At 38.5% G+C, this 56504-nt stretch overlaps 1 long non-coding RNA gene across 1 annotated transcript; it reads right to left on the reverse strand.

Annotated features, from left to right (window-relative positions):
• Positions 1-19613: 19613 nt before the first annotated feature.
• On the reverse strand, positions 19614-52249 carry LOC132561892 (uncharacterized). Its single transcript, XR_009554728.1, has 2 exons — positions 52174-52249; positions 19614-20161 (listed from the first exon to the last, which is right to left on the reverse strand). It is a non-coding gene; the product is annotated as an uncharacterized LOC132561892 (long non-coding RNA).
• Positions 52250-56504: the final 4255 nt, after the last annotated feature.

Raw genomic sequence — 56504 nt, forward strand, 5'->3', positions numbered from 1 at the left:
CTCCCCAGAATGAAAATATGACCTACCCGACAATCTCGGAGAGCAGTTGGTTGTGGACCTTACATTAACCTCGCTCACAGATTTACAGAAAATAAAACATCAATATTTATGGTCACGAGTGATGTTTTCTTACCACAACAAACCTCAGTACCGGGTCAACCTAATGGCACGTGTGTCTGCGAATGACACGAGGCAATCGATATGATATGACAGCCGCTCATGTGACCTATGTAAACATATCTTTATGGACAGGTGTTGTTGATATTGAATATTTATCAAGACTTATCCGTTTTATCACATCAATTCGACAGTTCGTCAATATTCCACCATACTGGCGAGTTTCCCTACAATCTCCCTGATGCCAGATTGCCGACAAACACAAACGTTCAAATTAGCCTCTTATGGTCATAATTGAACTGAGCGATAATCTCCACAGATAGACACTCTCTACTGACGGTTAAACTCTGCTGAGGGACAATCCCTACTGATGGACAATCTCTATTGATGGACAATCTCTACCGATGGACAATCTCTGCTGATAGACAATCTCTATTGACTGACAATCTCTACTGATGGACAATCTCTATTGACGGATATTCTCTACTGATGGACAATCTCTTCTGACGGACAATCTCTTCTGAAGGACAATCTCTACAGATGGACAATCTCTATTGACGGACAATCTCTTCTGAAGGACAATCTCTACAGATGGACAATCTCTATTGACGGACAATCTCTACTGATGGACAATCTCTACTGACGGACAATCTCTGCTGATGGACAATCTCTACTGACGGATATTCTCTATTGACGGACAATCTCTACTGATGGACAATCTCTACTGACGGATATTCTCTATTGACGGACAATCTCTACTGACGGATATTCTCTATTGACGGACAATCTCTACTGATGGACAATCTCTGCTGATAAACAATCTCTTCTGATTTCCATTTTGCTGATGGACAATCATGTCTGGTAGACATCCTAAACTGACTGACAATATCTGGTGGCAGACATTATAAAATGATGGAGAACGTAAATACCGGCATCCTATTTCAGCCAACACATTTTCACGACCTCGACATTGAAGTCTAATGAGAGTCGTTATCACCTTGTATTTCAAGTCAGTAACATATAACCTCGTTATGGTATGCCATATGTCTACAGCTATTAAATGGATGCATGTAAATTCACTTTTGGGAAATAAACAGCTCATCAATTTTGTAACGTAAGCAGGTACACGATCCCACATGAATTTTGTCATGCAATATAAACTTGTTTTGCATTGTAATATTTCAGAATGTATTCCTATATGTCTCCTCCTAACGCGAGGTCCATATACGAACAGCATTGATTTGTTTTTAGATCTCTCTCTATAACTTGACCCATCACCTTTGACCCATCACCTGAGCCAATAATATAAAAATATAGATAAACTAATATCTATTGTATGTTGTTTTAGAGCAATGCCAGCCTACTAGATACGAAAATAGAATACACGTGTTCCGTTTTAAGAGACAGTCTGTTTCTAATCGTAATACCTGCTTACAAACCACCAATAATGCCACTGTTTCATAAATTTTAGAACTTTTGAAGTTAAAAATCCAATTTTGAAAAATACTGTGTTAAAATCAAGACTTATGAATATCAAAATAAAATTCCACAATCAAACATGATGATTAACAGCTATGACCTTTGTTTTACATTATGAATTAAACCATTGGTTCTTTAGTGTTTGCAGGTGCGTGTTCTTTAGTGTACAATAAAACATAAACATAAACATATTTTTAGAATGCGCGTGTTTTCTACCATTTGTTTTACTCCTTAAAGTCCCGCTTTGATGCATCCAATTAGCAGTTAATGCTACGGGTTCTCACGGTATACAAAACTGAAGCCCTAACACTATTACAATGATCACTTTACACAAGCCAAGCCGTATCACAGAACAATATTCTGACAAAATTGTTAACATACGGCTGTTGTTTCGAGATGAAAATTTGAAAGAGGACTCGATGTCTTGACTGAACTGCTTAAAACTAATATCGTAATTAGTTCATAATAACATAGCATTATCTACTATGATATTCACAAAAATGTATTTTTTAATTCTCATTATTATTTATCTGTTCATTTTTGTCGATTTGCAACGAAAAAAGACTTAATTTGATTTAAAATATTCTATTTCAAACTTGTAGCAAACGGATTGGGCACATCTTATTCTAACGTTACTAAGATCTTTCCTTAACAGTTGTTATGTGACGACGTCTCCATGTTGCAGATGGCGATTTCGTCACTGAAAGTAATACGGGAGGCTTGGCGTGTGTCGGCCAAAGCAAATGACTTACGAGGCTTTGAACGTTTACGTTAGGAATATGCGCAGTAAAGATATGAGTGCAAATCAAACAGGTGTGAGTAATATTTACACTAGCTGTAAAATCAAGAATCGTTGTAATGCTACATCGGTTTCTTCTTATTTACGAGATTCCTCGAAGTCACGTAGCTGTCGTGAAGTATTATTCTAGTGTAATTTATAATGATGTATATAAACCTTACAATCGGCATTGCCTCAAAATCATTATTTTTAAATATCAAATATCTAATACAAATATTCAGAATTATTCCGAATTTCTACGTTATATCTTATCTAAGTTTGGTATATCATGGGCCAGAAAGCATGATGGACTTTTTAATGACCACCCGTAGATGTTTAAAACAAATGATAAAAGCTGATCTGCCATATCTCAAATTACTACCATTTTTCTTTCCTCGCTTTTCCACAGCTATTGGTGTTAACATATGTATGAAATGATGCGCCGTATTTGTGTTTGTCATATCCATTTGTACAAGGAAAGTTCAAAGAATTTTGATTTGGAATTTTAAAAAGCTATGTGAAGATGACTATGCTTAAAACGGGATGCTGAAAAACAGCTGTTACAAAGTTTCGACGAAGGCTGGGCGTTAAACAGTATGATACATACGTAAATATACCTATAACAGTTAAAGATAGTTCATCCCCGAAACGTTCCAACGTAGTATTATTGTTATGTAAATACAATTTCCCTCAGCGCTGCACTAACAACACCCTCACGGTGGGGAATGTGTGGCAGCAACAGACAAGAGCGGAGAAGCGGGCATGAGTTCAGGAAACAACATCAAGGTAGGGCAGTACAGGCTTCGAGTAAAGCAAGGAAGGACGGGGCAGAGTTCGTGATAGAGCAGAGTAAGGCAATAAAGGACGGGGCAGAGTTCGTGATAGTGCAGAGTAAGGCAAGGAAGGTGGGGCAGAGTTCGTGATAGAGCAGAGTAAGGCAAGGAAGGAGGGGCAGAGTTCGTGATAGAGCAGAGTAAGGCAAGGAAGGAGGGACAGAGTTCGTGATAGAGCAGAGCAAGGCAAGGAAAGAGGAGGAAGAGTTCGTGATAGTGTAGAGTAAGGCAAGAAAGGTGGGGCAGAGTTCGTGATAGTGCAGAGTGATAGTGATAGAGCAGAGTAAGGCAAGGAAGGACGGGGCAGAGTTCGTGATAGTGTAGAGTAAGGCAAGAAAGGTGGGGCAGAGTTCGTGATAGAGCAGAGTAAGGCAAGGAAGATAGGGGGGGGGCAGAGTTCGTGATAGAGCAGAGTAAGGCAAGGAAGGTGGGGCAGAGTTCGTGATAGAGCAGAGTAAGGCAAGGAAGGTGGGGCAGAGTTCGTGATAGAGCAGAGTAAGGCAAGGAAGGTGGGGCAGAGTTCGTGATAGAGCAGAGTAAGGCAAGGAAGGTGGGGCAGAGTTCGTGATAGAGCAGAGTAAGGCAAGGAAGGAAGGAGGGGAAGAGTTCGTGATAGAGCAGAGTAAGGCAAGGAAGGACGGGGCAGAGTTCGTGATAGTGTAGAGTAAGGCAAGGAAGAGGGGGGGCAGAGTTCGTGATAGAGCAGAGTAAGGCAAGGAAGGACGGGGCAGAGTTCGTGATAGTGTAGAGTAAGGCAAGAAAGGTGGGGCAGAGTGCGTGATAGAGCAGAGTAAGGCAAGGAAAATGGGGGGGGGCAGAGTTCGTGATAGAGCAGAGTAAGGCAAGGAAGGTGGGGCAGAGTTCGTGATAGAGCAGAGTAAGGCAAGGAAGGTGGGGCAGAGTTCGTGATAGAGCAGAGTAAGGCAAGGAAGGAAGGACAGAGTTCGTGATAGAGCAGAGTAAGGCAAGGAAGGACGGGGCAGAGTTCGTGATAGTGTAAAGTAAGGCAAGAAAGGTGGGGCAGAGTTCGTGATAGAGCAGAGTAAGGCAAGGAAAATGGGGGGGGGGCAGAGTTCGTGATAGAGCAGAGTAAGGCAAGGAAGGTCGGGCAGAGTTCGTGATAGAGCAGAGTAAGGCAAGGAAGGTGGGGCAGAGTTCGTGATAGAGCAGAGTAAGGCAAGGAAGGTGGGGCAGAGTTCGTGATAGAGCAGAGTAAGGCAAGGAAGGAAGGACAGAGTTCGTGATAGAGCAGAGTAAGGCAAGGAAGGACGGGGCAGAGTTCGTGATAGAGCAGAGTAAGGCAAGGAAGGACGGGGCAGAGTTCGTGATAGAGCAGAGTAAGGCAAGGAAGGTCGGGCAGAGTTCGTGATAGAGCAGAGTAAGGCAAGGAAGGTGGGGCAGAGTTCGTGATAGAGCAGAGTAAGGCAAGGAAGGTGGGGCAGAGTTCGTGATAGAGCAGAGTAAGGCAAGGAAGGACGGGGCAGAGTTCGTGATAGAGCAGAGTAAGGCAAGGAAGGACGGGGCAGAGTTCGTGATAGAGCAGAGTAAGGCAAGGAGGGAGGGGCAGAGTTCGAGATAGTGCAGAGTAGAGCATGGAAGTTGGGGGGGGCAGAGTTCGTATAGTGTGATAGTGCAGAGTTCGTGATAGAGCAGAGTAAGGCAAGGAGGGAGGGGCAGAGTTCGAGATAGTGCAGAGTAAGGGAGGGGCAGAGTTCGAGATAGTGCAGAGTAGAGCATGGAAGTTGGGGGGGCAGAGTTCGTGATAGAGCAGAGTAAGGCAAGGAAGGAAGGAGGGGAAGAGTTCGTGATAAAGCAGAGTAAGGCAAGGAAGGACGGGGCAGAGTTCGTGATATAGAGCAAGGAAGAGTAAGGCAAGGAAGGACGGGGCAGAGTTCGTGATAGTGTAGAGTAAGGCAATAAAGGTGGGGCAGAGTTCGTGATAGAGCAGAGTAAGGCAAGGAAGGGGGGCAGAGTTCGTGATAGAGCAGAGTAAGGCAAGGAAGGCAGAGTTCGTGATAGAGCAGAGTAAGGCAAGGCAGAGTTCGTGATAGAGCAGAGTAAGGCAAGGAAGGAAGGACAGAGTTCGTGATAGAGCAGAGTAAGGCAAGGAAGGACGGGGCAGAGTTCGTGATAGTGTAAAGTAAGGCAAGAAAGGTGGGGCAGAGTTCGTGTTAGAGCAGAGTAAGGCAAGGAATGGGGGGGGGGCAGAGTTCGTGATAGAGCAGAGTAAGGCAAGGAAGGTCGGGCAGAGTTCGTGATAGAGCAGAGTAAGGCAAGGAAGGTGGGGCAGAGTTCGTGATAGAGCAGAGTAAGGCAAGGAAGGTGGGGCAGAGTTCGTGATAGAGCAGAGTAAGGCAAGGAAGGAAGGACAGAGTTCGTGATAGAGCAGAGTAAGGCAAGGAAGGACGGGGCAGAGTTCGTGATAGAGCAGAGTAAGGCAAGGAAGGACGGGGCAGAGTTCGTGATAGAGCAGAGTAAGGCAAGGAAGGTCGGGCAGAGTTCGTGATAGAGCAGAGTAAGGCAAGGAAGGTGGGGCAGAGTTCGTGATAGAGCAGAGTAAGGCAAGGAAGGTGGGGCAGAGTTCGTGATAGAGCAGAGTAAGGCAAGGAAGGACGGGGCAGAGTTCGTGATAGAGCAGAGTAAGGCAAGGAAGGACGGGGCAGAGTTCGTGATAGAGCAGAGTAAGGCAAGGAGGGAGGGGCAGAGTTCGAGATAGTGCAGAGTAGAGCATGGAAGTTGGGGGGGGCAGAGTTCGTATAGTGTAGAGTAAGGCAAGAAAGGTGGGGCAGAGTTCGTGATAGAGCAGAGTAAGGCAAGGAGGGAGGGGCAGAGTTCGAGATAGTGCAGAGTAAGGCAAGGAGGGAGGGACAGAGTTCGAGATAGTGCAGAGTAGAGCATGGAAGTTGGGGGGGCAGAGTTCGTGATAGAGCAGAGTAAGGCAAGGAAGGAAGGAGGGGAAGAGTTCGTGATAAAGCAGAGTAAGGCAAGGAAGGACGGGGCAGAGTTCGTGATAGTGTAGAGTAAGGCAAGGAAGATGGGGGGGGGGGGGGCAGAGTTCGTGATAGAGCAGAGTAAGGCAAGGAAGGACGGGGCAGAGTTCGTGATAGTGTAGAGTAAGGCAAGAAAGGTGGGGCAGAGTTCGTGATAGAGCAGAGTAAGGCAAGGAAAATGGGGGGGCAGAGTTCGTGATAGAGCAGAGTAAGGCAAGGAAGGTCGGGCAGAGTTCGTGATAGAGCAGAGTAAGGCAAGGAAGGTGGGGCAGAGTTCGTGATAGAGCAGAGTAAGGCAAGGAAGGAAGGACAGAGTTCGTGATAGAGCAGAGTAAGGCAAGGAAGGACGGGGCAGAGTTCGTGATAGAGCAGAGTAAGGCAAGGAGGGAGGGGCAGAGTTCGAGATAGTGCAGAGTAAGGCAAGGAGGGAGGGACAGAGTGCGAGATAGTGCAGAGTAGAGCATGGAAGTTGGGGGGGGCAGAGTTCGTATAGTGTAGAGTAAGGCAAGAAAGGTGGGGCAGAGTTCGTGATAGAGCAGAGTAAGGCAAGGAAGGAAGGAGGGGAAGAGTTCGTGATAGAGCAGAGTAAGGCAAGGAAGGACGGGGCAGAGTTCGTGATAGTGTAGAGTAAGGCAAGAAAGGTGGGGCAGAGTTCGTGATAGAGCAGAGTAAGGCAAGGAAAATGGGGGGGGCAGAGTTCGTGATAGAGCAGAGTGCAGAGTGGGGCAGAGCGTGATAGAGCAGAGTAAGGCAAGGAAGGGGGGGCAGAGTTCGTGATAGTGCAGAGTAGAGCAAGGAAGGAGGGGCAGAGTTCGTGATAGAGCAGAGCAAGGCAAGAAAGGTGGGGCAGAGTTCGTGATAGTGCAGAGTAAGGCAAGGAAGGTGGGGCAGAGTTCGTGATAGAGCAGAGTAAGGCAAGGAAGGAGGGACAGAGTTCGTGATAGAGCAGAGTAAGGCAAGGAAGGAGGGACAGAGTTCGTGATAGAGCAGAGTAGAGCAAGGAAGTTGGGGGGGGGAGAAGAGTTCGTGATAGAGCAGAGTAAGGCAAGGAAGGTGGGGCAGAGTTCGTGATAGAGCAAGTATCTGGTCGAGATATAAAAAGTAAAGAAGCAAATATTCAAGATTGCAAGAAAGCAGTACACACAGAAACCATTTCTCTCCTTATCCCTGTGAATTAATTAATTGTTTATTCTGAATGTCCTAGTTAATGCGAGCAGAACTCAAATTAGTCATCATCTTCGCATTTTTTAAAAAGCTCAGTTTAGATTTCATTTAAATGAATGAAATGCCAAAATTAGGATCTGTCTCCTTCACAATGTGGTCCTAGTTCTCGTGCTTTGTGGCAGTTTTCATCATGTGATCTGACTGATGTAAAAAAATTCTCCAAATATCGCTGTTATTGATATTAAAGATACACGAGTTGACCTCGACCCCTCACAGCAATACAATATTCATGTCTGCGCGGTAACAGTAGTCACTCACGCACATGCATAAGCGATAACGAGATGGGCCAGAACACGTGTCTAACCGAATTAGATTTTGTATTAAAGAATGTGTGTCATTATTCATCTAACAAGACTTATGTATTATTTGAAAAATCTTCTGTGACTGGAGGGCGGCAGATAAACATTCCGTTCCAGTGACGGATGAGAAGGCTGCACACATAAACTGTGTTTGTGTTTCCGTGCTTGCTTTTTTATTTACCTGTGTCCACATATTATGTGTATAAGTATGTAGATACTAGGTATATAAGTATGTAGATACTAGGTGTATAAGTATGTAGATACTAGGTGTATAAGTATGTAGATACTAGGTGTATAAGTATGTAGATACTCGGTGTATAAGTATGTAGATACTAGGTATATAAGTATGTAGATACTAGGTGTATAAGTATGTAGATAAGGTGTATAAGTATGTAGATACTAGGTGTATAAGTATGTAGATACTAGGTGTATAAGTATGTAGATACTAGGTGTATAAGTATGTAGATACTAGGTGTATAAGTATGTGGATACTCGGTGTATAAGTATGTAGATACTCGGTGTATAAGTATGTAGATACTCGGTGTATAAGTATGTAGATACTAGGTGTATAAGTATGTCGATACAGGTGTATAAGTATGTAGATACTAGGTGTATAAGTATGTAGATACTAGGTGTATAAGTATGTGGATACTCGGTGTATAAGTATGTAGATACTAGGTGTATAAGTATGTAGATACTAAGGATATAAGTATGTAGATACTAGGTATATAAGTATGTAGATACCAGGTGTATAAGTATGTAGATACTAGGTGTATAAGTATGTAGATACTCGGTGTATAAGTATGTAGATACTCGGTGTATAAGTATGTAGATACTACGTGTATAAGTATGTGGATACTCGGTGTATAAGTATGTAGATACTCGGTGTATAAGTATGTATATACTAGGTATATAAGTATGTAGATACTAGGTGTATAAGTATGTCGATACCAGGTGTATAAGTATGTAGATACTAGGTGTATAAGTATGTAGATACTCGGTGTATAACTATGTAGATACTAGGTGTATAAGTATGTAGATACTCGGTGTATAAGTATGTAGATACTAAGGATATAAGTATGTAGATACTAGGTATATAAGTATGTAGATACCAGGTGTATAAGTATGTAGATACTAGGTGTATAAGTATGTAGATACTCGGTGTATAAGTATGTAGATACTAGGTGTATAAGTATGTAGATACTCGGTGTATAAGTATGTAGATACTCGGTGTATAAGTATGTAGATACCAGGTGTAAAAGTATGTAGATACTAGGTATATAAGTATGTAGATACTAGGTGTATAAGTATGTAGATACCAGGTGTATAAGTATGTAGATACTAGGTGTATAAGTATGTAGATACTAGGTGTATAAGTATGTGGATACTCGGTGTATAAGTATGTAGATACTCGGTGCATAAGTATGTAGATACCAGGTGTATAAGTATGTAGATACTCGGCGTATAAGTATGTAGATACTAGGTGTATAAGTATGTAGATACCAGGTGTATAAGTATGTAGATACTCGGTGTATAAGTATGTAGATACTAGGTGTATAAGTATGTGGATACCAGGTGTATAAGTATGTAGATACTCGGTGCATAAGTATGTAGATACCAGGTGTATAAGTATGTAGATACTCGGCGTATAAGTATGTAGATACTAGGTGTATAAGTATGTCGATACCAGGTGTATAAGTATGTAGATACTAGGTGTATAAGTATGTGGATACTCGGTGTATAAGTATGTAGATACTCGGTGTATAAGTATGTAGATATTAGGTGTATAAGTATGTAGATATTAGGTGTATAAGTATGTAGATACTAGGTGTATAAGTATGTGGATACTCGGTGTATAAGTATGTAGATACTCGGTGTATAAGTATGTGGATACTCGGTGTATAAGTATGTGGATACTCGGTGTATAAGTATGTGGATACTCGGTGTATAAGTATGTAGATACTCGGTGTATAAGTATGTAGATACTATGTGTATAAGTATGTAGATATTAGGTGTATAAGTATGTAGATACTAGGTGTATAAGTATGTAGATACTCGGTGTATAAGTATGTAGATACTAGGTGTATAAGTATATAGATACTAGGTGTATAAGTATGTAGATACTAGGTGTATAAGTATGTAGATACTCGGTGTATAAGTATGTAGATACTAGGTAGGCAAGTATGTAGATACTAGGTATATAAGTATGTAGATACTAGGTATATAAGTATGTAGATACTAGGTGTATAAGTATGTAGATACTAGGTATATAAGTATGTAGATACTAGGTGTATAAGTATGTAGATACTAGGTGTATAAGTATGTAGATACTCGGTGTATAAGTATGTAGATACTAGGTGTATAAGTATGTAGATACTAGGTGTATAAGTATGTAGATACTAGGTGAATAAGTATGTAGATACTCGGTGTATAAGTATGTAGATACTATGTGTATAAGTATGTAGATATTAGGTGTATAAGTATGTAGATACTAGGCATGTAAGTATGTAGATACCAGGTGTATAAGTATGTAGATACTAGGTGTATAAGTATGTAGATATTAGGTGTATAAGTATGTAGATACTAGGTGTATAAGTATGTGGATACTCGGTGTATAAGTATGTAGATACTCGGTGTATAAGTATGTAGATACTAGGTATATAAGTATGTAGATACTAGGTGTATAAGTATGTCGATACCAGGTGTATAAGTATGTAGATACTAGGTGTATAAGTATGTAGATACTAGGTGTATAAGTATGTGGATACTCGGTGTATAAGTATGTAGATACTAGGTGTATAAGTATGTAGATACTAAGGATATAAGTATGTAGATACTAGGTATATAAGTATGTAGATACCAGGTGTATAAGTATGTAGATACTAGGTGTATAAGTATGTAGATACTCGGTGTATAAGTATGTAGATACTAGGTGTATAAGTATGTAGATACTCGGTGTATAAGTATGTAGATACTACGTGTATAAGTATGTGGATACTCGGTGTATAAGTATGTAGATACTCGGTGTATAAGTATGTAGATACTAGGTATATAAGTATGTAGATACTAGGTGTATAAGTATGTCGATACCAGGTGTATAAGTATGTAGATACTAGGTGTATAAGTATGTAGATACTAGGTGTATAAGTATGTAGATACTAGGTGTATAAGTATGTGGATACTCGGTGTATAAGTATGTAGATACTCGGTGCATAAGTATGTAGATACCAGGTGTATAAGTATGTGGATACTCGGTGTATAAGTATGTAGATACTAGGTGTATAAGTATGTGGATACTCGGTGTATAAGTATGTAGATACTCGGTGTATAAGTATGTAGATACTAGGTGTATAAGTATGTGGATACTAGGTGTATAAGTATGTAGATACTCGTGTATAAGTATAGATACTAGGTGTATGTGGATACTAGGTGTATAAGTATGTAGATACTCGGTGTATAAGTATGTAGATACTAAGGATATAAGTATGTAGATACTCGGTGTATAAGTATGTAGATACTATGTGTATAAGTATGTAGATATTAGGTGTATAAGTATGTAGATACTAGGTGTATAAGTATGTAGATACTCGGTGTATAAGTATGTAGATACTAGGTGTATAAGTATATAGATACTAGGTGTAAAAGTATGTAGATACTAGGTGTATAAGTATGTAGATACTCGGTGTATAAGTATGTAGATACTAGGTAGGCAAGTATGTAGATACTAGGTATATAAGTATGTAGATATTCGGTGTATCAGTATGTAGATACTCGGTGTATCAGTATGTAGATACTCGGTGTATAAGTATGTAGATACTCGGTGTATAAGTATGTAGATACTAGGTATATAAGTATGTAGATATTCGGTGTATACGTATGTAGATACTCGGTGTATCAGTATGTAGATACTCGGTGTATAAATATGTAGATACTCGGTGTATAAGTATGTAGATACTCGGTGTATAAGAATGTAGATACTCGGTGTATAAGTATGTAGATACTCGGTGTATAAGTATGTAGATACCAAGTGTATAAGTATGTAGATACTAGGTATATAAGTATGTAGATACTAGGTGTATAAGTATGTAGATACCAGGTGTATAAGTATGTAGATACTAGGTGTATAAGTATGTAGATACTAGGTGTATAAGTATGTGGATACTCGGTGTATAAGTATGTAGATACTAGGGGTATACGTATGTGGATATTCGGTGTATAAGTATGTAGATATTAGGTGTATAAGTATGTAGATACTAGGTGTATAAGTATGTAGATACTAGGTGTATAAGTATGTAGATACTCGGTGCATAAGTATGTAGATACCAGGTGTATAAGTATGTAGATACTCGGCGTATAAGTATGTAGATACTCGGTGTATAAGTATGTCGATACCAGGTGTATAAGTATGTAGATACTAGGTATATAAGTATGTAGATACTAGGTGTATAAGTATGTAGATACTCGGTGTATAAGTATGTAGATACTATGTGTATAAGTATGTAGATATTAGGTGTATAAGTATGTAGATACTAGGTATGTAAGTATGTAGATACTCGGTGTATAAGTATGTAGATACTAGGTGTATAAGTATGTAGATACCAGGTGTATAAGTATGTAGATACTAGGTATATAAGTATGTAGATACTATGTGTATAAGTATGTAGATACTCGGTGTATAAGTATGTAGATACTAGGTGTATAAGTATGTAGATACTCGGTGTATAAGTATGTAGATACTATGTGTATAAGTATGTAGATATTAGGTGTATAAGTATGTAGATACTAGGTATGTAAGTATGTAGATACTCGGTGTATAAGTATGTAGATACTAGGTGTATAAGTATGTAGATACCAGGTGTATAAGTATGTAGATACTAGGTATATAAGTATGTAGATACTAGGTGTATAAGTATGTAGATACTAGGTGTATAAGTATGTAGATACTAGGTGTATAAGTATGTAGATACTAGGTGTATAAGTATGTAGATACTAGGTGTATAAGTATGTAGATACTCGGTGTATAAGTATGTAGATACTAGGTGTATAAGTATGTGATATCCGATGTTTGTTGTATTTATTATATAATTCTTGATCGGATTTTGGTGAAGCGTTATTATGATCAATGAATTTTCCGTGATTCGAAAAAAAAATGAAAAAATGCTTCATCTCAATTTCGGAAAGAAAATGTAAGTGATATGCCCTCCTGCTTTGCTGTACAAATTTATGACAAATACAATTCATTGCCTTCATTTAAAGATGCTGCTTTCCTGACGCAAATCTTCTGATGGTCAGTAGAGCTTAGACCCACATTAAACCAGGACAATTGGAAGTGTGTCGTTCGAAGATCACTTCACGTGCTGGTTTGTGTTCCTCAAAATAACTGGGAGTGTACGCGTGGTGATAAACACAGCAAACGAGGAAATCCCCAGAGCGTCTTGTTCTATTGACGACACGAAAACGTGTCTGTATTTGTGTGGGTTGTGTGCTGGGACAGCAATTCTGTGTTATATCTAAGACCAGGTGTTTCGGTTTCTCACCCACAGAATTACTTGTGACATATTAAGGAATCGTAGAGAAATTCTTCCTGCGTATGAAGAACTGGATGTCTTGTCATCCGAGACCAGAAGGTAAGACTTCATACCTATTGTCAATCACATAATGGTGATACATTGGACTTTCTGATAGTCCCTGTCTGCTTACACATCACAAGAACATGTGGGTAAGGCAATAACACAGACAGCTAAATAGCTACTATACTGGGAAATAAACATACCCATCCTTGAGCCGTCGTCATTGAATAAGATGGTTCTTTCAAGTTCTATTGCAAACATGTGAGTCATAAAAAGTTGCGTTATTTGGATGCTACACGTCAGAGAAACACCGAAATGATTGTAAATCAAGATTGTCATTTGAGTTTTATCAGTACGACGTCCCTGAAGGTCACACAAACGTCAGTGACGATATTCTGACTTGGCCCTAATTTTGTGATACGAGCTGAGTGGCAAAACTACATCGTTCCAAAAAACACGTCGTTAAACTCCGGAGCATATTAAGGTTTTGTAAAATCATCTTGTTGATGAAAACAGTTTCATATAAAACCAAGAAAAAGGAGGATGAGAGAAAAGCACCTTTATCTGTAGGTATGGCAACGGTATGCTGGAAGTTCTTTTTCAACAGAGAAGTCAATACTTCTCACAATTCCATCGGAAATGTTTAGATTACGTCGTGCTTTTTACAAAACAGACCCAAAAAATGGTTAAGCCGTTTACAGCTACGCTGTGTTTAATGGCATCGATTTTTTCACCAGAAGGAAAGAAAAAAATGAAAATGAAAATAACAAACGTTACAATGTTATGGCAGCACAGAGAAAGACTCAACTTCCTGTCGAAATTAAGATTGATATACGTTTATTGATGTGGAAGTAAAGGGCAGACTTTCAGTTATCATGAAACATTAAATACTGGTCTAGTAACATACGTATCACAAGCTTTGGCGAATCAATGATTTACTTACAATATTTACCGTACGCTCACGTCGAATACACGCAGCCGATAGTGCCACGGTTGCGCGAATGAAATAGCAATGTTCTATTTAGATATAAACTGTTATAACAGTACTTAATTCCAAATTTACAGCTGGTCATTCACCCTTTCATTTTCATTTGATGGACATTTATTGGGTATGAGGGGAATATTCTTGGCTCTGGGAAGGAGAGACTGACGGGTGATTAGCTACATATGTCTATCCGTGGTATGATCGGGCCACTGTTTCGAGTGTTTGTGGTAAGTTTAATTAAAATGTACCGTATAGCAGTTTCGTCCTTTTTAGGACTTGATGGTGATGCTAAGGGGCTTAAACTGTTTGGAGGGGACAAAGGGTAATAAAAACTCCCATCGTTTGGAAATGTTCTCTTTATTATGAAGTTAAGATACCATCATAAACAATGACGACAACATGTTACGGTGTCGGAACAAATTCTTTGTAGCCTATGATATGGTAATTGTGTTATAAATTGTATTGTGCTGTTGTTTTTCCACTTCTAAACACTGTCTCCCGCAATACTCTAATTATTCGTGGCAGTTTGATGCTATGATTGTCATTGAATGACAAGTTTTCTAACTAGATATTACCGTGGAATACTCTCCAAAACGTCAGAGACTCCATACACGCCAACCTGACGCTCGTGCTAGTCGATATGACTACAAACTTATCTAAATTGTACGACAGCAGTCCCAGTGCTTATCTTATTGCAGTGACCAGTTTTGATTATGTTCTAGACCCTCTGTGTTTGTACTACAACATTTTTAGCCTGGTAGTTGTGCTGATTTGTCATCCATTGGTGCAGGGAAGATATTTGTGATACTGCCGACGGTAAAGGCTTCCATGCGAACATTTTATATCTGTGACTATATACACGTAATTCATGTAATTTGTTCCTTATTTGAAACAAAAACCTTCGTTTCGATATGATTCGACAGGAGATACATGAACGTATATGTAAATCAGTGCAACGCTGTCCAAATCGTGACAAAGGTGTTCACAGCATTTCATCATTTTGATTGATGTCATCAATTCATTGATTTTTAGCATATTCTGAATGCCTTCAATTCCTCTTTAAAACAAAGCAAAAAGTATACTATAAAAAAGTGAAAGCAAGGTCCACCAAGAATTCAAGAGAAATTATACTATCTTGGCACGGCTTGCATAAAATATGGGTGATTATGGCGATATTCAAATCAACACTGATTGATGTGTGTATTCCTAGTTACTATACTGCGGTGATCTATGCAACATCCATCGCTGAGTTTAATTATTTTTTCAGGTTTCAAAAATGCATCTGTAGTGTATCAATTTCTAGAGTAACTTCAGTTTTGATCACCAGTCGAATTTTGTTCGAGAAATTTAAATGATAAAAAGGAATGCAATCGATTACATGTGTGTACTTTGCTTTAATCGATATTTATTTTAAACAGTAACAGTGACCACTTGTAAGATTTACATTTCAAAGGCCTGATACATGTAAAAGAAAAACACAAAAGTGAAAAATTAAAGAGATATTCTTGAGTATGACGCAATATAGATTCACTTTGGCATGTGGCTGATAAATTGGTAATATGGAAAGACCATGTTATGAAGCAAACTCCTGAAGTGATGTGTTGTTATCGAAGACACTGCCGGATATCCACGACAGTTACGGTCCCTTACGTCTGATGGTAGATATTGATAATGAAAATCACATGTGGAAATTGTTTGGACATTTATCTCAAACAGTGTAAAACAGTATTTCGGTCCTCTCTCAACGCATTCTGTCCAAGTCTTCAAGTTTACATGTCCGAAAGGGAAAGCCTATGGGAGCGTATTCAACACACTGCAAGGCTCGGTTACGACGGTTACTTACTATGTTTACTGACGACAATATCTACTATGTTTACTTACGACAAATATCTACTATGTTTACTTACGACAAATATCTACAATGTTTACTTACGACAAATATCTACAATGTTTACTTTTGACAAATATCTACTATGTTTACTTACGACAAATATCTACTATGTTTACTTACGACACATATCTACTACGTTTACTTACGACAAATATCTACTATGTTTACTTACGACAAATATCTACTATGTTTTAACTTTCATGTACCTTTCTTTTACACACGGAGGTTACACCGAAGTGAGGGTGAAAAGAATAACACCGTCCATTATATTGATTTGAAAACACGGTGTAAGGAAGTATTGTAGTTTTGAAAGGACTCTATAAGGCAGTGACTACTGGCAATTGGTCTGGGGTTGTCGGACAGCAAATTGGCCAGTTAATATACGTGTGTATTTTAGGAAAGGTATAACATGTGGTTTTCGTTTTTTTTTTTTTTTTTTGTAACTATCAATTATATCAAAGCCCGCCTTCCAGTTTTAATAAAATATCATTGATCTGCCTGCCTTATATGTTTTATCACAGTCCGTTTATTTGAAATGATAAAATGTTCACTTTGAAGATGCAAATGAGATCGTTTTTTCCTTTTGTTTTATTTAAATTAAGCCAAACAATCTTTCTCATTTTTGTGGGATTATATTTTAGCTTGATATAACAAAAAAGTAACGAAACTAACAATGGTTTGAAAATATTTATTAAATTCCAAAAATTTCAAAAGAAACGTCATATAGAGAGACGCATTCAGATTGTGTCTCACCCTAAACCAAGTGTCAGATTGATCTTAAGGTACCATGTGTCTCTGCTACGTGAAACGTACCCGATCATTTATATAGGAAATGTAGAAAAAGTAGCAAAGACAACCGCTTAATAGGAACAAATTTTATAAGAAAAATATCGTTACAAATTATCCATCAAATTTTAGCCCGGACGGAATGAACATCTAACTTTCATATGGTTCTACAAGTCAGTCTTCCTTTTCCTTCTAACATCAATAACATGGCTTTACGGCTTCAAATACAATTTAAGTCAGACACAGTAAAAATGGTAGTAATGTGAAATCGATACTGAGCTGGCATTCAATCACGATTATTACCCTGGTTTCACATGTTAAGGACAGTTGTGATGTGTCTTCGTGATGTCAGCAATGTCCCGGTAATCATCATCCATGGGTCCATTTGAGTGTTTTGGTTTATTTTGAATATTTCTTAATTAATTTGACGAGGTAGACGGTACTGTCATTACATTTGGTTAACTCTCTTCAAAATTCTCCCAAAAGATTATATTACTTTTTAAACTTTTTACGGAATGACAATAAATAAATGTACCTTTTCCGGAGTGTTTACTTCAGGAATGTGACATCAATAAAATAAAGGTTGATCGATTCCTTACCATGCTCAATCATCTCGTACACTACATACGTCAGTGTTAGGCTGTTCCACACTGGTCATTTGTCTGATGAAGGTGACCGTGAAGTCATCGAAACGTCACACTCTAATCTTCTTCTGGTTGTGTTATAAGATGAAGGTGACCGTGTAGTCATCGAAACGTCACTCCGTAATCTTCTACTGGTTTTGTTATAAGATGAAGGTGACCGTGTAGTCATCGAAACGTCACACTCTAATTTTCTTCTGGTTGTGTTATAAGATGAAGGTGACCGTGCAGTCATCCAAACGTCACTCCGTAATCTTCTACTGGTTGTGCTATAATATGAAGGTGACCTTGCAGTCATCCAAACGTCACACTCTAATCTTCTACTGGTTGTGTTATGAGAAATTTTATCTTATTATCATACCCAATGTTAAACAAAATAACCCTCATGGTTTCATAACCCGATGGTTAAAAACAATTGAATTGCGTGTGTTGGATTTATAACCAGAACTTTTTATTCAAAACTTTGATACCTCCACGAAATATTATAGACATATATCACCGCATTAGGCTCCCAGGTCGCCAGGTTTGGAACTAATTTTGCTCTGGACGGCGATTTTTTTTTTTTTTTTTTTTGTCATTTACCGAATACGTTTTAACAATGCGGAAATGTATCTGTAAACGAGGAAAAATTAAAACTACTGAAGTGTTAACAGGGTTTTGTATGTCGATGGGTCTTATGTCTTTTGTACTCAACCGAATCAGGGACATGAAGCTTTTTTTTTGAAATAGTAGGATTAAAGTTTTTTCAGTACAAAAAAGAAATAATGTTGTTTTCGCTCAAATATGAGTCTCTTTTTTTACAACGACTTTTTGCTATAGCTTAGAAAATTAGACCAGCAGCCGTAAATGTTAATCGATAAATCAATATTCTTCGACAATGTCACCGCGGGACGAACGCGTGGTTTCTCCATAAAAGCCTTTATGCTTCTGTCATGATATAAACAAAGTATAACGGAACTATGCCCTTTTCTTCCTGATTAAATCAGCTTTCAAATACAACCTTGCAACTAAGCAGATAATGTTTTTATTCCTTTACCACTTAATACAGGAATTAATTTTGAAGTTTCCTGATCTATACAAATGTATCTATGGCGTCTAGACTTCATTTTCTTTAGCAGAGAATTACATTTCATAATAACATATTAGTATATTCATAATTTCCATGAAAGACGTATTTGATTTTTTTAATTTGCGTCAACAATTTTGTAAATTCTATCGTAGAAAAGTTGTTTGGAAATCGAAAGAGGCAATTGTTGTTGTGCTGGTATCCTCAATTCTCAATAAACGTAACACCATTTTATTTTTGCATCAAATTGAGTACCAATAAAACGAAATCAACAAGGACAGCTGTGGTAAATTCAAATTCCCTATTGTAAATTTTCCATTTCTGGAGAACAATACCCCAGCTTACTTATAACTGATTGTAATGCCAACTGATTGTTATGTTAATTTCTGACAAAAATCAGCAAAGCCAATTAAGACCTTACAACAGAATCTCAAGTCAAAAGAGGGCAGGGGTTTGTCAGAGAAATCCCTGGAATCAACACAGGGCGTAGTAGAGGAAACTTGTTCAAAAGGAGAAAAATAAGTGCTCACAACTTTTTAAAAATTCTACAATTACATGCATCCTCATGACAAAGTAGTTCAATGGGACATTCTATACTAGATTTTAAACAATGATAGAGTATTTACCGCTTTGTCGTTAATTCTCCGTTCATGCTGGATCATTGCTTTACGTTGTGGTTTACAGAAAACCATTTTGTGTTAGACCAGATACGTATGAACAACCTGATAATGTTGAGCGGTTTGATTTTTGCCGTCATGGTAGATTGCTAACAGAGTTGCTCCGATGCCATGTCTAAAATCGCCTCCATTTCAAAAGAGCTACTACTGTTGAGGTATAATGAATTATCATCTTTTACAACAGCCAAAAGTTTATCATTTTCGAAAGATTCTACTTTTGCTGCAATCGGGGATGTAATAAAACAACAACAACAACAACAAAAACAACAACAACAACAACAACAACAACAAATACGGATTAAACGATAAACCGTGACAACCATGAAAATACGTCCTGTTTGATTCGATATATTGGTAATACCGCGTAAACAGTAATCATATAAATGACATGCAACAGGAGTCGACAGGTCGATATCTGTACTTTGTATAGCATGTGAACATGTATATGTTATTTCGGTAGTCAACCACTGGTCGATGATAAATGTCTGTTGTATAGTACACATGTCTCTCCGTCGATATCAAACCAAGGGATTACGACAAAAACGGATTTGTCAGGCTTCTTCTAGATACGATGTAAAAGGTTGTGTGTGGTAGACAGTCTGATACACACAGCTAACGATAACATTTGTTTTATTACAGCTCGTTGATTTTATCATTCCGTTTGTCTGCTGAAGAACAGTGCCCCTTATTAGTCTATGCCACTTTTCTAGGTCAATACTGACGTTAAGAGCTTCCTATAAATGTTATTTATGCGCTGGTATTCTCCGCTTGATCGTCATCGTCTTCCTCTTCGCACCGTCGTCGTATTTTCCAGTGATCTCTTGACTGAAAGAAAAACGATACCAGTTTCGTATGCAAAATGAAAATAAAACTCTTCAGTTTGATATACAATCCTAAATATACAAACTTAACCCCTCCCCACCCCTCCATTTTCAAAATCAGAATTTATATGCCTTACACTTCACTAAATAGCTTGTGAATTGAAATTGGACAACATCGTTTTTTATCTGAAGCATTCCTGTGGTTAATGCACTAAAACTCCACCAACGCCACAGAAATGCCGTCAAGTTTTCCAGCTTCCGCTATCATAACCATAAAATATGACATTACAGAAAAGACATCACACCAAACTAGTTTCTTCCAGGAAATTGGCTGTCCTTCGGAGCTAGAATAAAATTCGGACACAGAAATGGATCGTTTTGCAATGTTCTTTAAATGGATCAAATAAGAATGATAAAGACAGTCAGACAGCAGCCATTGGTAGGTCTACAGACATGACGCTAGACACACCATTCTAGTCAGCTGTAATCGATCATTATGTCCCGTATTTCCGAGTCACTTCGCACTTCCGCTCCAAGACCGTCGTTTACGCGTCTCAGGGTTTTCACCTTATATTGAGTTTTCCTATTGTAATTTTCCCCCAGACTTTGTCGAAGCGTTTTTTCCAGAAATATATTCCTTTGTTGTTGTTTGAGTATTGACTATGAATATAAATCTCTTCTCCAAGAAAAGTTGCTTTCCGAAGAAGTCAACTTCCAACGCAAACATATTTACACATTTCTTTGTTTCAAATGGTTTCAGTGTGTATGTGGGATTATATTGACACCCTCCCGACACCTCGGGTTTTTATCATCAAATAAAACTTTCGAATGAATGGTTTCCAAATCAGACATATGGGAGTAGACAGAACGTTAGAATTATATTTTTTCTGTCAAGCGTTTAAGACAATTGCTCAAGATATGCAGTGATCAACTTCACGAAGATTAATTTCTCAGATAGTTTGTTAAAGCAATTTCATTGTACTTTCTTCAAGTGAAAGGAAGGAAATACAAACGTCGTTTCGCCTCGACGGCCATGCCAAAATAAATGTTTGGTAATGAGTTATTGTTCGTAAAAATAACATTGTATATGTATAGAAACAACATTTCATCCGTTACAGCCATATAATACGTTTGAAATCAACAAAATCATTAGTGTAATTTGTCTGTTGGACCAGCATCAGCTGAAATACAACGAAAAGTGTATAAATGTAAATTAAAATGCATAATACATTCTAATGCAGTTAGTAAGTGACATAAATAAAAATAACATTGATAAACGTGCAATCTTATTTAGTTATCAGTGTTGTTTATTGAAAATAAACATAATTACGAAAGACAGTTATTCGTCTTAGGATATAAAGGCTGATTAAAAAATAGAGTGAAATATTTCGTCACGGCTCCCACAGGAAGGTATTCTCTCTAGAATCGATGTTTGTTTAAAATAAAGATAATTATTTAGGTGGGGATTGTCTAATTAGCACGTGCCTAAAGTTCTTCTTAATGAACTAAAACTCAATCGTCGACCAATTAGCAAAACGAACGTCATAAACCGGCACCCTGAGAGTTAATTAATTTTCACAACCTTTACTAAAGATATTTAGAATTTGCAAAGATGAACTTATGTTTGGTTTATGGACTCCTTAACATTCCAATGGTTACATATTTTTGTATTATTATCCGTATGAGCTTTATGGTGAACAGTCATGCAGTAAATTGTGCATACTTGGAATGTTCAGTGTACAGATGGATTATAGACAAGTAGATACATTCATATATTAAAGGGGATATAGTAGCTAGGGGGATCTAAATTTGTGTGTGAGGAGGATGGATAGAGCGATATATATATAGAGAGAGACGGAGAGAGAGAAAGAGAGAGAGAGAGAGAGTGGAGGATGAAGAGAGTGGAGGGAGAGGAGGATGGGGAGAGAGAGAGAGAGAGAGAGAGAGAGAGAGAGAGAGAGAGAGAGAGAGAGAGAGAGAGAGAGAGAGAGAGAGAGAGAGAGAGAGAGAGAGAGAGAGAGAGAGAGAGAGAGAGAGAGAGAGAGAGAGTGGAGGATGAAGAGAGTGGAGAGAGAGAGTGAGGGAGAGAGAGAGAGAGAGAGAGAGAGAGAGAGAGAGAGAGAGAGAGAGAGAGAGAGAGAGAGAGAGAGAGAGAGAGAGAGAGAGAGAGAGAGAGAGAGAGAGAGAGAGAGTGGAGGATGAAGAGAGTGGAGAGTGGAGGGAGAGGAGGATGGGGAGAGAGAGAGGAAGAGAGAGAGTGTGGAGGATGAAGAGAGTGGAGAGTGGAGGGAGAGGAGGATGGGGAGAGAGAGAGAGAGAAAAAGAAAGAGAGTGGAGGACGAAGAGAGTGGAGGGAGAGAGAAAGAGGGAGATATATATATATATAGAGAGAGAGAGAGAGAGAGAGAGTGAGTGAGAGAGAGAGGGATAGAGAGAGAGAGAGAGAGAGAGAGAGAGAGAGATAGAGAGAGAGAGAGAGATAGAGAGAGAGAGAGAGAGAGAGAGAGAGGAGGATGAAGAGTGGAGGGAGAGGAGGATGGGGAGAGAGAGAGAGAAAAAGAAAGAGAGTGGAGGACGAAGAGAGTGGAGAGTGGAGGGAGAGAGAAAGAGGGATATATATATAGAGAGAGAGAGAGGGGGGAGAGGTTTTTATTGTCGTAGGACCATATAAGTAATGGCTACGAACTCCGTACTTCCGCCATAGACTTTCGCGTGCTCTCTATATCATTTGTTTTGCCTTTTTGCTAATCAAATTCTATTTTAACACTAAATCAAATATACAGGAGCGACATACTGGTTACCATTGATTATTGCTTTTCGAGTCATCTGTGCGTTACATACATTGATTTGCATCATCGTAACTCTTCCTCGCCAGAAGATATCGATAGAACGCTGTGTAAACATCCCTGTGAAGAATTTGATGTAACTCCGATACAGAACCATTAATTAAAATTGACTGCCACTTTGCTTGATTCTTTCTCTGTCGTATTTTGTTCCATTTCCGGTGTGCTAGCTTCTGTCGCACTGACAAGATATCAAAATTTGAGATTTGATATGAGAATTAAATGTGTTCTAGATTTATTGTTATTGTGCACCACATCATCTCAACATTATAACTCCCTAAGCATAACTACACAAAACAGAAAAAATGAACGTTCATTACAAAAACAACGCCGGCATGTTGGCAGAATATAAGTATATAAGTATAATGAAAATAAGAACAAAAGAAATCTTTTACATGAAGACTTCTGAAAACAATTGAATAAGAGCAAGTGTTCCAGAAGGATATGCGTTTTTCGATTCATCAACGACACCCACCATGCAGTGCCACGTTTCCTAATGAGGGCAAGGTATTCAACAAAACCACAAGGCAAAGGCGCAAGGTTAAAGAACATCCAACACGCCAGCTTCGTGTCGCACACGGAAATAGAATATTTCTCAATACAATCATTGTGACAATCGGAAAACCTATACTCGTTTTCAACCTGCATCTTTTAAAATCACTGCGTTGTGGTACTGGGATAAGAAACACTAAAATATCGAATCAACTGCGACATGTAAACATCTTAAGTTGGGGATCCGTCACGTGCCGGAACATAGTTCTTAGTGTGTGATGTTCGAAAGGTCTTGTAACGCTAACAAATAAATTTCGACAGAGTGAAGAAAGGAGAACATTGCGATGCCGTACCAATTCACTCTCGATAGATATGAAAACGCTCAGAAATCTGATGAAGCAATATGTCTTTATTGTTTCACTAAATATCATTAATCCAGTGACGAAGAAGTACCACTAAGGTCATGTCGAGGTCAGGCAAGTCTTACCATCTCGTGCACAGGAGACATTTTTTGGCACATGGCATCCAATTGAACAGAAACAGAAAAAGAATCAATCTGACTTTGGGTACTCCATGTAAACCCAAAATGGTGCCGTATTACTTTTGGAATGTCTTGAGTTCAAGTTTAGGTGCCCCGCAGATTAAATCTCACGTGTGTACTTACTCAGTAAATGATGTAAAAGTGCGAAAGTTAATCTTATTTAGAGACCCGGTTTCAAGTAATCACGGCGTTCATTTTCATTGCTTAGAATCAATTTGTAGAATTGAATTATATTCACGAGTACCAGTCACGTGTTAGATACCGCCCTCTTTTCACTGTCAGAGTACACAGTTGAGTAAGCAATCTTACTTTTGTTTAAATTACGCTACACACGCACGGCTACCACGGTGTGGCCCGATTTGTTACTCAGTGTGAATGTGGAAAGATGGAACGGCCATGTAGCTAACGTAATATCTCAATGGTTGTTATATAACTGGCACTCATTTTGGTTACAGAATATCTGTCTTGATTAGCTTGTCCACCCAATCTAGAGCAAATGTTTGACAGCTTGTCTGCTACTGTACTATGGTACTTGGGTTTGGGAAGGTTTTGTCCACTCGGCGGATACGTTGTCCATTCGTCTGTGTGTCATTGTTTTCGTTCCACCGAATCATTGCATGTAACATTCAGCCATGAACGGTTCAATCTGATGACTGATTTCGGTAAATTTACAAACTACTAATAAGCGAGTGTTATAATAATTGAAACATCGAGGTCAAGTAGATTTTTTCGCCCGGTATTATATTGTCCATACTAACATTGATGGTAACTGTTTGGCTCCTAAGCAGCCGTTCGGATACATTTGTGAAAATACTTTATACTGCATAAACAGTTACTATAGATAGATTTGATCACCTAACTGTTTGCAACGATAACTTAAATATCAACTGTTTATTTTCAATTGTAATTAAACTAGAAGACCATATCAGTATTTTCCTTGAGCAAGATGTCATTGATAGGACGCCTGTTTTAATTCAAACAAGTTTTATTTCAATTCGATAGAATTTGAAGATCGTGATAATATTTACAGGTCACAAAACACTGACGTGACTTTAACTTTCACATAAGCTAAAACTATTGTTATGTCCTTGAAATCCAAATGTGAAAATCCATAGGTCGTACCGCTGGTATATTTCATGCATTCAAAGATACAGTCGTTTATCGACGGGAGACAGAAACGCGACGATGATTCCAGAGGTAATACGTTGTACGTGAGCGCCTCGATAGACCAGTGAATGTCCATTTACATAGCAACAGAGGTAAATGATAATCATAATAATGCCCTCCGGGGTTTTGTCTCACATTTAAATCAGTTTTGTAATATCATCAGTTTCCGAGATCTGGCAACATCTGGATACAATGTTATAGGTGTTTTAATGAGCTGATATGATACCAATCGATTTTTCCCGGAGTTCTGTGTGTAGGAGGAGAGATTGACTCCGGATCAGCGTTTCGATTCGTTACGGTATGACAAAGCAGGCTGGGGTTCCTGACTTCTGCCGTGAAATGTCAATCTTACGTGCCCTCCCAGGTTTAATTGGAGTGCATAATTTGTACCGTGAAGAAGCTTCCTTTGGGTAATGATTGAACACACAAATATTCTCGTGACAGTGATCGTCTGTACAACACATGCTACCATCAATGTCCATGGTGAAACGTGCAGAAAATCGACAGTGTAGTTCTGAATTGTCCTCCGCTTGGAATAGGATTTTTGACAAATGCGTATAATGTAAAAAGGATTTTCATTATCAGAATCTATCCTTATTTCTCACAGCGAAGTCGTTACATGACGTATCGTCAACTAAGCGGTAAGTGGATTAATGATACGCTACCTTGTTAGAGGCTGGTATGTGTGATTCTGTAAGTTACGGTGAACTTTTCATTTCGTTACAATGGACACTTTTTGCAGGCCCGTAAATTTATACAAAACTTGTGATTAGACTTTTTTGTTTAGTATTCTTTGTTCTGTATGTATCATTCAGAGTTTTTGTTCACGGATGATTAAAAAAGAAACGCTGAGCTTAACAAGTATCAACATTGATGACCATGTGTGGCAAGTGTGAGCTCGTCACTCTGTACATGATGGCTAAAAAATCTGCGTAATTGTAAACGAGAATTAAACTCACGGAATAGAGTTACAGTAATAAATATAAGGAAAATTGAAAACCAGTCTAAAGATACGGAGTTAGACTCAAAGAACGGAAAGTTATACACTTTGAATCGAAAGTAAATAATTTAAGAATAACAAGAGGCCAGTGGGCCATAACGGTCATCTGACTTCAAAAACTTTCAGCAGGGAAAATTGTTATTTTCTATCTACTTTGAATGAAATCTTACAAAGAAGCTGTTTTCCGTGATGCAGATTGTAGTTTGAAATAGGTGTTGCACAGGAAAACCATGATTGCACAATCATGTTACAAATTGGCCTCCCTAGCTGCCATATCGAAAAACTGGAGAAGAAGTTTGAAATATATTTTTCTTTCAATATGGCGCCCATGGCGGCCATCATGGATTTCAGACTGACCTGAAAAATAACAACACTTTGTCAGGACTATCTCAGGACCCTTCGGGTCACATGACCTAAAAATCGAATAGCAAGTTGTGATATTATGGAGAAAGCTAGCCACACTGAATCAAACAATACAAGATACACATACAAAATAATATGAATTGAATTTAACCATATATATATAAACACCCGGATTTGCATGTAGTAAGATATTTCAACGTGATACGTATACAGTGTGCAGAAGGTACCAATTTACCACTGCAGGGGTCGGGGTGACAAGCAAGGCCTCACTAAGGAACGTCGGGATCAACCAGCTCCAAACCTGCTACCCACTTGGCATGAACGAGAGATGATTCAGATCTATGGTATGAAACAGAACAGAACCAGGATCAATATACATGATACATGGGCAACTTAGCACGTAATGAACCATTAATAATGGCGGCCTAATTAGCTTGGAGACATTGTTGTATGACATAAAGAAGAAAATTTCTATCAGTTCAGATTAGTTGTACAAACTTATTTAGAATATTTTATAGTAACCGCAAACAATACCTGGAATATACTTATAACGTTCATTTCCAGGATAGTCACATTCAACAGCGCAGTGGTATTCATCCCGAAATTAAAAGTCTGAGGTAAAAGTCTGAGGTAAAAGTCTGAGGTAAAAGTCCGAGGTAAAAGTCTGAGGTAAAAGTCTGAGGTAAAAGTCTGAGGTAAAAGTCTGAGGTAGTAAAAGTCTGAGGTAAAAGTCTGAGGTAAAAGTCTGAGGTAGTAAAAGTCTGAGGTAAAAGTCTGAGGTAAAAGTCCGAGGTAGTAAAAGTCTGAGGTAAAAGTCTGAGGTAAAAGTCTGAGGTAAAAGTCTGAGGTAAAAGTCTGAGGTAAAAGTCTGAGGTAAAAGTCTGAGGTAAAAGTCTGAGGTAAAAGTCTGAGGTAGTAAAAGTCTGAGGTAAAAGTCTGAGGTAGTAAAAGTCTGAGGTAAAAGTCTGAGGTAAAAGTCTGAGGTAAAAGTCTGAGGTAGTAAAAAAGTCTGAGGTAGTAAAAGTCTGAGTAAAAGTAGTAAAAGTCTGAGGTAAAAGTCTGAGGTAAAAGTCTGAGGTAAAAGTCTGAGGTAAAAGTCTGAGGTAAAAGTCTGAGGTAAAAGTCTGAGGTAAAAGTCTGAGGTAAAAGTCTGAGGTAGTAAAAGTCCGAGGTAGTAAAAGTCTGAGGTAAAAGTCTGAGGTAAAAGTCTGAGGTAAAAGTCTGAGGTAAAAGTCTGAGGTAAAAGTCTGAGGTAGTAAAAGTCTGAGGTAAAAGTCTGAGGTAAAAGTCTGAGGTAAAAGTCTGAGGTAAAAGTCTGAGGTAAAAGTCTGAGGTAAAAGTCTGAGGTAAAAGTCTGAGGTAAAAGTCCGAGGTAGTAAAAGTCTGAGGTAAAAGTCTGAGGTAAAAGTCTGAGGTAAAAGTCCGAGGTAAAAGTCTGAGGTAAAAGTCTGAGGTAAAAGTCTGAGGTAAAAGTCTGAGGTAAAAGTCTGAGTAAAAGTCTAGGTAAAAGTCTGAGGTAAAAGTCTGAGGTAAAAGTCCGAGGTAGTAAAAGTCTGAGGTAAAAGTCTGAGGTAAAAGTCTGAGGTAAAAGTCTGAGGTAGTAAAAGTCTGAGGTAAAAGTCTGAGGTAAAAGTCTGAGGTAAAAGTCTGAGGTAGTAAAAGTCCGAGGTAGTAAAAGTCTGAGGTAAAAGTCTGAGGTAAAAGTCTGAGGTAGTAAAAGTCTGAGGTAAAAGTCTGAGGTAAAAGTCTGAGGTAAAAGTCTGAGGTAAAAGTCTGAGGTAAAAGTCTGAGGTAGTAAAAGTCCGAGGTAGTAAAAGTCTGAGGTAAAAGTCTGTAAAAGTCTGAGGTAAAAAAGTGAGGTAAAAGTCTGAGGTAAAAGTCTGAGGTAAAAGTCTGAGGTAAAAGTCTGAGGTAGTAAAAGTCCGAGGTAGTAAAAGTCTGAGGTAAAAGTCTGAGGTAGTAAAAGTCTGAGGTAAAAGTCTGAGGTAAAAGTCTGAGGTAAAAGTCTGAGGTAAAAGTCTGAGGTAAAAGTCTGAGGTAAAAGTCTGAGGTAGTAAAAGTCTGAGGTAAAAGAGGTAAAAGTGAGGTAAAAGTCTGAGGTAGGTAAAAGTCTGAGGTAAAAGTCTGAGGTAAAAGTCTGAGGTAAAAGTCTGAGGTAAAAGTCTGAGGTAAAAGTCTGAGGTAAAAGTCTGAGGTAAAAGTCTGAGGTAAAAGTCTGAGGGTGAGTAAAAGTCCGAGGTAGTAAAAGTATGAGGTAAAAGTCTGAGGTAAAAGTCTGAGGTAGTAAAAGTCTGAGTAAAAGTCTGAGGTAAAAGTCTGAGGTAAAAGTCTGAGTAAAAGTAGTAAAAGTCTGAGGTAGTAAAAGTCTGAGGTAGTAAAAGTCTGAGGTAAAAGTCTGAGGTAAAAGTCTGAGGTAAAAGTCTGAGGTAAAAGTCTGAGGTAAAAGTCTGAGGTAAAAGTCTGAGGTAGTAAAAGTCCGAGGTAGTAAAAGTCTGAGGTAAAAGTCTGAGGTAGTAAAAGTCTGAGGTAAAAGTCTGAGGTAAAAGTCTGAGGTAGTAAAAGTCTGAGGTAAAAGTCTGAGGTAGTAAAAGTCTGAGGTAAAAGTCTGAGGTAAAAGTCTGAGGTAAAAGTCTGAGGTAAAAGTCTGAGGTAAAAGTCCGAGGTAGTAAAAGTCTGAGGTAAAAGTCTGAGGTAAAAGTCTGAGGTAGTGTGTTCTGAAGTATCTACTTTCGGTCCAATTTAAAATTGGCGCCGATTTTGAACGTTACCTCAGAAGCAGAAATTCAAGTTTTCTGCGCCGCCTTTTTTGCTTTTTTTTCAGTTGACTAATCTTGGGCAAATTCGACCATACTCAAAATATTTTTACACATTGCTTGTACATTTAACAGATTATCTCTATCAAAAATGTATATTCTATTTGAACCATACATACATTTATCAAATTCTTCAAAATAGAATTTCTTATTTCTAATCTTATTTAGAGTGGGATCGATATGTCCTGAGAAACTCCTTTTCTGGATGTGTGACGCTGAACAATTCTTTGCGATCACATATATACACTCAGTGCCACACGTACTTAGATCTATTTTTGATATATGTGAATGACCCGCTTTTTAACACCATCTTAAAATGGCTTTTTGCTTCTTATAAAGGACGTTCAACGTCCATCGGCCGGACGGACTGTCGAGACACTACACTATGGTTCTCTATTATAGTTTGTAACTTTTATGTGTTTTATGTTCTATGTATATGGTGTAACTAAAGTCATGTTTTTGTCTTGATAAAGAGGGTGTTTATCTCGAAAATTTAACGATCAATTTTGTCCGCACTGTCGTTATTACTTCATTAATCATAGACAGACACAGGGGTCTCGTATGTTTCTTTCTGAAAACAATGTCATCTGCGTGTCATTTGGTTTAATATATCCTACAGAACAAAGTAATGGCGACCCAAGGAGTGTCTCACTTCACTATACATAGAGAACTCATGTAATGTGGATGTACTTAATACGCCTTCACAGTTTCGTGAAGATTAAAATGTTCACTGCACCGTGAAAATTAAAAGGGTTGTACAACATACACACAAGTGAAAAGGACCTTTTCATAATTTAGAGTGAGATACAATAGAGTCAAACAATGAATTAAACTGTATCATACAGCTGTTTTGTCCTTCTTGGACTCGTCAGTGATGCTGCATCATACAGCTGTTCCGTCCTTCTAGGACTCGTCAGTGATGCTGCATCATACAGCTGTTCCGTCCTTCTATGACTCGTCAGTGATGCTACATCATACAGCTGTTTCGTCCTTCTAGGACTCGTCAGTGATGCTGCATCATACAGCTGTTTTGTCCTTCTTGGACTAGTCAGTGATACTACATCATACAGCTGTTTCGTCCTTCTGGGACTCGTCAGTGATGCTGCATCATACAGTTGTTCCGTCCTTCTAGGACTCGTCAGTGATGCTACATCATACAGCTGTTTTGTCCGTCTTGGACTCGTCAGTGATGCTGCATCATACAGCTGTTCCGTCCTTCTAGGACTCGTCAGTGATGCTACATCATACAGCTGTTTTGTCCTTCTTGGACTAGTCAGTGATACTACATCATACAGCTGTTTCGTCCTTCTGGGACTCGTCAGTGATGTTGCATCATACAGTTGTTCCGTCCTTCTAGGACTCGTCAGTGATGCTGCATCATACAGCTGTTTTGTCCTTCTTGAACTCGTCAGTGATACTACATCATACAGCTGTTTCGTCCTTCTAGGACTCGTCAGTGATGCTAAATCATACAGCTGTTTCGTCCTTCTAGGACTCGTTAGTGATGCTGCATTATACAGCTGTTTCGCCCTTATAGGACTCGTCAGTGATACTACATCATACAGCAGTTTCGTTCTTCTAGGACTCGTCAGTGATGCTGCATCATACAGCTGTTCCGTCCTTCTAGGACTCGTCAGTGATACTACATCATACAGCTGCTTCGTCCTTCTAGGACTCGTCATTGATGCTGCATCATACAGTTGTTCCATCCTTCTAGGACTCGTAAGTGATGCTGCATCATACAGCTGTTCCGTCCTTCTAGGACTCGTCAGTGATACTACATCATACAGCTGTTTCGTCCTTCTGGGACTCGTCAGTGATGCTGCATCATACAGCTGTTTCGTCCTTCTTGGACTCGTCAGTGATGCTGCATCATACAGCTGTTCTGTCCTTCTAGGACTCGTCAGTGATACTACATCATACAGCTGTTTTGTCCTTCTTGGACTCGTCAGTGATGCTACATCATATAGCTGTTTCGTCCTTCTTGGACTCGTCAGTGATGGTACATCATACAGCTGTTTCGTCCTTCTAGGACACGTCTGTGATACTACATCATACAACTGGTTTTTTCCTTCTAGGACTCGTCAGTGATACTAAGGGCCTACATTTTGAAGCCTAGGAGGCGACTATGGAAAATCCAAAGTGACCAAACGAAAAGTCAAAATCAAGACGGGGAGATGCAGCAGTCCCATACTTAGATAAATTTCGTAATATTAATACATCGGATAATTTTAGAAAAGCGTCAAGTACATGTGTATTTTCTGAACCGTGCCACCATTTGGGTGACGTAGATAACATGGAACAAAACGCTTCACATGTCACGAAGAAAATAAACACGATCTACACAATTCTATATAAACCCGCAGGCTTGACCCATTCACTAGGATGTGAAATAAGATAAAAAAATATACTCTTATGTAATAGAAATGTACAGTTATATATTTAAGAAACGCAGTAGGTATTTACACTTGTACAGGTCAAAATCAAAGTAAAACAGAGTTGATTATTTTCGAGGTTGTAACATTTTGTCCTGTCATTTGAGCTTTTGAATTTAGCTATACAGACCGAGGATAAACAACAGCATGCCGATATAACAACAAAACGATATCACTTCCTTAAATCACAAAACGCTGAAATGACGGAAAATTGTTTCTTTTTTCGGTAGGTCGTTGAAAAGTAGAATATGAGCAGGTATTCCGGAAAGGCAATCGCCTTCTGTTTTTATTTTAGAATAGACCCCTTGGATAATTTACTATCAAAAGAGTTAGGAAACACATCTAAGGGTCGTGCATAGTATGCATTGGGGATGTGAGCCCATTTATTTGGATATGCTATCTACATTCATGGTATCTGCCCTCAATGTGGTGATCGTTGGGAATATTTAACCATCAATGATTTACAAATTTAGCGACAATTCCAGTACGCCCCCAATGTTTTAGCATGGCGTGTAGAAATCTCGGCAAGACGTATACTAATACAAAAAACGTGTTTCGCAATGAAATCGATTGAAATCGAGGTCCGTTGGGAAATACAGACATGCACGTGTCAGGAGGATATTATTTATAGAGACGCAGTTCGGAAGCTGTCTCTAGGGTGATAATATATTGAAATATGTGTGTGGGGAATGAGTGTCCTCCTGGGTGTGGGGAATGAGAGTCCTCCTGGGTGTGGGGAATGAGTGTCCTCCTGTGTATGGAGGATGAGTGTCCTCCTGTGCGTGGAGAATGAGTGTCCTCCTGTGTGTGGGGAATGAGTGTCCTCCTGTGTGAGGAATGAGATTCCTCCTGTGTGTGGGGAATGAGTGTCCTCCTGTGTGTGGGGAATGAGTGTCCTCCTGTGTGTGGGGAATGAGTGTCCTGTTGTGTTTGGGGAATGAGTGTCCTCCTGTGTGTGGGGAATGAGTGTCCTCTTGTGTGTGGGGAATGAGTGTCCTCCTGTGTGTGGGGAATGAGAGTCCTGTTGTGTTTGGGGAATGAGTGTCCTCCTGTGTGTGGAGAATGAGTGTCCTGTTGTGTTTGGGGAATGAGTGTCCTCTTGTGTGTGGGGAATGAGAGTCCTGTTGTGTTTGGGGAATGAGTGTCCTCTTGTGTGTGGGGAATGAGTGTCCTACTCTGTGAGGGGAATGAGTGTCCTGTTGTGTTTGGGGAATGAGTGTCCTCCTGTGTGTGGAGAATGAGTGTCCTCCTGTGTGTGGGGAATGAGAGTCCTCTTGTGTGTGGAGGATGATTAACCTGCTGTGTGGGGTGAATGAGTGTCCTCCTGTGTGTGAAGAATGAGAGTCCTCCTGTGTGTGGGGAATGAGTGTCCTCCTGTGTGAGGAATGAGATTCCTCTTGTGTGTGGGGAATGAGTGTCCTCCTGTGTGTGGGGAATGAGTGTCCTACTGTGTGTGGGGAATGAGTGTCCTGTTGTGTTTGGGGAATGAGTGTCCTCCTGTGTGTGGGGAATGAGTGTCCTCTTGTGTGTGGGGAATGAGTGTCCTCCTGTGTGTGGGGAATGAGAGTCCTCTTGTGTGTGGAGGATGAGTAACCTACTCTGTGAGGGGAATGAGTGTCCTCCTGTGTGTGGAGAATGAGTGTCCTCCTGTGTGTGGGGAATGAGAGTCCTCTTGTGTGTGGAGGATGAGTAACCTGCTGTGTGGGGTGAATGAGTGTCCTCCTGTGTGTGAAGAATGAGAGTCCTCCTGTGTGTGCGGAATGAGTGTCTTCCTGTGTGTGGGGAATGAGTGTCCTCCTGTGTGTGCGGAATGAGAGTCCTCCTGTGTGTGGGGAATGAGTGTCCTCCTGTGTGTGGAGAATGAGTGTCCTCCTGTGTGTGGGGAATGAGTGTCCTCCTGTGTGTGGAGAATAAGTGTCCTCCTGTGTGTGCGGAATGAGTGTCCTCCTGTGTGTGGGGAATGAGTGTCCTCCTGTGTGTGCGGAATGAGAGTCCTCCTGTGTGTGGGGAATAAGTGTCCTCCTGTGTGTGCGGAATGAGTGTCCTCTGTATGGAGAATAAGAATGTAACATGTAATTATTTTCTCGTTTTCGAAATCTGGTTATGTCACTGAAATAAGAGACATCTAGTTATGAAAAGTTTTCTTTGATTACTCGATACCACACGGAACTCGATACCACACGGAACTCGATATCACACGGAACTCGATACCACACGGCACGGAACTCGATATCACACGGAACTCGATACCACACGGAACACGATATCACACGGAACTCGATACCACACGAAACTCGATATCACACGGAACTCGATACCACACGAAACTCGATACCACACGGAACTCGATATCACACGGAACTCGATACCACACGGAACTCGATATCACACGGCACGGAACTCGATATCACACGGAACTCGATACCACACGGAACTCGATATCACACGGAATTCGATATCACACGGAACACGATATCACACGGAACTCGATACCACACGAAACTCGATATCACACGGAACTCGATACCACACGAAACTCGATACCACACGGAACTCGATATCACACGGAACTCGATACCACACGGAACTCGATACCACACGGAACTCGATTTCACATGAAACTGGCTATTTATTCTTTCTAAACACTTCCGCGCTTTTTCCTTAACATAAACGAACTTGAAGAATATATCTGTTTTCATCCGGAAATCGGAATCTTGTCACTTTTTTCTTCATTGAAGATTGCATTCGTAGGTTATTCGGAGTGTGATTGATGCAATCCAATCAAAATGGTGTCTAGATACTCTTCGCTGCACGTGCATCGATAAAGCTCCTGGACCTTACGGTTAGTCGATGCTAGATGGCACTTCATGTCTACATAATGGACACTCCATGCCCACTCTAACTTATCGCCCGTGCCGTTGTCTGGATAAGTGGATAACGCTAGTTATCGGGATTCTGTCTAGTATGATGAAGTCGACCTCTCGTAGGTATAGGGGTTTAGAGGAGCTGTGTGGCGGGTCCTGATTAATCCTCTTTACTTTTGCTTTGTCAGATTATATTCAGGACATCGACATTCTGTGTAAACACTATCTTCTACTTTTTATTGAGGTATCATAATTTGTGTAGAGGAAAATGATCGGATGTAAACGACTAAGCCTATATTGATGCATGAAAGCTTATCAAACCTGTTGATTTTGAAGAAATGCTCTCTGTATATTGTCAGTGTGACTGCGTATATCCGACACGTTGCCGTTATTTTGCACAATTTAGTCAGTGTATACATATCTGTTTGTCATGGATATTCAAACTCATGAAACGACTGTACAATCAAAAATGTCTGTTCAATAAGTTTGACCGTAATTAAACGTCTAATGTTATGATGAGTTTCCAATCCACACACAATGTATAAAAAAATAAAAAGTCCTTTCATTGTCCTTAAAGAGAAAGAAAGGATTTTTCTCATTAAAGAAAATAAATATTAAGCAGGTGTGGAAAAAGTGGAAATGATATCTTTACTGTTTTATTATATCGCCCCAAAGCGTATAGATATTAAGGACATATCGTGAGCTACATATTTCAGAACGTTAGTGAGGGACATACGTATGTCAATTTCACTCTAGTATACTGTTATGTTTTGTTTTTGTTTTGTTGTTGTTTTTTTATACGCACATGATATCTCATTTCTTCCGTTCGAAAAACATGTGATTGAAGCCCAGCCCAACCTCATCCTAATCACCCGCATGCACGTGATGGTCTTATACAGACAAACACAGACAGCCTGTTTTCTAATCACACACATGCACGTGATGGTATTTATATGACTTCACACTAGAAAGATAATGTACTCATTAACCCGGACCTGTAAACATATAAGTAAATAATAGATGTATTGATGGAGACACGTGCTTACCATGTAAAATTAAATATTGACTGTTTGCTAGAGTACAGATGCAATTTACAGTCACACTCTTTAAAAATATACCGTGTGATCATGTTTGATTTGATATAAGGAATAACAATGGTATATTGACATATCAACGTCATCGGTTTAACCATGTCGATATATTTATTGCGCCGAAGTTATTGTGAAATAAACGACGAACATTAACACTCAAAGCATTCAAACAAAATCTTAAATTTGAGGAAATAATGATACAAATTGTATATAAAGCCAGTTGTCCTGTTTTGTTTTTTCTTGTTTTCAACTGAACTTCTCCGAAGAATCGCTGGCACGTGATCCATAAATAATTATATGTAAATAGATATGCGACCCTTGTCAATTTCTTTTGTAAATCTTTGATCCGTGAAAGACCCTTTAAAAACTCGTGAGCCCTGTACACGAAAATAAATATGTTTATTTATTTTCCAAGTCGACAGATATACATGAATGTATTAACTGTTTTAATCGCAGATTGGGAAGCATATGTGTTATAACATAAACATTTCATTACCTATCTATAAATCAACAGATATGTCTACACACAATAGCGTGTCGTTTAATATCAGCAGACAACCTTTCATACCATAAAGATGGTTAGTATTATACGGAATCGATACATGTTGCAAGCATTTTATCACCACAAACTGTTACAACATAATTGTCATGTACATGTATTTGACAGAAGTATTATCTATATCCCGTGATATCACAACCGTAACAAGATTAAATGATAAAACATACATGACTTGTAAAAGTGTATGTCTCGACGGCGTCGCTGTAGGTCCGTAATTACGTCGAATATTAGTTATAAAGATAAACATCACATTCATGTCAAATATTTACAAAGGCAGTAAAATGTGGGTCTGTTATCGCAATCATGGTGGAAGAATTTAAACCACGAACTAGCAACCATGATCAAGTAGAAACAATAATATTCGTCTGAATGCGTCCAAACAATACAACTAATCATTACGGTGTTAATGTCACTGAGACGCTTTACTGTAACTCTGAGACTAGTCAACTTCTACAGGGCTTTTTGGTATATGATATCGATTTGAAATCGGTATGATTTATACTATTTACATATATACTTTGTTTTTCTGAAATAAGAATAATTTGGTCACAAATCAGGTTCATGTGAATGTTTGGAATAAGCTGACAATGTTTCACAATCGTGATCAAACACTAGTCATGTAGATATGAACCAAACTAATCATTTTGCAGTAATTATCCGGCACTTTTACAGTAATAATGATTTTATTGTCAAGTAAAGACAATACACTAATTAAAACTACCTAATTACATAAAGGTTTTTAGTGTCGCCAGACAAACATTCTGAAAAGGTGGCGCTATTTTTCTCTCGATAGCAGATTGTCGCTAATCACTTCGTAATGAATGTTTCAATTATTTATAAACTTGATACCTAACTTTATTCTATCGTAATGACAGGTATGAAATGTGGCGTGACGGTGAAAAACTGTGCTCGAGTATATGCAGAGGACGTGTTCCTATACAGACGGACCTTCTTCCGAAGCGATCCTTGTGTTCATGTAGACGAATTTCGTCCGTTTTAGACTTTAAATCAGCTGTTCGTTCCTTCAAGATAGGAATTTGATTTGCACTGTGACATATCGATAAAAACTCCAATCTGGAGTAATGTAGTTGATCTAGACAACTTATGCTTCACGTTTGAGGAAGGCCAAGTATGTGTTTTATTTTTCTGCATGATAAACCACATAAAGAGATACGAACTTATGGTAGCTGTTCCTCAAATATCCAACGTGGACCACATTTCAACGAAATCGACATGCCGTCGATCTAAGTTTTTTAACCATTCTCAGAGCAGCATTAGAGTAGAGTGATTTTGTGAGGGATGCAATTGAATATCAAATTCATTTTGGTACAGGGCATCTAAAATATACCAGTTTTCATATCAAGAAATCAATTCCTACGAAGACTCATGCCTCTATCTATCGTTGTATCTTGGTGAACTGGACCTATATGAGCTCTGACGTACGTGCTGGCATCGTAGTTATTACTGTTATGCAAATTCTCTAATTGGAGATATTAAACCGGAAGTGGATACCAAAGTGTATGAACTGTGCATATATGAGCATGCTGGCATCGTAGTTATTACAGCAATGTAAAGTTTCTAACCGGATGTGGATATATTAAACCGGAAGTAGATAGCAAAGTGGATGCATATACAGGATAGCATCAATCGAGATATCGTGTAAGATATCTACAGTTTTCCACAGGCGCACGGTATGTATAATTAAATTACCTCAAGCATGTTTTCATATGAGGACAAATAGTTATATATTTGTTACTTTGCACCATAGTAACCATTTTACACGTCGCCCGAATAAGCCTAACCTCATTCACATCACACATTAAATTATTCAATCTATTAAACCTAAGGTGTTTAGTAAACGATAAATATAACGATATCTGTGTCATGGTACACTACATATCTCGATATCTGTGTCATGGTATGATGTATATCACGATATCTGTGTCACGGTACGATATATATCACGATATCTGTGTCACGGTACGATATATATCACGATATCTGTGTCACGGTACGATATATATCACGATATCTGTGTACGATATATATCACGATATCTGTGTACGATATATATCACGATATCTGTGTCATGGTACGATATATATCACGATATCTGTGTACGATATATATCACGATATCTGTGTATGATATATATCACGATATCTGTGTACGATATATATCACGATATCTGTGTACGATATATATGACGATATCTGTGTACGATATATATCACGATATCTGTGTACGATATATATCACGATATCTGTGTACGATATATATCACGATATCTGTGTACGATATATATCACGATATCTGTGTACGATATATATCACGATATCTGTGTCACGGTACGATATATATCACGATATCTGTGTACGATATATATCACGATATCTGTGTCACGGTACGATATATATTACAATATCTGTGTACGATACATATATATAAACTTTATTTATTTTACAACAATCGTCAACTTATACTCATCACTCTTGTAGGCCCGGATGTAAGCGCGCGAGGGGTTTTATTGTGGGAGGAAACCACGAGGAAACCTGCGTCACCTGACCACCCAATGTTGGAGAATCATAAATGATAAACGTCGCTTTTTTCAGGGGTTTCATCACAAACACATGCTTTTCCTCCACAATTTTTTCATCTGTTAACGCAAGAAGCTTAAGAATGCCTTGTTTGGTTTTTAAGTCCGTACTGAGAAGCGAAGCTTGCGCATCTGTTTGAAATTACAGATGTCGTTCATACTACTCCACCTAGCGCCAATATCCATCTTTAACTTCAGGTTAGAGAATTGTAAGAAGGCACATTGCTCATTCAATACTCTAAAGCTGTGCTGCTGGGATGACAATAGGCAAGAGATGTAGACAATACTCCTACTCCAACCGCTTTCTGAGCCACAAGGTTAAGGGTGTATGCAAAGCGTCCTATGTGGTTGCTTCCCTTGCAAGCTTACTTCATATTTCTAACATTGTCTTCCACGACTTAACACTTTGTAATGTTCCACTCCTCAAATGAATTTAATAGGGTATGTTCAGTGTTCTAACGTGTATGTGATTATTCTGTGTGTCTTGTTTGTAAAACTTTGTGTTTAAAATTCCTCATTATGGCTTGTGAAAATAACGTACGATTCAATATCTCGCGACGTCCAATCATCTGACGTAATACTGACAGGTTCTGCTTTGTCAAATCATCCAACAAACCGTCCTTAACTATGTCGTACATGTTTGGAAAGATTTTGTCGATATCTGCTGTCTGGGAGGAATGGAAGCAAGATCGAGCGGCCTTGCAAAAAAAAAAAAAAAAAATAATAATAAAATGAAAATTTTCACACATACTATCAGTTATGAAGTTCTGACACGGAAGTGGAATTCCCAGTAATGGTTTATGCCAATGGCGGATAGCAACATGGCGGACATAGCAACAGATAATCTCACTCACCAAGACGTACATCATGTGTGCAGACAACAAGAATCTGGCTGAACGAGACTGCGCGATTTAAATTAACTCGGAAACATACAGAGATAGTCCGAAAGGATAAATGAGGGGAAAAACTTAACTAGTTAGGAACTCAATAAGTACAATATTCAAGGGAGAAAGAGTTGCTTAAACTTTAGGTTAAATGGTTATCTGTTACCATCGTGACATGGTTACTGTCATTCGTTTTTTTTTTTTTTTTTTTGTGACCGAAGTGTCTTGTCAATTCTCCTTCCCGGTGTCACGCTCCATGATGCTGTTGAAGGTGTATGTACACATAAGTAGTATTTCTAGAATGTTTGAACTTGTTTACCACATTCGAGACATAAAACAGCAGATTTATTGTTACCCACGTTCCGCTATCATCACTTCTAAATGCCTTAAATTTCTAATACTACCAACACGCGGCCTTAAAGACCATCAGCAATGTTTTTGGGTGTCGTGAAACAAAGGATGCTCCTTATTGGTTGAGAGTTGTCTCATGGCGAAACCTTTTTTGGGATTAATATTCAGGTATCACGATTACTATCGCTGACAACGACGACGACGACGACGACGACGCATCGTTGCTCTGTTCACGATGCAGATCACCGATGTACCAGTGAATCGTTCCATCTCTACTTGAAATGTTATGGATACTCAAAGTTGCATCTGTTTTCTTTCTGGCGCGTGTTATAGGTAAATTGATTACTTCAGTGAGGGATGAGAGTTGCCCATGCATGTTATTGTTCTCTCTGTCTATGTACAGGAGGGTCCCGTATAGGTTATCCGACACTTTATCGCTCTCAAATATATCCTGATCGACTCAAGGTCTGCGACATTGATTTAGCAGTGTATGTATTATGGTGGGATGAACATTATGAGGTCGGGGGCATTATCTTACTTATAAACTATGCTGTTACCTTAGTTTTAGATTTCATTTGATTTCTTTTTTCGTTTCTTTTTTTCGGATGTTTATTTTGTTTTGTTTATTTTGTTTTTGTCTTTTGTTTTGCTTTTTGGTTTTATTTCAAGTGAAAATATTGAACTTGAGGCACCCGATTTCTACATTCCCTCGTGACTTTTATAAACCATGTTCTTTTGCATTTTATGCAAACAATAACATACTAGTACAACAACATTTGTATTTGAAATTTACATGTCGAACACAGGTAGCAGTACACAGTTTCTCGGTGTGGCCATGTTGATATTTTTGTTCGTTAGAGTACCCATTATAAAGGTTTTATTTATAATCTAAAAAATATATCCTTGCTAAAATTGGTCTGATCATGTTGATGTGAACAATGTGGGGTTTAATATTTTTCAGAATAATAGTTTTGCACATTTTTGGTGATTACTATTTGGGCAGTCTCGAATCTGTGTCTACACACCATAAACTAGTTTTACAGGAAGTGAATTTTTCTTAGTGTTTACACGTGGTTATGTTGTGAAGGCGTTCCTGGTTGGAATCTGCAGAAATGTAGGTAGTTTGTTTCCATTATCAGTATTTTTGCATTTTTAGCATTTTTAGCATGTTTTTTTGAGTTGGTAACCATGGCAATTACATGGTCAGAAACCAGAAGAAATTTTTGATTTACACAGTTTTTATTTCTCTAATATTAATGTAATTGTTATGTAGTTTATACATTGATATACATGTAATGATGTACATTTCATAACCAATCTGCTATACCTGTATATCTCAAACATGACCAATAATTTCAGGGAAAATGCAAATTAATTGTTTCCTGCCATCACGGCCCAGAATATAAACATGCATTTAAGGGAAACTACTTAACCGATCGATTTATTTAGGATCTCGACAGGAATGAAATGTATTCTACTTTAAAATAAAATATGAATAATTCTATATAATAATGCAGTATCACAAATCATTGAAGTTAATAAAACTAGACAGGATTGAAGGGAGGAAGACATTTTACACGATGTGTGGCTGAGACGAGACCAGACAACCCAGTCTCTTTGGCTCAAATCACTATCTCACTCGCATAGAAATTCAAATGTTTCCAATCAAAATGGCTGTCACTGTCAAATATAATGAGACGTTTTAGATCTAAACTCCTAGTTTGATTTGACGTTAAATCGCCTCAATTGATATTTATTATTGCTAACTAGGTTTAGCCTTTGGTGTTGTGTGAATTATCGGCACGCTGGCACCGTCCGTCTCCTCTATGCTGTTATGCAAAACAGCACTTTAAAAGAAGAAACAATTTTCTGTGTGTGTTCATATGTGCTTATTTATCTGTTTTTATTTATTAAATTTTTAAATAAAAATAAAATCTTCATGTAAAACTTCTCTTGACGTAGCAGACCGGTCGATGTGTTTTAATCAATAGTTCTTTATTGATAACGTTGACGCACGGGACGTGAAAATGCTGTTTTACTCTAGATACAAAGAAAGAGTATCCATGAAGGTTTTTTCCCCAGCATCCCCAACCTCCATCCGAGACACAATAGCTGTATTAAAAAGATTAGCATAATCTTCAAAATCTTCACATCTTTTAATTTTCTGGAGATACAGAAAAAAACAAAAAACAACCAAAAAGAACAAATCTGATTTCATACATTTAAAATGTCAAAATCATGCATATCTACATTTGTGATCACAATACTTATACCGATCAAACATTGATTTTTACATCAAGTTCTCTGGGCTTAAAAAGGGGGACGTTTATCTATAACACGTCAAATATATTATGAAAAAAAGTTTTTAAGGTTTTGTGTTAAGCCCAAATGGAAAAACGATTGCTAACCGTAAAAAACTGCTCACAAAAGTATGTAAAATATATTGTGTAACATGATATATGAAGTAAGTTAAATATTATTTTTTATGTTAGTAACCCTGTGAATATTTGAAAAGAACGATTCTTGAAAATTCATTAATAGCATGTATCATTGAAATGAAGATTCTATCTTCACACAACTACACCTGAACACGTCTTAACGGGGGTTAACGTCCTTGCAACAGCTAGGGTCATATGAGAACGGGCTTATAACTTACAAAATTTGTGAATACTTTTTGATGTCCGTATGCTATCCAATGTGTTTTTTTACGTCACAATGTATGTGGCCCTGTGAAGTTCTGACGTCATGATAGAAACCATGGAGATTGCAGCCTATCGCAGACTCGCAACGCTTAATCAAAACAGAATGTATACGGTTGATGTGAATGAAACGAATTACAGAACATATGTTATGTAGTAAATATAGATTTCAGAATATACTTATGAAAATGAAAGATATTTGTGTTGAAATATATTTTCTGGTTGTATTGATCTTGGTAACAAGGTCTTTTAAATTTCGATATCCCTCAGGGCATATATTTTAAATGTGTTATACATACATCAGCTGAACCCACACTGCTGTCAAAAACATGAACGTGAAATCTGAAGAAGCTTTACTGAGAACGTTTAAACACCGATTAACATCTCTCCACATGGTACGATTTCTATAATAACAACCACTATATCATTTTAATTTATTATGCGGAAACTAATGAGCAAAGTTGAGTTTTTTTTCGGAATCTCGTGTTCGATGTTTCACATCATAGTGAAGGGAATTTAGTTACACACTTGAAAAAAAATGTAATAAAATGATAAATTTATTAAGTTAGCTCTGATACTTTCAGGTAGTAACCGTTACTTTGTAAGAGTTGTGATAAGATGGTTGTATTCGCACGTGTACATGGGTGCAGTGTTGAATGTGCGCGTGCTGTAGTAGACGATTTGAACTCCTGCGTAAGGTGCACTCTTAAGTGTTTGTAAAATGCGCGTTCAGGAATGCACCTGATCATGTCGCTTGATTTGATTCGCGTGTAATATGTAAGTAATCACGTGACTGTTTGTAGGTGTTCGTCTCAGAGGACAGTTAGCTGTGAATCATTTTGCTGCTGCAAGCCATTGGATAATTTCTCAAGTAGGATGGGAATTCTATAAATACTTTAAAACAAATTTACTTGACAACAACGAAACAACTACAACTGCGATGAATACAACTAATCTAACATCAAATGAAATAATTTTATTTCAAACCAAATACAGCTGAAATCACTATAATTCCATAACGACGGAAATCACCACACCATAACGACTAAAATCACCACACCATAACGACTGAAATCACCACACCATAACGACTAAAATCACCACACCATAACGACTGAAATCACCACACCATAACGACTGAAATCACCACACCATAACGACTGAAATCACCACACCATAACGACTGAAATCACCACACCATAACGACTGAAATCACCACACCATAACGACTGAAATCACCACACCATAACGACTGAAATCACCACACCATAACGACTGAAATCACCACACCATAACGACTAAAATCACCACACCATAACGACTAAAATCACCACACCATAACGACTGAAATCACCACACCATAACGACTGAAATCACCACACCATAAAATGAAATCACCACACCATAACGACTAACGACTGAAATCACCACACCATAACGACTGAAATCACCACACCATAACGACTGAAATCACCACACCATAACGACTGAAATCGCTACACCGTAACGACTAAAATCACCACACCATAACGACTGAAATCACCACACCATAACGACTAAAATCACCACACCATAACGACTGAAATCACCACACCATAACGACTAAAATCACGACACCGTAACGACTAAAATCACCTCACAGTAACGACTAAAATCACCACACCATAACGACTGAAATCACCACAAATCAATCTAACTACAACTGAAATTTCTACAATTGAACGACTTCGACTGATGGCACTAGAATTCATTGCATTTTCATTAACTTTTTAGGGGAAAATAAATCAACTTCAGTTATACATGTTGAACTCCACTCACAATTAGCAAGCAGATTAGAACGATATCTATTGCTGTTTAGCCAATAATTAGGATACCAAACACCTTTTTCATAAACACGAGTTGTATGTAATTTCTTTACTGCATATTAACATTACTATGATGTGTGGACTACCTATACCAAATCTACGTTTTGTGCTGTAATTGACACAAACACACATGTCTCGTAATGTATTCCTATCAGATATAGATGATAAATCCTTTCGGTTGTATTCGGTTCCATTGTTTTATCTCCAATGAAGTTTGGTTTACATTGTGATATTTAAGACTTCTTCTCAATAACAAAATTATCCTGGGTCATAATATTGGACCGGTAGCATGCTAGAATGAAAAGCTATCACATTTGTTTAAATGAATGACCTTGGCCTTCGTTCAAGGTCACAGGGCTCAAATATGCTGAAAATCTTCTAACAACTTCACATTAACTGAGGGTCCCAGATACCTGATATTTAGTCTGTAGCTTTTTGTAATGAAGGACTACCGATTTTGTCTAAATGAATGACCTTGACCTTCATTCAAGGTCATTGATGTCAAATACATGAAAATCATTTACTCGAACTCCCCTCAATAACCACGAGTGTACCACAGGTGATCGTTAATGCCCGAAGGGCTTCTTAGTTATTTTTAATCTAGGAAAGTACGAAAATTAGAAGTCCTCCAAATAAGGACTGTTATAGAATAGAAGGTCTTGTAATACACCTGTTTACACACTATCGTTCTGAATTTTATTTTGTTATTTGGATTTGTTATGTTCTATGTATGTGATGTAGTTTATGTAATATTGTGTGTCTTGATTAAGGAGCAGATTTCCTCGAAAGTTTGACAATTCATTTGTCCATACTTTTGCTATAACTTCATTGATCATATATCTATTCCAGTAATACGCATCTAACGAACCGTCGATATTACTTACTAGATTCTATATATAGAAGGTCCAGTACCGATATTGGACCATACCGTCGATATTACTTACTAGATTCTATATATATATAGTACCGTCCACCGTCGATATCACTTACTAGATTCTATATATAGAAGGTCCAGTACCTATATTGGACCATACCGTCGATATTACTTACTAGATTCTATATATAGAAGGTCCAGTACCGATATTGGACCATACCGTCGATATTACTTACTAGATTCTATATATAGAAGGTCCAGTACCGATATTGGACCATACCGTCGATATCACTTACTAGATTCTATATATAGAAGGTCCAGTACCGATATACCATACCGTCGATATTACTTACTAGATTCTATATATAGAAGGTCCAGTACCGATATTGTACCATACCGTCGATATCACTTACTAGATTCTATATATATATAAGGTCCAGTACCGATATTGGACCATACCGTCGATATCACTTACTAGATTCTATATATAGAAGGTCCAGTACCAATATTGGACCATACCGTCGATATTACTTACTAGATTCTATATATAGAAGGTCCAGTACCGATATTGGACCATACCGTCGATATTTCTTACTAGATTCTATATATAGAAGGTCCAGTACCGATATTGGACCATACCGTCGATATCACTTACTAGATTCTATATATAGAAGGTCCAGTACCGATATTGGACCATACCGTCGATATCACTTACTAGATTCTATATATAGAAGGTCCAGTACCGATAGATTCTATATATGGACCATACCGTCGATATCACTTACTAGATTCTATATATAGAAGGTCCAGTACCGATATTGGACCATACCGTCGATATCACTTACTAGATTCTATATATATAAGGTCCAGTACCGATATTGGACCATACCGTCGATATTACTTACTAGATTCTATATATAGAAGGTCCAGTACCAATATTGGACCATACCGTCGATATTACTTACTAGATTCTATATATAGAAGGTCCAGTACCCATATTGGACCATACCGTCGGTATTACTTACTAGATTCTATATATATAAGGTCCAGTACCGATATTGGACCATACCGTCTATATATTTCATACCGTCGATATTATTACTATATATAGAAGGTCCAGTACTATATATAGAAGGTCCAGTATGTACCATACCGTCGATATTACTTACTAGATTCTATATATAGAAGGTCCAGTACCAATATTGTACCATACCGTCGATATTACTTACTAGATTCTATATATAGAAGGTCCAGTACCGATATTGTACCATACCGTCGATATTACTTACTAGATTCTATATATAGAAGGTCCAGTACCGATATTGTACCATACCGTCGATATTACTTACTAGATTCTATATATAGAAGGTCCAGTACCGATATTGTACCATACCGTCGATATTACTTACTAGATTCTATATATAGAAGGTCCAGTACCGATATTGTACCATACCGTCGATATTACTTACTAAATTCCATGTATATATATATATACGTATACCTTTCACTTTGTTAAATTTTGTTTTCGTTTTCTTTTCATGAGATTTTGAATTACAAAATTTCACCCACCCCAAGGAGAAAAATAAGTCTTTTCATTAGTGTTTGCGTCTGGTCAAAAACCCGAATCGTGTTATAAGGTAAACATTGACACATTGGTGTTAGTAGCGTTTTGTTTCATGGTGTTCCTGACACCGAAATATACAGCAGCTCCAAACGGATTGGCAAATGAAAATGATTGATCGTGTCCTGTATTAGACAAATGAAATATGGAACGCGGGATTCAAAACAAAAACAATGGGATGAAAACTCATCAGAGAACGCACAAGGGGATTTGTTTTAACGAAAATAAAAAGTTGGGTAGAGATACATGGATACAAATGGCTCTTAGATAATAACAGAGGAAAACCCAGACATAATTGATTCTAGTTTGAAGACAAAATGAACGTTACAATAGAGAAAGAAAGCAATAACACAGAACTGCTTGTACGGGTACGTCAAACGAAGGAGAACGCAAATGACACTTGGTTTGAAACATGTCTTCTCTGCGAAACATCTACTTCTTGTCAGTATCTACAATGATGTAGCATTTCAGCACAGGTTGGTGCATTATGGTCTTATTATATATTTAGTGTATCATATAAATAGCAAAAACAGAAAAAAATACAGAATTTTAATCCAAACTCAAATTCAATGAAATTAGGGGGAAGTGCTTTATGTCCATTACAATACTGGATTTTCACTAGAGTACCTTTTTGTAAACTTCGGTCTCTCGAGTCCATTACAGTGCTGGATTTTCACTCGAGTACCTTTTTGTAAACTTCGGTGCCTATTGTCTTTACAGTGCTGGATTTTACCTCATTTTTTGTTTACTTGGGTATCTATTGTCAATAACATTATAAAGCCTCGGGGTGACATATTGCGATTCCTTTGTCCGGCGTCGTGCATCGTAAACTTGTAATATCTTCCACTTCCGTAAAACTCCTGAACCGATTTCAGTGATTTTTTTTTTACAAAAATCTTCCATGACTAAAGACGCGCCAAAAATGTTAATGGTCCCTGACCCCCATTCTACCGCAAGCTTCCCGTGTAGCTTTATGTAAACCAGATGGGAGTACATGAAGCTATGAACGCCCATCTAGTCAGGCGTATGAATACACATTTGGTTGTCAAGATGAGAAAGTAATCCTGGTAGATATCAAGATAATATTAGTTCTCTAAGCTTCACCTATATATCATTGCTATGCCAAATTGTCGTATATGAGACTGTATACTACAATATACAGTGATTGGTCTGTCTTTGAATCAATAAATCTATATGTTTCCGAGGTAATCAAAACTGGCTGCCGGTCAGTATCCCTTCGGTATCAATATACCGTGTACTGACATGTCCGAAGTTGTTGGTCTTAGTAAGACCTTCACAAAAATAAAGTAATTTTACACAGCTATCAAACTATAACAGCACAAATTTATTGTTGAAGATGTAATTTTGCCTGAAAATCAATATTATCGTTATAACATACTAGATTACCAGGTTTGTCAACTTTGCTACAATAGCCTAGACGTGGATCTGACAGTCCAAATTACAAATGCTGAACCCAATACAAGCAAACGGGTGCCATTTTATAATCCTTCCATCAGGATTGCCTTCATATCAACTGTACGCTATGTTTGAATATTCTCATTGCATTTCGTGGTCTTAAAATGTGACGTCACAATGCATTTGACATCTTAAAGATATGACGTCACCACATAATCTTTAGCGAAGAAGGGAAGCATTATTTCAGTGAAGGATAAGATTTTAATCAACTACATTTTTCACATATAATATAAAATGCAATTTTCTAGGAATACCCTGTGTGTAGATCGTGAAACTTGTGCAGGTAATTACTTACCATCGTATGTTTCCCATACGTACCACATAGAAAGGGAAGGATGGCGTCACATTTGATTACACTGTTACATATTAAGCAAAATAGATATGTATGCTATTTTTAGCCTTCAATTTGGCTGATGATGAAAGCTCCTACAAATGGATAACTCTAGTTCACTCAATACTGAATGCTCTCGCTCTTGACCACTTCTCGAATATATCAGGAAATTTTGTAGCCGAACACACATTTCCTCACTTTTTATCATGAGTCGTGCATCCTGGCTGATTTGCAAATTTACAATTAGTACATTGCTCAAAACATTTCTAAACAACACTTCGTCTGTATCATTACGTCTATTCCTCCTACACAGCAACCAAAAATAAATAAATCATCATTTTCACGTGATGAGAAACTTTTCACTTTTAACACCATGTAAACGATACCAGATTTCCCGAGATGATAGTCGGCTTGTAAATGTCTTTATATAGGATTCTTCAAGTGACAGACGCGATCAATGGACAGTGTTATGTAGTAATGCGTTGATGTTTTGATAAATATGTGGTTGTATTGGATGGCCATCATTGAAGACCTTGTAGACACAATACCACTTGATTGTGTCAAGAGTCAAGATAAATTACACTCGTAAAGTCTCGTAAAGTTCACCTTTAATAATCAATATAGGATCCTAATACTCTACAAAGAGAGGAAATATTCCAAAGAGCTATCATCTTCCCGTGTATCATACATGGACTCAATGAAAGGAACCGACTGACAAATGAGCGGTGTCCGTATGCCTTTCGTATTTTTAATTTCGGAACAGAACGTTTTTATAGTTTCATCACACTGAAATGTCGTAAAGTGGTCACGGTTGCGTGACACCCCACCCGGTCACATTATGTTGACAAGGAATAATCCGTCATAGGGCAATCTTATTCAACAATGAGTGACAATCGGAAAGAACCAAATATCCTTTTGATGACAATGATTGATAATCATTTCTCGTTTATCGACGTTTTGTTTTAAAATTATAACGTCCAGACACACATTGAGATGTCTATTTGTCCGCCTGTTATCTAATGCTGGAACCAGATATATATTACATCTGATCTAAAGATAACGATAGAACCGAAATCATTCAGGAACACGCATCACTGTCTAGAAATGTACTCTATAAACTTACTTTACAAATTTCTTTTATAGCCAACGGTAGTTCATGGTGTCTTGGTCTTGGAAACAATCAGATACATGGCGAAGCTTATTCGAATGTTAACCAAATTCATGTAGCGTGTTTTCATCAATAAGTCAGTTGCATGATGATATCACATAGCCATCAATCTCTGGCGATTGCACACAAGTACAACCCAACAATATGTCTGGCCATGCGATTTCTTGTGTCCTTAAAGGAACTGACCAAAGTCAATTAAATGTTTCAATTTCCAGGCCACGGCGCTTACTTTGTAGTCTAGCGAAAAGGTATAATATTTTAGTTGATAAAACTGTACTTATGTTTATGAGGGGGAAAATACCATACATAAATGTTGGTGCAGAAATCTACATCTTGTTAATCAACATTAAACTATACAATGTGGTACATTCCGTAGGCTATTTAAATATGTTTTTTACTCCCGTGTCTATTTGACATGTTTTTGACCCTTTAGATTTGTGGTTTGACTTCTGACACTGATAAATGTTAACGGTCAACTTTAAATTATTGAAACAACGCGATTTGTTTCAAATGTAAATCTTGTTAGGCAATGTTCGATTAGAATAAAAAAAATTGATAAATGATTAAATAAAAGGAATACCTTTGTTTTAAAGATAATTTTTAAACACATCAATGTGTTAAGTTTGATAAAAGAATTTGAATGATGTTACAATACTTCAGACAGAATACACCAAGGGCCTATCACGTGATCTACGTTCAGTTGATATAAAACAACGTGAACGACAAAGATCCACACAAAATATATCTGTATGTTGTTTTCCTAACATGATACATGAAAGTGTTCAGAAATACAAAGTGACATTTTATGTTGCCGGTACTGAACTTCTGAACCATATCTGTAGAGAATGTGTAGCTACCAACACCAGCAGAATCTATGGGCAGTTATAGGGACGTTTTAATTACTGAAAACATGAAATATCATCACCGACACATTATCAGTGTTTCTGTGTGAGAAGAAATGATGTAAGACCAGAGCTTGTTCATTGTGGTTGTTTATCATTATCATTGCCAACACGAACGCGGAGTAAGTTGTCCATGGCAGCTCTCAGTCCTTCCGAAGTGATACCTTTGTAAGCTGTAGTATATCTTATGAATGTTTCATACTGAACAATATAGTGTAACGTATCCTCCAATGCTAATATGCATTTATATTAAAAATGTGATTGAATAATACATGTTAAAGGATGAAAAATATACAATGGTATTTTATATCATCTTCATCGTCAATGTTGTCGTCATCCTTCCCGCCTATCCTCTACCAACCCCTCCTTCTCTACCTCCACCAACCCCTCCTTCTCCTCCACACATCCACCTACCCCTCCCCCTCCTCCCCTCCTCTCCTTTTCCTATCCTCCACATCCACCTACCCCTCCTCCTGCCCTCCTCCTCTCCTTTTCCTATCCTCCACACATCCACCTACCCCTCCTCCTCCCCTCCTCCTCTCCTTTTCCTATCCTCCACATCCACCTACCCCTCCTCCTGCCCTCCTCCTCTCCTTTTCCTATCCTCCACACATCCACCTACCCCTCCTCCTCCTCCCCTCCTCTCCTTTTCCTATCCTCCACATCCACCTACCCCTCTCCTGCCCTCCTCCTCTCCTTCTCCTATCCTCCACATATCCACCTCCTATCCTCCACATCCACCTACCCCTCCTCCTGCCCTCCTCCTCTCATTTTCCTATCCTCCACACATCCACCTACCCCTCCTTCTCCCCTCCTCTCCTTTTCCTATCCTCCACACATCCACCTATCCCTCCTCCTCCCCTCCTCTCCTTTTCCTATCCTCCACATCCACCTACCCCTCTTCCTGCCCTCCTCCTCTCCTTTTCCTTTCCTCCACACATCCACCTACCCCTCCTCCTCCTCCCCTCCTCTCCTTTTCCTATCCTCCACACATCCACCTACCCCTCCTCCTGCCCTCCTCCTCTCCTTTTCCTATCCTCCACACATCCACCTACCCCTCCTCCTGCCCTCCCCCTCCTACCTTATCTCCTCCTTTTCTCCTTCTCCTCTTCCTACCCTCCTCCCTCCTCCTCTTCCTCCTCCTCCTCTTCCTCCTCCTTATCCCCCTCTTACATGTACAAGGTAACTGCTCATTGTCAAAACCACAATCATTCTGATAGAACGATACTATTGGCGGTATGTATTAAAACGTACAAAACCCTGTAAGAGCGTGTGATGCACGTGCAGTTACCCAGACACCCAGCCTGCTGTCATACTATTGTGATAGTTCCTAATGTGGTGAACGGTGTAAACTATAGACGTGAACACTGGCCAGTTTTACGAATGCAGTTTTGCTCGTCTTATATATTAAAAATATTTTTATTTGAAGAAAAGGATGTCGTGGATGTAAGCCGTCGAGGTATTTAATTTTATCTGACAGAGGTCATCACGGATTCGTTAAAGATGACTGTGTCGATGAACGCGCGACACATAAATGTCTCATATGAACATTTTTTTTCTTGGTATATCATTATATACCATTACAATGACCAAAATTATCCCTGACATTGTAAAAAGTGCCTCTCCGGAGTGTATAGTATAATATGATTAACTACCTCCGACAGGAATCAGTTCAATATTTGAATTCTTTGAATCCAAAATGTACATTTAATATTTCTGGAACTCATCATGTGAGGTGCGTTTACTTGCCATGTGTATATACACCAGGCCAGAATTACTATTTGCCTTCTCCCTACGTGTAAATATACACAAGACACCTTGCTGTGGAATATTTGGCTCTATCTAATTATTCTGTTTCGTCAGACGTGATTTCATGGTAGTTTTTTTACGACGCCTCGTTCCAGCATTCATTAGTTTACACCTCTTATCACCAAAGTATCATAGGTTCTTCATTTTCTCGCCATCATGATCCTCCCGTTCCAATATGTCGACAGTCTCGTTCTCGTATCACGATAGCCTGACTCTCATACCACGACAGTCTGTCTCTCATATCATGACACCCTGTCTCTCATATCACGACACTATGACTCTCATATCACGACACTAAGACTCTCATATCACGACACTCTGTCTCTCATACCACGACAGTCTGTCTCTCATATCATGACACCCTGTCTCTCATATCACGACACCCTGTCTCTCATATCACGACATTATGTCTCTCATACCACGACAGTCTGACTCTCATACCACGACAGTCTGTCTCTCTTACCACGACAGCCTGACTCTCATACCACGACAGCCTGACTCTCATACCAAGACAGTCTGACTTACATACCACGACAGTCTGACTCTCATACCAAGACAGTCTGACTCACATACCACGACAGTTTGACTCTCATACCACGACAGTCTGTCTCTCATATCACAACAGTCTGACTCTCATATCACGACAGTCTGACTCTCAGACCACAACAGTCTGACTCTCATACCACGACAGTCTGACTCACATATCACGACAGTCTGACTCTCATACCACGACAGTCTGTCTCTCATATCACGACACTATGACTCTCATATCACGACACTATGACGCTCATATCACGACACTCTGTCTCTCATACCACGACAGTCTGTCTCTCATATCATGACACCCTGTCTCTCATATCACGACACCCTGTCTCTCATATCACGACATTATGTCTCTCATACCACGACAGTCTGACTCTCATACCACGACAGTCTGTCTCTCTTACCACGACAGCCTGACTCTCATACCACGACAGCCTGACTCTCATACCAAGACAGTCTGACTTACATACCACGACAGTCTGACTCTCATACCAAGACAGTCTGACTCACATACCACGACAGTCTGACTCTCATACCACGACAGTCTGTCTCTCATATCACAACAGTCTGACTCTCATATCACGACAGTCTGACTCTCAGACCACAACAGTCTGACTCTCATACCACGACAGTCTGACTCACATATCACGACAGTCTGACTCTCATACCACGACAGTCTGTCTCTCATACCACGACAGTCTGACTCTCATATCACGACAGTCTGACTCTCATACCACGACAGTCTGTCTCTCATACCACGACAGTCTGACTCTCATATCACGACAGTCTGTCTCTCATATCACGACCGTCTGACTCTCATATCACGACAGTCTGTCTCTCATATCACGACCGTCTGACTCTCATATCACGACAGTCTGTCTCTCATATCACGACCGTCTGACTCTCATATCACGACAGTCTGTCTCTCATATCACGACAGTCTGTCTCTCATATCACGACAGTCTGTCTCTCATACCACGACAGTCTGACTCTCATATCACGACAGTCTGTCTCTCATATCACGACAGTCTGACTCTCATATCACGACATATTTGTTTCCATATAACAATAAGCTCGTGTTAACAAAGCTCATTGTATATCACTGACACATCTGTCTTATACATATAAATGCTATTACAGGGTTTTTTCCTTTTTTTTCTTCATTTCTCGTTCTCCAGTACACTTTTTCCTCTTGTCATTTCAAGAGTCTGGTTTTCATATCATCTTCCGGTTCGCATATCACGACCGTCATGATCTCGTTCTCATATAATTTTGTCTCTTTCTTATGTCATGGAAGTCCTGTTTTCATATCAGCACATTCTCGTTCCCATATCATGGAAGTATTCTGTTATGAATGCAATCTCGTTGCCATATACGAAACAGATTATCCCATAATAACAAAACAATTAATGTTAGATGATAGCCTTTAGGTCACACTGAAACTTCCGTAATGTTAACCAATGATCCGTGAAATGCTTCGGGCATGTATCCCAGTGCGGTGCTTCATTAAACCATATATTATGACGTTCATTGCAGTATATCTCCATTAATCCTATATATAAAAACAAATGAACCAAAATAAAATCGATCAATGTTACACGTGTAACTGTATAGAATATAACCACTTATTGCAACCAGGAGGGTTTTATGCAAGAAATCATTGAAGCGTGTAAGAGCATTAACTGATGGTACGACACGCAAATAAATCGCACCTTTCAGGCATGAATTTCTTATAATGCCAGAATATCAATTAAACCTATCGACGCAAGTCATAATATACATTATATGTCAAATAATATTATTACAATATTGTATATGATTTGAACCTTATGATGTATAATTCAATCTTTCATACATTTCATTATCATTATTATGTCCTAAATACACTCAATTTCGATTGAAAAATCTTCTTGTAACTTGTGGTCAATCTTTTGCTTACTTTTGCAATGAAAAATGTTTAAACGACAAAAACTTCCTTTTTTCATTGGGTTAAGTACTTCTTTCTATGAAATTGTTAAATACCAAATTATTTACTTTACCAAAATTGTTTCCCAGCACAAGGGTTTTTTTCCACCTCGACCACTGTGTCATGTGTCATCGCACCCCTTGGCCAATATTAGGATTATTTGAATAAAAGCAATTATCATTTTTATTACACAGCTACACTTTAGATACACTTATATGTTAATATTATTTTAACTTTAAGTTAATGATGAAAATGACAGCGTTATCTGAGATGTCTACCTTCAACAGCGTGAAAGAAATTATATCTGGTCTCTGATGATTGATTTTTATATTGTAAGCTGTAGAAAATGCATTACTCTTAATATATTTTTGTATCAAAAAGTAGCAATATTCACGTACATCTAACCTTATAGAGTATCACACGGAAATCACATTATATTTTTTATCTTGTTTTTGTTGATTTAAATACTGATCGTTTTCCTTGTGCAACATCACGGTTCTTCGCTTTGAGAGACAAGACTGGATGGAATTTAGATAATGGTAGTTTTAAGATGTACATTAAAAATGATGCGTTGCCAAGGTTACCAAAACCTTTCAAGTGATTTCCCCTAGAGATGACAGAATTTCAAAATATGTCAATGATACCACAAAAATAAAGAAATTTATGTCCAATTGCTTTGGGTTGAAATGCGATCAAAGTGAATTATTTATTTAATATCAGAAGAAACTTCAGATGTTCCGTCCAAAACTCATCGTTATGAACCTGATAAGATTTGAATTTATATAGAAAAATAGAAATATATCATTGTTCTTCAAACAGACTATTCGTGTAGTCATGGGAATTCATTACCTCTCTTACCGATAAGACTTTCGCTATATTAATGGTGTCTTGTCCTTAAATGCCAATTGGATATGTTCAATTCAACATTAGCTCTAACACAACGAACAGCAACACTTACTTAAGTATATGTTGAGCGAGCTGAAATTTGACCCTTTTTGTGAATTTTCCATTTCTTGTTTGCAACAATTCTTAATTCCCCACTGTTTGTGTCACAGTTGATTCCGAAAGTCAATCGCCTAATCCCATTATCACTA

Source organism: Ylistrum balloti, unplaced genomic scaffold (assembly GCF_031769215.1).
Source record: "Ylistrum balloti isolate Yb309-2 unplaced genomic scaffold, AGI_CSIRO_Ybal_v1 Utg371296, whole genome shotgun sequence".
NCBI classification, from domain to species: Eukaryota; Metazoa; Mollusca; class Bivalvia; order Pectinida; family Pectinidae; genus Ylistrum; species Ylistrum balloti.